The sequence below is a fragment of the Heloderma suspectum genome, chromosome 10 (assembly GCF_057233095.1).
Source record: "Heloderma suspectum isolate Gila_16-S chromosome 10, 16-S_ref, whole genome shotgun sequence".
Lineage (NCBI taxonomy): Eukaryota > Metazoa > Chordata > Lepidosauria > Squamata > Helodermatidae > Heloderma > Heloderma suspectum.
The window spans coordinates 15,369,751-15,441,299 of NC_139467.1; the positions used below are offsets into that span (position 1 = coordinate 15,369,751).

General features: G+C 46.1%; 2 protein-coding genes across 5 annotated transcripts; one reads left to right on the forward strand and one right to left on the reverse strand.

The window, feature by feature from the left end:
• The first annotated feature begins 6,453 nt into the window (after positions 1–6,453).
• LOC146337788 (chemerin-like receptor 1) lies at positions 6,454–32,566 on the forward strand. Of its 4 annotated transcripts, XM_084815274.1 has the most exons (3): positions 6,454–6,493; positions 11,455–11,628; positions 28,122–32,566. In XM_084815274.1, exons 2-3 carry the CDS (start codon positions 11,500–11,502, stop codon positions 29,235–29,237), a joined length of 1,245 nt encoding a protein of 414 aa, XP_084671400.1. In that variant the 5' UTR covers positions 6,454–6,493; positions 11,455–11,499; the 3' UTR covers positions 29,238–32,566. The 4 variants fall into 4 exon arrangements, with proteins under 4 accessions (XP_084671400.1, XP_084671403.1, XP_084671402.1 ...); XM_084815277.1 differs by lacking the exon at positions 11,455–11,628 and having other exon boundaries at positions 6,470–6,493; XM_084815276.1 differs by lacking the exons at positions 6,454–6,493; positions 11,455–11,628 and adding an exon at positions 12,560–12,846.
• A 5,341-nt stretch (positions 32,567–37,907) lies between these two features.
• LOC146337789 (chemerin-like receptor 1) lies at positions 37,908–38,965 on the reverse strand. The gene has a single exon (XM_084814356.1). It carries the CDS (start codon positions 38,945–38,947, stop codon positions 37,997–37,999), a length of 951 nt encoding a protein of 316 aa, XP_084670482.1. The 5' UTR covers positions 38,948–38,965; the 3' UTR covers positions 37,908–37,996.
• Positions 38,966–71,549: the final 32,584 nt, after the last annotated feature.

The following is a 71,549-nucleotide window of genomic DNA, read 5'->3' on the forward strand; positions in this document are numbered from 1 at the left end:
GTTGCTTGCCATGGGACCTTACTTGTAATTGTTCTGAGTTTATTAAAATTGGCTTTCCTAAATCCAGGGTACATGTTTGGCTACACTTGGCTTTTGCTTCCTTTAGAACCAAGAACTCAAGTACAACATGGTCGCTTTCCCCCAGAGTTCCTCTAACTGCTACTTTATCCACTAAGTCATCTCTGTTGGTTAGGATCAAGTCAAGGATAGCCAATCCTCTAGTTCCTTCCTCCACTTTCTATAGGAGGAAGTTATCCGCCACATAAGTCAGGAATTTCCTGGAGGGGCCATGTTTTGCAGAATTTGTCTCCCAACCAATATCGAGTCCCCCATTACTACTACAGCATGCTTCCTTGAAACCTTGACAATTTGCTTTTCAAAAGTTTCATCTTTGTCTTCTCCTTGATTGGGTGGCCGGTGGTAGACTCCAACCACCATGTTCCTTTTACTCTTTTCTGCATTTATTTTAACCCAGATGCTCTTGATGGGCCTACCAAGCTTATCCTCCTGTATTGCTGTGCAGGATATGTATTTTTTGCATATAGTGCAATTCCACCTCCCTTTCTGTTCCTTCTGTTCTTTTTGAACAAGTTATATCCTCCAATTGCTGTATTCCAGTCATGAGAGTCATCCCACCAAGCCTCAGTTACACCTATCAAGTCATAATTTCCCTCCTGTATTAAGAGTTCAAGTTCGTTCTGTTTGTTTCCCATACTCTGGGCATTAGTATATAGTCATCGAAGACCATGTGCTTCATGGTCTGGCTTTCTTCCTACATATTTGTGAAGACTATTATTGGGTGCTATTAGAGCTGTTCTCTCCATTGCGGTGTATGAGCTCTCATCCACTGTTACCCCCAACTTTACATCTCCCTTCCCTGTAGCACTCAGTTTAAAGCCCTCCTGATGAAGTTCTTCATGCTGTGGCCAAACACATTCTTTCCAGCCTTTGTATTTAAACCTCAGTCTTGCTCTGCTCCTTGTTGGAGCAATATACAGACATCCCTGTCTGGCTTCCAGCCCAGCACAATTTGGAGTTTTCTGTGGTGCTGATCCCTTTCCATCTTGCTTACTTGAGAAACCTGACCTGGCCTCTGCTCAAGATCTGATCCATAGCAGAACCATGCAGCACAGGCTACAAGCACAGGACCTTGACAGAATCCATGGCCCGAAATAGTACAGTGTGAATGCGCATATGCGACCCCTGGCCAACACCAGACACAGATGTTGGGACTGGACAGGCTGTGCACCCACGTTCTAGCCCCTTAGCAGGCTGCGTGATGACACACAGCTCTATTTCTCCTTTTCATCTTCTTCGGGTGAGGTTGTGGATGTGCTGAATTAGTGCCTGGCTGTGACAGTGGACTGGATGAGGGCTAACAAACTGAAGCTCAATCCAGACAAGACTGAGAGGCTGTTGGTGGGTGGTTCTGCTGACTGGTTGGGGGGTGCTCAACCTGTTCTGGATGGGGTTGCACTCTCCCTGAAGGAGCAGGTTCATAGTTTGGGGGCCCTCCTGGAACTGTCTGTCACTTGAGGCTCAGGTGGCCTAAGTGGCACCAAGTGCCTACTACCAACTTTGGTTGGTGGCCCAGCTATGCCCCTATCTGAACAGGGATAACCTGCCTTCAGTTGTCTATGCTCTGGTAACATCCAAGTTAGATTACTGCAGTGCGCTCTACATGGGGCTGCCTTTGAAGATAGTTTAGAAGCTGCAGCTCGTGCAAAATGCAGCGGCCAGATTGATAAGTTGGACTAGAAGGTATGCACATATAAGACTGACTCTGGCCTGCTTGCACTGGCTGCCTATATGCTTCCGAGCTCAATTCAAGGTGCTGGTTTTAACCTATAAAGCCCTGCACAGCTTGGTACTGCATTACCTGATGGCACGCCTCTCCCGAAATGAACTCTTCGTTCAGCATCTAAGGTCCTCCTCCCAGTGCCGCCTCCAAGGGAAGCTTGGAAGTCAGCAATGAAGGAGAGGGCCTTCTCAGTGGTGGCCCCCCATCTGTGGAACTAGTTCCCCAATGAGCTCCGCCTTGCACCAACATTGTTATCATTTTGGCACCAGGTTAAGACCTAGCATGTTATGTGTTTTAATCAGGCCTGGATGTGTCTTTAGTTATGACTGACTGTTCAGAGTTGTTTTTAGGTATACGTTGTTTGTGTACATTGTCTGTTTGCTTTTATATAAATGGCTTTTAAACTTTTTATATTGGATTTTAATGTTTTCACTTCTGTAAATCTCCCAAAGAGCTTCGGCTATGGGGCGGTATAGAAATGTAATAAATAAGAAATAATAATACACATTTTTTTCCCTTCTACCAAGTGGACAGGCAGAAGAGGGACAGATTGCTCTATCCCCTCTCTGCCAGCCTGCTGCATTTCTGTGCTGGTCATAGAGGAAGTTTCTTTTCACTCCTCCTCTAGCAACCCTCTCATGCCCCTGAGTGGAATCCTGTCAATTTGCCTGCATAGAATTCCTGTTGCTTATGGCTACCAAGTGTGTTGTTAAATACAGGGCTGCTCTGTATTTTCTTTGACATACAGAGCTGGGATGTCCTTCACACCACCCCCAGTATGTCCTTCCCTGTTGTCTTTATATAGTTCTCATCTAGGGAAAACTGAATCCTACTGATTCCGCCCAGTCGTATTGATTCTGTCCACTTTCTGATATACCCACACAGTCTTACTTCTTGTTTAACATAATGTGCGCCAGGTTCCCCATCCTGGCTTGACATTTTCTAACATCAATATAAAGCCAGGTCTAAATAGCGCCCCTCCGCCCGCCCCCAAGCAACTCCCTCCATTTTGTAACCAATTGCCCTAGGAGGGCCTAATTTCCACCAGGGTGACAACCTCGTGGTGTTCTTGATTATAAGAGCCATTGAGGGTGCAATCTTCGGTTCAGGCAAAAAAAGGTACTACAACTCCCAGCATTCCCCAGCCAGCATTGGCTGGGGGATGCTGGGAGTTGTAGGGCTTTTTTTTTCCTGTTGAAACATGCAGAGGATTGTGCCCCAAGGGCAGCAAGCTTCCATAAAAAGTAACTTCTACGGGGATGGGAGGCACCACAAGGAAATTTGGGTATGTCCCAGTGCACCCTCTCACCTTGGGTGGGACAGAGGTGAGCCTCAGCAGGCCTGGCTGGTCGTTCACAGGAACAGAGGACTGACCATAGCTGAGTGGGAGAGTGCACATTTTGCATGCGGAAGCTCCCAGGTTCAATCTTGGGCATCTTCTGTTAAAAGAATCAGGGAGCAGACGACAGGAATTAGCATCTGCCGAGTTGCTTCCAGTCACCGCAGACAGTCCTGGGTTGACAGACAAATAGTCTGTCCTTGTATGAAGCAGCTTCCTCTATAAATAGCCTACATGGGACAGCAGCAATCGCTCAATGCATGCAAAGCAGGTACAGCATCTGCTTTGCAAGCAGAAGACCCAAGGTTCAAACCAGGGCATCTCTAGGCAGGGGTAGGAGCAGTGCTGGCTGGCAGCTCCGATGTCAGCGGGGTCACGGATCTGCTCTGGGTTTCAGGCAGACCCGATCTGAGCGAGGGACATCATGGGTGCCCAGCTGGGGCTTGAGGCCTGGTGATTTCTCGCTGGCTTGGCCCCCTGGATGCCAGTCCACGGATCTTCATGCTTGCCTAACCTGGCGTGTGCCAAGTCGGGCAAGCGCGGGAATCCCCGCTCCCTTGCCGAGCCGCAACATGGCGTATTGGCCTTTTCCGTAAAGGGACATTTTATGCAAATTGGGGCTGGACAGCAGCCCATTTATCCAGAATTACAGGCATAAATGGTCTAGATAGCATAAAATGTTGGCTCAGCAAGAGATGAGGAGGCCGCTTGTCTCTCGCAGTCCACCCGGCGGCTCGCCGCACAGCCAATGGGCGGCGCGTGAGGTGGGCTGGAGTGACTCTGTCCATTCCTAATCTGAACTCTAAAGGAGCTAATCAAGGTGCTGAACCTGTTTTGGGTACTCAACACCTTGGACAGAACTTTAGAGTTCTGCTGACTGAGTCTGACTGAAACCTAGAGCGGAATCACAGCCCCACTGACATCAGAGCCACCAGCCTCCAGTGGATAGGAGAGATTCCTGCCTGAACCCCTGGACAGCTGCTGCCAGCCAGTAGGGACAATATTGAGCTGGATGGTCTGATTGAGTATAAGGCAGCTTCTGATGTTACTGTGTAAATGGAGGATGCACTGCAAAAAATCCTGACAAGAGGGTTTCTCGTCAGACTAATAATGAAAATAGGGACATGGCTGTAACACCTCTATTGTACCTGCATACCTGACGTGTTGTGTCGGCATACAATCACAGAATCATAGAACAGTAGGGTTGGATGGGGCCTACAAGACCATCGAGTCCAACCCCCTGCTCACTGCAGGAATCCAAGTCAGAGCATCCCTGACAGATGGCTGTCCAGCCTCGTCTTGAATGCCTCCAGTGTGGGAGAGCCCACTACCTCCCCAGGTAATTGGTTCCATTGTCGTATTGCTCTAACAGTCAGGAAGTTTTTCCTGATGTTCAGCCAGAATCTGGCTTCCTGTAACTTGGATTCCGTTCATTTGGTCCCAGAGATTTGAACTCATTCAAAGTAACTAAGTGTTCGTTGACCATATGCCTATTGATCTCAAGCTGCAATCCTGCCCCTTCAGCCTGTACTTCACCTTTGCCAGGGGGGTCATAGACCCTCTTTTGGCAGAAGACTGAGCCAAAGTAGGAATTGAGCACTTCTGCCTTTTCTTTGTCATCTGTTATCATTTTGCCATCCTTATTTAATTTCTGAACCACCATTTCTTTCCTCTGACTTTTACTATGTACGTACCTGAAAAAAGCCTTTGTGTTGCTTTTAGCATCCCTCGCTAACCTCAGCTCGTTCTCAGCTTTAGACTTCCTGACACCGTCTCTGCAATTCTGTGCTACCTGCCTGTACTCTTCCTTTGTAGCTTGGCCTTCCTTCCACTTCCTTTACATGGCCTTTTTTGTTTTCAGGTCATCCCTAAGCTTTTTGTGAAGCCACACTGGCTTCTTCTGTTATCTTCCACCTTTTTTTCTTGTTGGAATTCTTTGTAATTGTGTCTGTAGAATTTCCTTTTTTAAAAGCTTGCACCCATCTTGGACTACTTTTCTCGCTAGCATTGCTTGCCATGGGACCTTACTGATCATTGTTCTGAGTTTATTAAAATTGGCTTTCCTAAAATCCAGGGTACGTGTTTGGCTACACTCGGCTTTTGTTTCCTTTAGAACCAAGAACTCATGTATAACATGGTCGTTTTCCCCCAGAGTCTGCTACTTTATCCACTAAGTCATCTCTGTTGGTTAGGATCAAGTCAAGGATAGCAGATCTTCTAGTTCCTTCCTCCACTTTGTGTAGGAGGAAATTATCAGCAATACAAGTCAGGAATCTCTTGGAGGGGCCATGTTTTGCAGAATTTGTCTCCCAACAAATATTGGGGAAATTGAAGTCCCCCATTACTACTACAGCATGCTTCCTTGAAACCTTGGCAATTTGCTTTTCAAAAGTTTCATCCTCATCTTCTCCTTGATTGGGTGGCCGGTAGTACACTCTGACCACCATGTTCCTTTTGTTCTTTGCTCCATTTATTTTAACCCAGTTGCTCTTGATGGGGCTACCAAGCTCATCCTTCTGTATTTCTGTGCATAAAATACATAAAATACATATTTTTATAAATACATAAAAATATATGTATTTTTAACATATAGTGCAACTCCACCTCCCTTTCTTTTCCGCTGCCATGATTGCCATGGCAGCAGTGTAGCTGAATCCTACAGCCCAGACTTCCCCAACTGGGGCCACCCCAGATGGGTTGGACTCCCATTACCATCAGTCAGCAGCATGGTTGTGCTTGGCTGGGGATGATGGAAGATGTACTCCGGCACATCTGAAAGGCAGGCTGCTATAGCTCCTTAGCTGGTGTGTCTTCAGCATTGGATTGTGCCCTAAATCTCCCACATAATTGGGATCCAGGTTACAGAAGCTGGCTCAAGCCCTACTTGCTTGTTTTCAGTGCCTGGGCTCCCCCCTGGAATGTGGACAGTATCACCAAGGAGAGGAGAATGGCCAGTTTGTGACCCGGGGACTGAATCTGTTTGCTTTAGCAAACAGGGATTGGGAATGCAGCCGCCATCATCCCCCATGATTGGGGGGCTGGGCTGGGGCTGATGGGAATTGGAGTCCACCAGCATCTGGAGGACCTGATGCTGGTTGCAGGGCATAAACATCTGGAGGGTACAACATGTTCTTCACCACTGCATTTGCAGAACTGCACCCACATAGATGGAAATGCTGCTTGCTTTGCAAGCGGTAAAGGCATAGGAACACTCACATGGAAAAAAAAGGTAGGGAGGGGCCCTTCCACTCCCTTTACACACGTTGGCAACCACTTCTGCTTATTTGCTCTTATTAACAGAATTCCGCTTGAGCTGGAGGCAGCAAGACTGCAGGGTCTTTCTTCGCTGTAAGGTAAGAACCACGTAGATGGGGAAGACTGGTTGACACTTTTCCTCCTTGAACTAGGATGGCCAGATGGAAAAGGGGTTAGGGCTCCTGCAGCCTTAACAGCTGTATAGCAGAGGGAATTTGTGAAAAAGAGGGACAAGCTACACCTGTTGAAATACCCTCGGCTCCACAATGATTAAAGGGGCAGGAGCCCAGTCCTCTTTTCCATTTGGCTATCCTATCCTTGATGGAGGCTCTGTGCCTTTAATAGTCCTGGGACAGGCTAAAATCTTCAAAGATACCGGAGTTGTCTCCGAGGCTTGATGTTTGTTTGTTTACTGCCCCTGCTCCCAAGTGCTGCATTTATACCTCTTATTGCAGCTTTAATGACACAGGAGAGCAGCCCAAGAAAGGATCATGGCCAGAAACAGTATGGCATAGTGACTGAACCAAGTGTTAGACTTGGACCAGGGAGACCCGAGTTCAGGTCTCCACTCAGCCATGGCAAGCTTACTATCTGCCTAACCTCCCTCAAAGGATTGGTATGAGGACAGAATGGGCAGACCAGGGAAAATCCTGTGTATTGCCCTTGGGCAGAATAAGACAATACATTGCTAAACTCTAACTGCGTGGTTCACATTGAGTTGCCTCTTGATTTACAGGTTGCAACTCAACACACAGGAAGTAAACAGGCAAAGCTTTTATTCATTGGTTAATTAATCATTACATTTTTATATTTCCCCCCTCCCAACACTTTACCTCCATGTCAAGAAAATTTCGACCTGCTGTAATTTTGTGCATGTGGCTGCTATGTAAAGTACAGGAGCAGGGGGCCAGTAAAAAAAAAAAAAGGTGGCAAGGTAACCCTAAATGGTAAAAGCCTGGAGTTCTCTCCCCTGTTCTTCTGACTTGGGCTTTGATCCGTAACTGTTGGACAACAAGCAAAAATTTAGCTGATAACAACCATCATTGCATGCCTATGCTAGTAAAAACTGCCTCAGTTGAATTTCTGCCTGCAATGCAACTGTTAAAAGGGAGGGAAAAGTAATATGCCTATGGCAGTAGTTCATATCTGCTGGTTATCTTGTCTAAGAACTAGAAGCATGGTACTGTGGTGCCCAGCATGAGGAAGTTGGCACATTCCTGCAGTTACACAGTGGCTCTTTATTTCCAAAGAGGAAAGGTGTGTGTGTATACTCTTGGTCTGAACTAGGGTGTAGCTCTGAAGGCACATGCCTGGTGGCTGCAGACGTTTGCCATAGGCTGCCCCTAATGTTCATGAGAAAACATTTTTGGTGCAAAAAAGGCAGGGTTGTCCCCTAAATATTCTCTGAAAGACCCTCTCCCCAAACAATACCTTTTCCACACTATTTTGTTGCCTCTCTCAGCAGCCACTTTGGCACCATTATTGCTGCTGATGTGTCCAGCCAATCAGGGATCACATAGTCAGCATACTGACACAATGGCCAATTGGATGGCCAAATGGATTTTGAAATAAGATTCTGTTACACAACCAAATTGGAACTTCCCCTTTCCTCAGCTGGGTGGATCTCTCATTCCAAAAGGTGAAGAGTGGTTCCACCTATCAGGAAACAATTTCCTGACATTAACTCACATTGATAAAACATCAGTGCACTATTCTGCTTTATTAGACCAGCTGTTGGCTAAAAATACATCTGAAACTGTTTACTCCATTATTCCCTTGGAGAAGTAAAAGAGAGTAGTTCTTGGGAGGAACTAAAAGGAGGATATTTGTGGCCCTTTCTAAAGCAACCATCCCTTGGTTTGCTCCCTTTGATTGTGGTGACAAATACAATCGATGGAGTGTCTGCTGTAATGAATGCATGGTATGAATGCATAATATGCTGTGAGGGCTGAGCAAGGGTGAAGATAATACAAGTAAATGGGGATTCTTTGCTCCACTGCATGTTCTGTCTCATCTGTTGGGTTGAGGGGGTGGGAGGGCTGTGGTTGCACTGTGGTGAAGCAGGACATGCCTTCTTCACGTGATCAGAGACATTTTCTGTCTACTGTCTTGTTACTTCATCTGTTCCAGGAGTGAATAAGACTCCCTAGCAGTGGTGGCTCCGATGTCAGTGAGGTGGTGAATCTGCCCTGGGTCTCTAAATACATTGTACCTTGGATAGCTCCTTTAGAGTTCTGACTGAACCTGGAGCAGCTTCACTGCCCGACTGACATTGGAGCCACCAGCCTCCACTGCTCCCTAGCAGAGTCTTAGAGGCCAGGCCAGACACTGAATCATGCAGAATCATCGAGTTGAAAGGGACCTTGGGAAGTCATCAAGTCCCATCCCCTGCTTAAGGCAGCATCTGGTTTGCAGCCCCGGTATCCAGCCTCATTGAAATAGCTGCAGTGAAGGAGAACCCACTGCCTCCTGAGGCAGTCTGTTCCACTTCTGAACAGCTCCTGTCATTAACAAATTTCTCCTAATGTTCAGCCGAAATCTGCTGCCTCGCAGTTTCCACCCATGACTTCTAGTATGGCCCTCTGGAGCAATGGAGGACAAGTCTGCTCCATCTTCTCCATGACAGCCCTTTAGGTACTTGAAGACAACAGTGTGTGTGTGTGTGTGTGTGTGTGTGTGTGTTGGGCTCATATGAGCAGTGGCACCATCAGGGAAGGACTTTGGGGCAGACAGGCAGGGTCTCATTCAGCAGAATGGGCAGGACTGCAGCCAAATAAGGGCTTTGCATAAGGCCATTAAGATCAGAGTCTTAACACTTCCTAACTGCACCACTGCATTCAACCCTTGAATCACTGCTGGTTTCCTTTCAAGTACGAGGGGGGGCGACCACCTTGTCAGAGCGCACACTGCCTCTTCTGTCCCTCAGCTCCCCCTCATGTTCAAGTCACTTGTGCAATGCTGTGCGTTCTGTCTCTCTCCCTCTCCATGTCTGCTGCTGCACACACATGGAAGATCCCTCCTCTGTGTACCTGTCCTAGTTCCTTATCTACATGACTTCAGGACAGTAAAAGCAAAACAAACAGGGCTCCAAAGCAGGGCATAGGGATAGAGGTCTCTCCCTATATCCAGGGATTTCCTCCGGCTTCCCAGTAAATCATTTCCCCCCAGCCAAGCCAAGCAGGAGGAGATAGGTCGTTGTTGGTTTTGGTTATTAGAGGGGCGTTCCTGACTGTATCATCAGGCTTGGAGGAATCCAGAAGTTTGCATAAGTGCCAACCATCCTTGGGAAAATCTCCTAAGGTGAGGGACACCCCTGCCCCAGCCCCAGCCCAATAAAGGCTGAGAGCGCTCAGTGGCCAGAGAATATTGGCTGATATTTACGGTATACTTTTTATATGGGCTGCATTTTGTGCACTGCTCAGAGAAGAAAGTGATTGGACAGCCTTATAGATATACAGCCAATCAATAAAAATGAACTAAATAACTGCTGTTGGGGCTCCTGGGCCTTTAGCAGCTGCAAACCATGAAGGAGGTTGAAATGTGATGGTTTTGCCTAGCAGGGAAAATGTCATCACCTTTCAGTACTTTCTTGTGTGGGCAAAAGACAGAGGAGCTACAGCAGAGAATATGATGGCAACTGTCACTGTGGACGAACAGCGCATGGCATTCTGCAAGCATCCCCCCGACCCTTGCTGCCATTTTCACTCTTCCTGTGCTGAGAGCAACACAGAGTCAACAACTCTTTCCTGTCTTGGTTAATAACATGTATCGTGTCTCCTTGGGCTTCATCATGTCCACACACCCAGTGACAGGCTGGCAGCTTTGAAAGGAAAGAGAACAGGGGCTAAGGGGTCCCCACGGGGGGGTGGGGAGAGGAGAAGATCCTGAGCATTCTCTTTGACTGGTTGCCACCATGTCTCTCACCAGGGTTCTTCTTGCTATGCCTCTCACCATGGCCTCCCCTGCACCCCTTCAGTTGGTCTGCTTAGACAAACAGGGCTACTACTTTGTTCCAGAGGAGGCCAGAAGCAAGGCAGGTTGAGCAAAAGATTGAGAAACCAGGCAGGAGGTGCAGTGATGGCAACAACATCTTCTGTTGCAGCAAGAGAATTAGAGATGACAAGGATTTTCCGGCAACGTTCTGTGGCGTGACTGGTGTAGCTGTTGCTGTATGGATGCAAAAGGCAGCTGGGTGCTGAGCCAGGCACTGAATGCTTAGGACACATTCAGGCTGAGTACGTGAGGGAAATGGGAAGTATGGAATCTCTACGTTAAGAGGCATGGTGCTGCTTCTTTAATTTTTTTAAAAAATAATGTTAATATTATACAAACACCAAATGTATGAAAGCCATCTTATCCTCCATTTTCAATCATATGTACCAATACAACAATTCCTCTCAGGTTCTCCACCCCAGGCTAAACTTCCTATTATCGATTGATCCATAAAACATTGAATTTCTCATTGTATTCATTCATTTAATCTAATTCACTTTTAAAGGAGAGCCTTTCTTAGAGTAACACATTGCTTTTATCTGAACAATTTTTTTTTCATGTTTACTTCATCTTTCCCTAGTCTTCATCCGGTACATTCATTTTACATATTTAATCTGGTGTTTCTTTCCTTTTTCTGATCCCCTGCCCCACTGTTGAGCTACCAAAGTCCTAGCTGCCATTAACCAATCATAAATTAATTCAATAATCTCTGGATTGGATCCAATTCATTCCAAATAGCTCAGTAAAATTATTCTGGGATCCAATGGAACTTTCCCCCCACCTCTTAATCTCTTCAATTTGTTGTTGTTGTTATTTGTAACCAAAACATTTGTATAACTGGGCAGCTCCACCATGTGAGTAGCATGTCTGCTTTTTGACACTTAGAGGCAAGGTAAATAATAACTTCAGGGAACAAGGAACCTGGGAAGCCCATCTCCATCTTCTCCTGTTTGTGGGCCTCGAGAGGCATTTGGCTGGGCTGCTGTGGTGAATAAAATGCTGAGGTAAATGGACCTCAGCCTGTTCCAACACACCAGTTCTTATCATGTTGTTTTGATTCCACCAGGGAAAGGCAGAAGACACGAGTGAAGGAGAGTCTCCCCAAAAGAGAATGGAGACCATAACTATACCAACTCTTCCCATTTCTCACACCAGTTCTAATGTCCCAGTTACTCCTGAGCAGTGTGCTAATGATGAGGAGAAAGATGCCTTGAGGAAAAGGATGACCATTGTCTCTATGGTAATCTACAGCCTGGCCTTTGTGTTGGGGGTCATCGGTAATGGGCTGGTCATTTTCATCACTGGTTTCCGTATGAAGAAGACGGTCAACACGGTCTGGTTCCTCAACTTAGCCATTGCTGACTTTACCTTCACCTTCTTCTTGCCATTGAGCATTGCCCACGCAGCCCTGGAATTCCATTGGCCATTTGGCCAGGCCATGTGCAAGATCAACAGCACCCTAGCCTACCTCAACCTTTATGCCAGTGTTTACCTCCTCATGGTCATCAGCGTAGACCGTTGTATTTCTGTGAGGCACCCTGTGTGGGCTCAGAATCACCGGACACCCCGGCTGGCTTCCTTTGTGGCCTTGGGTGTTTGGATCCTGGCTTTGGTGTTGTGTTCTCCAAACATCCATTTCAGGAATACAGTGCCACATCCATATGATGAGAGCATGATCATCTGCTATAACGATTATGGTAACACTGAAGAGCGAATGAAGTTCAGGCACCGTGCTATGGTCATCAGCCGGTTCATCTTTGGTTTTGTCATCCCCTTCAGTGTCATTGTCGCTTGCTACGGGGCAATTGTTCTGAGGTTGAGGAGGAACCGGTTGACCCAATCGCACAAGCCCTTCAAGGTCATCACAGCAGTGATCATGGCCTTTTTTGTCTGTTGGTTCCCCTATCATGTTTTCTCTTTTCTTGAGACAGAAGCCGGAGAGCAAGAACATCTGCATTTCGTGTTGGCTATTGGTGTTCCCTTGACGTCTAGCTTGGCTTTCCTCAACAGCTGTCTCAACCCCATCTTGTATGTTTTCATGGGGCAGGATTTCAAGGAGAGTCTGAGACGCTCCCTCCTCTCTGCCTTTGAGGATGCCTTTGCAGAGGAGAGCAGCCAGACTATGGCAAACACCAAGACCAAGTCTTCAATTGAGCTGGAGTCCCAGGACACATAAATCCTGCTGATCTCCCAGCTTCCCAAACTCCCCCACCTTCAGTGCAAAGACATCGCATTCATTCATTCAGAAGCTTCCCTGCATTGCCCATCTGTTGGGCATGATTGTCCCTTGCTTTTAGTTGTGGTTCTCTCAACCACATTTGAGGATGTGCAACAGTTGTGGTGAAGTGAAATGCCCAGATTCAGGAGGGGAGATAGTTGCATGCAGCTGATGTGGGTGTGCAACCGCTTGGGCCTGTGCCTTTCATTTCGATGCTCCTCTGGTCCCAAGTGAAATTAGGTATGTGGACTTACATCAGGGGGCACAGTTCAACTAAGCAGGAGTGGGGCTGGAGCAGAACCGGCATCTGCTGCAAGCTGATTTCCAACCCAAATATTATTATGCTGTAAGCTAGTTTACAAAGCGCAAAAAGAGCAGCAGTGCTTAAGTCGATGAGGAGTGGTGCCTCTGATTGTGGTGGGGCTGAGATTCCACTCTGGGTTGCAGTCATAACCAGTTGGAATTCGAAAGGAACTATCCAGGGTGCTGAACCAATTTTGGTGATCTTCAAGTCTAGAGTCTAAAATTATGTAATTTCATTTAATTGCTCCACTCTTGCACAAGGTTTTGGAGAAACAATAGTGCTTAAAAACAGTGGTTTCCTCCTCCATTAGATGAATTCAACAAAGGGAAAAAGCCAACAACCTCTACCACCACCACAACTCTGAAGTAATGACCAGGAACTTTTTTTTTTGAGATCATTCTTACTAGTGGATGTGAGACTTCTGCATTTCATGAACTAAAACAGTCACTTCCCAGGCATAATTTCAGCCAATGATGTGCTATGGAATGTTCATAAACATTCCAGCTACTTAGATTTTTTTTAAAAAAATGCTTGCATCCAAGTATTATGGACAAGTAGAACTGTGCACTACTGGTGAGCTGAGCGTGTGCAGCACTATCATAACAGTCGCCAGCTCACAGTTAGATGGAGTCTGTATGGGAGTGGCATGTGGATGTGTGTGTTTGTGTGCTATAGTATGCATGCTGTTGTGGGAGTAGTGTGATTGGTTTGTGAATGGGTGTCTGTATAATAACAGCAATTGAAGCAGACATAGAAAAATGCTATAAATAAAAAAAAACACATCTGCAAATTGTTGTAGGTCTCCACCTTTATTCATGTAAGACCACTGTAAGTGTCATCTTTTCAGGATCAATGGCTATCCATTAATGAGCTCTGAAATTGCACAACTTGTTTGTAGGGATATTGGAGGATATCTGTTTGGTTTTGAGCTCAGCAATTTCTCACCAGATCAGCCCCCTGGATGCTAGTCCACAGATCCTCACACTTGCTTGACTCAGCATGTGCCAAGTCGGGCAAGAGAGGGGATTCCTGTTTATCTGTGAGTGCCATTTTGCATAGAAATCGTGGGTAAGCAACTTACGTAGATCCCGATTTCTGCAAAATGGAGACTGTAAATAGCACAGTTAATGCAAAATTACAGGCATAAATGGTCTAAGTAGGCTGCCGATAATTTTGTGTAAATGGTGCTATTTACGGCCGCCATACTGCAAAAAATTGTGATTTATGTAAGTAGTTCACCTGCGATTTCTATGCAAAATGGTGGCTCATGGGAAGAAGAGGAGCCCCGTGGACTGCTGGGTGGCTTGCCTAGCACAGGAAACTGGGTTGGGTAAGCGGCAGGGGTCCAGCGGTGGGCGGGCGGGGGCGCGATTTGTCCATCCCTACTTGTTTGTGTAACTAGATGGCAGTGAAAAGCCTACTCAAGTTTACAAAAATTGGTCATGGACCTTAGAATTTGAATTCTCAAATCCCGTTCAGCCTGTACATTTTTAAAAGCAGGTTTTAAGCCCTTATGCTTAAATGAGTAGGACAGCAGACACTCCAGTCTATGGGCTGGCAAGTAGGTGGCAGACTGGTAGGCAGATGGCTGGTTAGCACATAGGCAGGCAGGCAGGCAGGCAGGGAAGGGCTGTAGCTTAGTGGTGGCACAGACGTTTTGCATGCTAAAGGTCCCAGTTTCAATCTCCAGGTTGGGTGGGGACAGCCAGTGTCGACAATACCGAGTTAGACAGACCAAAGCTCTGCTCAGTATAAGGCAATGTCCTGTTCTAAGAGTTGGTGGGTAACATCAGGTGAAGATTTCCTAAGCAGAATTGCACACAGAGCGAGAGGAACACCTGGGGGCTTTATACCAGATAGGAGCATGGCACTGATCTGGGGATGGATGAAACTGTGAGGGTGTTCATACAATCAGCAGGGGAAACAATACAGTGTCGGTTCCTCCCTCACCCTTGTGCATGCCCAGGATTTCCTAATTACCTGTGCCATGTTGCAGGTTGCCATGTCATTTGAACACGGTGTGTGGTGTGGCCGTGGTGACTTTTCACCCACTCTACAACCCCAACTGCAAGCTGTGGATTGTAATACCCTGCCTAATGGTAGGGCCAGCCCTAAATATTATATAAAAGGCATTTGCCACTCATGTATAATGAATATATTATACACCGCACAGCACCATGTCTGGCTGCAAAAGAAATTGGGCATCCAGAAATATAAGGAGCTTAAGCAAAGACAAGAGGCATGGCAATCCTGTCGTAACAGGGGGATCCAAAGTTGGTGGAATAGCCTTGATCAAAGCCCTGCTGTGCAACAGCAGGGCAGAAGGGAGGAAGGAACAGTATGGGTTTTGCTCTTGCTCTTTTCTTTTTTTCTTTCTTTGCTGATTTGCTTCCCATTGGAAGCAATGGGAGGGACATTATATATGCCAGCTTCAGGGCTGCTGTACATTGCCCTCCCTGTTGGATGCATGTCTGGGGACTGGACAGGTTTTGTATAATGCAGAATCCATAGCTTCCCCCCAATCCAACCATCTCCTGATCTTCTCCCTTTTTGCCTCTACCAACATTGAAGTTTCAATGTCAAAGAGGAAAGGGCCTTGGACGTTTCCATGGGGTTTCAGAGGGGGCATGCAAGCTCGGGTTTCTCCTCCGATGGTGGAGCTCTCTCTCTGGCCTTGGAGGGGAAGAGCCGATCCATTCTATGTCCCCTGGGACTAGGGACCATATAATTGCATCCTAAAATACCCTAATCAAGTCTCAATTTTTTCAAGCCAGACAAGGGATTGGTGTGTGTGTGTCATACTACAGGTTTGCACAAGGAACAGAGATTAGTATTCAACATGGCCTTTTCCCTCTAACTACAAGTGATAACATTTGGTAGTCAAAATGGTCAGTTCTCAGTCTTCTTACAGTAACTCAAAAAAGGTGCAGATAGTGAAGTCTGGGTAATACGCAGATGGAATCAATTAACCCGTTAAAAGGCAGATGATAAATCAAGTAACAGTTTTCTAAGTGGCGGGCTGCATCCTGAATGATGAAGAATTAAATGCTTGACCAATTGGAAGTCCTTAACTGCCAAAAAGCTGCCATCAGTGTCAAGATTGGGTCAACCCTGAGGTTAATTTGTTTTCCCCCCTTGGCTGCAGCTGCAGGACGGGGGATGCTGTTACTGCTGAGAAGAGCTAGGGATGCTGGAGAAATCTGCAATGGATTCTGGTGTTTTTTGTGGCTATGCAGCCCAAATGGCTAAACCAAACATATCCCTTGTCACTAAATTGGACTTCAGGTATTGCATTAAAGGAGGGACACATCTTGTCTTGCTGAGATACCTTCCCAAACCTGCTATTCTAATTCTTGTTATTCTAACAATTACAATGAAGAGGTAATTCATTGTAATTGACAGGTGGGCATACAAGCAGGGCCTCCAATGTTGATCTGAGAGTGTGGGCAGGTGGTATGACTGCATGTGGTCCTTCAAGTAACCCACTTAAGGCTTTAAGGGCCAATACCAGCACTTTAAACTGGGCCTGGAGATTCACTGACATGATCTCTCTCTCTGTGCTAGGGTGACCACTTATGAATCACCAAAAAAGAGGACAAACATGGACAATGGCTTGCCAGGCCACAGGTGGGGGGGGGAAGGGTGGGATGATGTCGAAGGCTATTTGCCCTCACTCTTGACGTCCCAGTGGGGCAGGGGGTGAGCCGGTCGATATTTAGGCCGCCCCGCCCCCTTTCCTCATTCATTCCGGCTTTTCTGGCTCTCATAGGAAGGAATGGGGATATGTACATGTGGTCCCATTGCAGGGGGAGCTGTGTTTGGGTGGGGAGGTGAAGATATAGATGCCCCTCTACAATTCAAAAGGTTGTTTCCATCCATTCCCACCCCACATACAGGGTCTCCTTTCCGCGGGGAGGCAGCTTCGAATTGTGGTCTTAATTTTCCAGGTTGGAGTGCAAGGTCCAAAGGAATTGCACTGTACTGTAGCTAAGCAGGGTGAGGTCAACTTTTGAAGGGCGTTCACCTATGACTCCCGTTTCTATAGTTTTGGATCTTTTATGCTGGGTGGCCACAGCACGGCCTGGTGATTAGATGGGGAGGAAAAGGGACAAAAAGAAATGAGAAGGGAAGTGAGGGGGGGGGAGGGGGAAGGCCCCCCGCCTTGCCTAAATTTCAGACTCAGGCCTTTGAGCATCTCACAGAGCCCCCTTATTGTTAAACAAGGTCTTTGGCTCGATACCCAGCTTCCCTGGGTAGGGCGTAGTGAGAATCTTGACTCACGCCCTGGTAGAGCCATTGCCAACCCCTGTGCAGGGAGACTGGTAGCTATGTGGGTTTGGGGTACTCCTGTTTTCACACCTCCCTGGCAGCTTAGAGTACCAGCTTGGTGCAGTGGTTAAAGTGCCATAATGGGACTTGGAGATATGGGTTCTAGTCCCCACTTGGCCGTAAAGCTCACTGTGTGACTTCAGGCCAATCCTAGCTCTCTGCCTAACCCGCCGCACTGGGTTCATTGTAAGGGTTGTTCTTTGCTCATATTGCGAGGCAGCGGCTTGAGCATTCACTCCAGGGGCACGCTCTGGAGGAACAGGCAGCTTCTGCTTTGCTGACGCTAAACAGGGTCGCCCCCCCCACCTTTTTTGTTTACTCCACATAGTCAGTGGCAGGAGTCTGTGCCAATCCAGCTAACCGGTTAAATTTATTAAGGTTACAACTATGCAGTAACAAGGGAGGAATGAAACACTACCCTGTTAGGGTCAATGTATAGGATCATCTGGTGCGTAGTGCCACGCCCAAGGGCTGCCCTATGATCTCTCAAAATCCCGTTTTTCGAAATTCTCTTATACATAGCATTGCCTATGCAGGCTGATTCAAGGCTTTGCGTCCATTCTTAAATTCCTTGTGTGTGAGGGGCAGGCCTCCATTCAGGTCATTAAACCACAGCCCTCCCACAATCCGATCCTTATGGATCGGGTAGTAGTATTGAATTTGCAACACCTCCTGCGTAACACCTGTTTTCTCATGAGGCAAATGGCAGGTTGAGCGCCAGTGCCAAAGTTTCCTCTAATACCCGGGCACCGGAAATTCCATAGACCACGCTAAGAGGCTCTCGCTGAGTGTTGTGTGTTAAGTAGCGTAAGCCATGCTGCACTTCATGCCTCACATGACGAGGGCCTCCTGTACCTGGGGTGTTGCTCTCTCATTCAGCTGCAACAGTTGTCGCTCTCCCGGTACTTTACAGTTATGGTCTTGTGTCCATTCCTAAAGTGTGGACGTCACTGCTCGGCGTCTCTTGTCTTGTCCTTACAGTTATTTTTTCCTTTGATCAATGTATTGGACGTCAACCCGTGCGCACGTGCGCTCATGTCCGGACACAGCATGGTGTTACGAGCTGGTCATAGCGCATATAGGCCAGGCTGCAGCTCCCAGAGCAGCCTGTTCCAGGGCGCGTGTGCTCGCGGATTGACCAGCGCAGCTTGTAGCGGGAGCGCTTTCTTCCCACTCCATTCCATTGCGGGTTGGTGCGTGTTCCCCTGCAGGTTCCGGTGCCGCATCTAGGAGGGAACAACCTGTGGGTGGGAAAGGCAAGGACTTTCCCAGGTCAGGCGGCACAGTTTGCCAGCGATAATGATCATCGGTCCGGCTTGCTTCCTCAACTTAACTGGAGGAATGCACTTGGTTAGATGGCTGGAGTCTGTGAACCAGTGCGGTGCTCGTCTGTGAGCGCAGCATGGTTTCTGTGCTGGTCAGAGGGCCTCCTCAAGCAGCAGATCCCAGCTCGGGCTTAGCCAGTATGCCACCGTTCAGCGGTTGGCAGACGCGGCATGCGTTTGGAGCACCTCCTAGAAGGTAATGGGCTGCTAACCCAACTTGTATCATTGCCAGCTTTGGAGGGTGATGTTAGCAGAATGTGCCTCACCGGTTGCCGACCAGGGGCGATGGGTTGGAACAATCACAGGCCCCTCAGTCCACCTTCATGGTGGACAGGCCAGGGAAAGCTCAGAACACCAGCTTGGTTTGCCAGTGTTTGAAGCCAGGGTGGCATCACCTTGAGGGTGGCAAAAGCTGAGGTCTTCCAGTTTTAGCTGTACCCAGCAGCTAATTCCTGTTGTTAATTTTCTCCCCTGACCTTAGAATTGGATATTTTATAAGCCTGTGTGCTAAACAGAAAATAAAAATCAACCAGCTTCTTTTAAAAAACTTAGAGGTTTGCTGTGCTATGCTTCAGCGTTAAGAAGCAGAATGGTTAACAAACATTTAGAACGCTACACACAGGTCCTAATATTCATTTTGTGTTTCATTGTGTGGCTTCTAACTTACCTCACGTTGCTTCCCCTGGTGACTTTTGGTTGGAGACAGTCTTGGAGAGTAGATGACAAACTCTTTAGATTTTATCTGTGGCAGTTGATGGGAGCTGTTTGGGCCTATATGTATAGCAGGAGTTTTCTTATTATTCATCGTCCTTTACTATACCCAGTGCTATGGCAGTGCAGGAGATGAGTCCAATCCTGGCCTTTAAGTAAGACCTAGTGTAGGCTCTTTTGCTCTTCTCTCACCCTACCCATAGGGTATCCTGCTAGAGTAACGATAGTTTTGGCTTCAGCTTCTTCCCAAGCAAAGGCCTCAGCATACTGTTCAGCCGGAATTGATTCAGGACTACAATCAATTTCAAAAGCCCATGAAAGGGACTACGGCTCTCTGCCAGGACTATTGGGGCAGGCTTGCTGCACTGGCCACCTGGGCTAAAGATGAAGGGTGTGGCTGACAACACTGCTGACTTCCGGGTCAGGCAGGTGCTCCAGGGTTGGTCTTGGGGATCCCTGGTGCCTCCAGACTCCAGAGCCCTTCTGCTGCCAGACATATTGCTGGGTTTACGGGCTCTGTGGCCTTCCTTGGGTACCTCACCACATGAGGCTTGGCAGTTTAGTGAGGTGCAATTTCCCCAGCGGGTGGTCTTTATTCTATTGAGGAAGTCCAAAATTGACCAGGTTGGGAGTGGGGTTAGCACATTGCTGTTCCCAGCCCTGGTGCTAGACCTTCGTCTGGTCACCACCTTGGGGGCCTTTTCTCTAGGTCTGGGGGAGTCTCCCCGGCCCCTTCTTCTGCCCTAGTGACTCCTCTCCCCTGACCAAACATCAATTCTGGGTAGTCACTCTGTGGCCTTGAAGGCGTTGGGTTTGCGCCACGTCTCTGGGGCTCACATTGGACAAAGTCGGCAGGTGGCGCTCCAAGGCATATCGGGCCTCCGCAAGGCCACTGCTGGGCCTTTTTGGACATGAGGACACTGGTGTTCACATGTTTGTCTCTTGTTCTTTCAGATGTCCGGAGTGCAAGGGAACCAGTACGGGTGTTCATCTGGGGGCACAGCATGGTTCTCTGGGCTAGTCGGAGTGCCTCCTCAAGTGGCAGAGCCTAGCTGGGGCTCAGCTGGTGTGCCACCATCCAGTGGTTGTGCAGACGTGGCATGTGTTGGAGCACCTCCTGCCCACATTCTTCCAGCAAGGGCTGGTGAAGGTTCCCCCGCAGATTCTGGTTCGGCACATGGGGGGAACGATTTATGCCTGCTGAAGGGGATTCTTCAAGCCTGAGATTTACGGCTGATTTGGTGTCACTGGTCTGGAATTGCCATCATTGGGTCCAACCTGCTGCCGAGAGGGCCATGGAATGATGGTTGGGATCCCTGAAGATGGTGGTCATCTCTGACCTAGGCAATGTTTTCTTGTTGGTGGATCTGCGAAGGGGCATCCTTGAGTGTTAGGTGGGGGGGAGGGTGACTAAGCAGAGGCTTGTCGCCCTCCTGTGGTGGTTCCGGGTGGGCACTCCACTGGGGGAGAGGACAGGTGAGCATTCGTGGGCACCACTTCAGGTGACTGGTAAGGCCCGAGGCTCTCGGCTCCAGGTTTTGTGGCCCTGCGTTGGGAGATATGGCTTACCACTGAGGACAACCCTCCTCACCCACTCGGGTTCCGTGGCTAAAGGGGTGGTGACAGGGGAAGGTCTCCCAGCCCAGAATTGGGTGGATTGATCTGCAGGGTGGCTACGGTAGATGCCATGCCTCAGACGATGAATGCCTCACTTGATACCTGTCATGATGACTTGTTTTCTATGTGCCCACCGGTGCTTCCTTCGCAGATTGTAATATTAGGGATGTACGAAAGTCACTTACCTTTTCGCGGATTCTGTTCATGGTGGGGGGGGAGGCGTTCTGTCCCTCCCCCCGGAATCCTCGACAGGGGGGGGAGGCAATCTGGTCCTCCCCCCCGGAATCCTCGACGGCTGGCTGTGCTCCGCAGCAGCTCTGTGGAGCAGCTGGCCAGGCTCAGGCCAGGGCTGTCCGCAGCCGGATTTCCGGCTGCGGAGGGCTCTAGGTAAAAAAAAACAAAACGCGTACGCAAATGGTGGCAGCTACGGCCGCTGCCATTTGCGTTCCTTATTTTTCGCCATCTTAGTCTACGTCAATATTTACGTAGACTAAGATGAAGAAAAGAAAGGGGAATGCAAATAGCGTAGTGGGTGCTATTTGCGTTCCCCTTTCTTTTCTTCGTCTTAGTCTACGGAAATATTGACATAGACTAAGACGGCGAAAAATAAGGAACACAAATGGCAGCAGCCGTAGCCGCCACCATTTGCATACGTGTTGTTTTTTTTAAAAAACCCAGACGTGATAGGCTATGTAAGTCTTTACGTAGCCTATCACATCTATGGGGGAAAAAAAGAAAAAGACCAGACTGCAAATGGTGGCGGCAGCGGCAGCTGGTCAGAAGACCAGCCGCTGCTGCCGCCACCGCTGGAGCCGCCACTGTCCGGAACATCCGCCCCAGGTAAGTCTCGTCCCGGGGGGGATCCGCGGGGGGCGCAGGGGGTGGCAGGCCATTTCGCGATGGAGTTTGGGGGGCTGAATGCACTGGCATTCGGCCTCACCGAGATCCGTCGTGGAATTCTCTGACATCCCTATGTAATATGTCAACAAATGTGGCCCAGTTTTATCCCAACTGTATTTGTGCTGTCTCGTCATTTCTCCCCCCTATGCACCTGCAAGTAAAATTCCAAAATCCATATAAGTGTAATACCTTTATTAGGCCAACCAAAAGATCATAAATATTGGGCAAGCTTTCGAGATCTCCAGAACTTACCAAAATCCATAAATTTCTTCATAAATGGGAAAGAAATAACTTGAGATGAAAACAAATTGAATGCGGGAGAATCTAAAATGGACAGGTTCATCCATCCAGGCCCTGAGTCTCTGGGTGCTTTCCTCCTAACAGTTTGGCTTTGAATCCCTGTGCATCCACTTATGCCTGTGGTCCTGAATGAGGGTTGCCACCTCTTTTTCTGATAGGCTCCTCACCTTTAACAGTTATATGGCAGGCAGGCACCTCACAGTCCTTTCCATGTTAGCTGTACCTTTTGAATTTGGCAAATGCAGATGAGCAAGAATTTCCTTTAGTTTCATTTTCATAAGAATTTACCAAAGTCCCCACATTTTGCTATATGTGTGATGGAAAAAACTTGAGACTTAAAACATGTAAACATGGGGAAAAAGCGAAACAGATGCACCCATCCTTACTCTGAAATAGCTGAGATGAGGCTCCACTTACTTTCAGCCAAGCTCAGATCCCAATGCTGGTTTGGGCTGCCCCAGGGGCTTCCCACTACCACTTTTGTTTTTGGCCACCTCTTGATCTCCTGCCACCTTCAATCTATCCCCTGGGCATCTTGAGGCTTCCATCTCCCCAGTACCTAGTTCTCCAGAAAGACCCCAGGAGATAGCTCTCCTGCATCCATTACCACCCTCAGACTCCTGAGGACTTGGGGCAAGAGGAAACTAGCATGCTACAGTCACTCCCACATCATTGCAGATTGCTAAAACAGACCTGGCACCTTTAAGAAAAAAAGCCTCAGTCAGTATGGAGGCTGGGCCAACCAGCTTAAATGTGACTACACTCTTATTTAAACCTCAGTCTTGCTCTGCTCCTTGTTGGAGCAACATACAGCCAACCCAGCCTGGCTTCTAGCCCCAGCACCATTTGGAGATTTTTGTGGTTCTGATCCATTACCATCTCGCTTCCTTTAGAAACCTGGCCTCTGCTCAACATCTGATCCATAGCAGAACCCTGCAGTGCAGGCTTCAATGTGCATGTGCGGCCCTGGGCCAACACCAGATATGGATCTTGTGACTGAACAGCCTGTGTACTCATGTTCTAGTCCCTTAGCAGGCTAGGCATTTTTTCCTTCTATCAAGTGGATAGTCAGAGGAGGGACAGATCACTCTACCCCTCCTCTACCAGTCTGCTGCATTTTGTCCTGGTGATGGAGGAAGGTTCTTTTCACTCCTCCTCTACCAACCCTCTCATGCCCCTGAGTGGAATCCCATAAACTTGCCAGCATGGAATTCCAGTTGCTTATGGCTACCAAGTGTGGGGTTGAATACAGGGCTGCTCTGTACCTTCTTTGACATACAGAGCTGATATGTCCTTCATACCACCCTCAGTATTTCCTTCCCAGATCTCTTTATACAGTTCTCATCTAAGGAAAACTGAGTCCCACTGATTCTGTCCACTTTACACCCACACAGTCTGTGTTCTTGTTTAGCATCACATACTCCAGCTTCCTCATCTTGGCTTGAAGTCTTCTAACATTAGCATAAAGCCGGGTCTAAATCCCCACCCCCCCAGCAACTTTCTCCAGTTTGTAACCAATCACACTAGTACAGCCTAGTTCCCACCAGGCTGACAACCCTGTAGCCATGTTGATTAAAAGAGCCATTAAGGGTGCAATCCACCAACATCTGGAGCACATGATACAACATCTGGATGATGCAAAACATCCCCTCCAGCACTGCATTAGCAGATTTTCAGCCATGAAGGCAGAAATTTTGCTTGCCTTGCAAGTGATAAAGGCATAGGAACATTCACTGAGGACAAAAAGGGTAGTGGGAGGGCCTTCCACTCCTCTTATATGCATTGGCAACCACTTCTGCTTATTTGCTCTTATTAACAGAATTCTGCTTGAGCTGGAGGCAGCAAGACTGCAGGGTCTTTCTTTGCTGTAAGGTAAGAACCACGTAGATGGAGAAGATTGGTTGACAAGTCAAGGAGTTTTCCTCCTTGACTTAGGATGGCCAGATGGAAAAGAGGCCAAGGCTCCTGCCGCCTTAATAGCTGTATAGCAGAGGGAATATGTGTAAAAGAGGGACATGCTACACCTGCTTAAATTCCCTCTTCTCTACAATGGTTAAAGGGGTAGGAGCCCAGTCCTCTTTTCCATTTGGCTAACCTATCCTTGATGGAGGCTCTGTGCCTTTAAAAGTCCTGGGACGGGCAAAAATCCTCAAAGATACTTGAGTTCTCTCAGGGGCTTGATCTGTCAATAGGGTTGCTATTCGTCTGTTTACTGCCCCTACTCCCAGGTGCTGCATTTATACCTCTCATTGCAGCTTTAATGGCACAGGAGAGCAGCCCGGAAAGGACTGTGGCCAGAAACAGTATGGCATAGCAACTGAACTGACTAGGACCAGGGAGACCTGAGTTCAAATCTCCACTTAGCCAAGGCAAGCTTACTATCTGCCTAACCTTCCTCAGAGGATTGGTGTGAGGACAGAATGGGCAGACCAGGGAAAACCCTGCATATTAAATATAATAATAATAATAATAATAATAATAATAATAATAATAATAATGATAATAATTGTCCTTGGCGGATGGGCACAATCAGAAAGATAATACATTGATAAACTCAGTGATAAACCTTCATGGCCTTCGCCCCGCCTTCTTCTGCTTCTCTCTCTTTAAACTGGACTTGGACTTCAAATAGAGGATTTGATTGTGGTGACAAATACAATCGATGGAGTGTCTGCTGTAATGTGGCCACTTATGCATCACCAAAAAAGACGATAAAAATATATAGGTTTGAATAGAATGTATATATACTGATGCACATCTAGAAATAATTATTATACTTTAAACAGAAATGCAGTGGTGATCAGGTGACCTGTGCCTGCCTGTTCAATCTGCTACCCAGCGCTAATACCCAGGACCACCTTCATGCCCTTTGCTCCCCCTTCTTCTGGTTCTTTCCCTTTAAACCAGACTTGGAGTGAACAATGCTTCAAACAGAGGATGCCTTCATGCAGACAAGTGTCCTCTGACAGCCCTTTAAATAGAGGACTGCGCTCTGTAAAATGGGACTCATGGCCATCTTAATTTCTGTTGCTGTTTTAGGGAAGCAGAAGTAAATGGTTAATTCCACTGAGTAATGAATGCACCAAAAGTGGACCGGAAAAGTTAATTCTTCCCTTCCTTCCCCAAATCTTTGGCTGCATGTACAAATGCATAATATGCTGTGAGGGCTGAGTGGGGGGTGAAGATAATACAAGGAAATGGGGATTCTCTGCTGTTCTGTCTCATCTGTTGGGTTGAGGGGGTGGGAGGGCTGTGGTTGCACTGTGGTGAAGCAGGACATGCCTTCTTCATGTGATCAGAGAGATTTTCTGTCTACTGTCTTGTTACTTCATCTGTTCTAGGAGTGAATAAGACTCCCTAGCAGTGGAGGCTGGTGGCTCCGATGTCAGTGAGGTGGTGAATCTGCCCTGGGTCTCTAAATACATTGTACCTTGGATAGCTCCTTTAGAGTTCTGACTGAACCTGGAGCAGCTTTACTGCCCTACTGACATTGGAGCCACCAGCCTCCACTGCTCCCTAGCAGAGTCTTAGAGGCCAGGCCAGACACTGAATCATGCAGAATCATTGAGTTGAAAGGGACCTTGGGAAGTCATCAAGTCCCATCCCCTGCTTAAGGCAGCATCTGGTTTGCAGGATGCAGCCCCGGTATCCAGCCTCATTGAAATAGCTGCAATGAAGGAGAACCCACTGCCTCCTGAGGCAGTCTGTTCCACTTCTGAACAGCTCCTGTCATTAACAAATTTCTCCTAATGTTCAGCCAAAATCTGCTGCCTCGCAGTTTCCACCCATGACTTCTAGTATGGCCCTCTGGAGCAATGGAGGACAAGTCTGATCCATCTTCTCCATGACAGCCCTTTAGGTACTTGAAGACAACAGTGTGTGTGTTCCTGTGTATATGTATAGGTTGGGCTCATATGAGCAGTGGCATCATCAGGGAAGGACTTTGGGGCAGACACCAGATTGGCTGCAGGACACTCTGAGTTGCAGCAAATTCTGGAGCAATCCCAAATTTAAGGCAACTAAGCTGGTGAGCGGGCATGCACAAAAGTTCCAGTCCAATATGGGATCAGGCAAAGGCAGTTGTGGTCCAGATACAGTAATTCTTACTCTTATCATCCTGTATACTAACAGCGATCTCAGTTCTGTGAGTGTGAATACCGATGTCAAAATGCCAAAATCCATGCGAAAAGGGGAGGTATCATCAGGCTTGGGGGAACCCAGAAGTTTGCATAAGTGCCAGCCACCCTTGGGAAAATCTCCTAAGGAGGGGGACACCCCCCCCCCGGCCAATAAAGGCTGAGAGCGCTCAGTGGCCAGAGAATATTAGCTGATATTTATGGGATTCTTTTTATATGAACTGCATTTTGCGCACTGCCCAGAGAAGAAAGTGATTGGACAGCCTTATAGATATACAGCCAATCAATAAAAATGAACTAAATAACTGCTGTTGGGGCTCCTGGGCCTTTAGCAGCTGCAAAACAGGAAGGAGGTTGACAAGTGATGGTTTTTCCCAGCAGGGAAAGTGTCTTCACCATTTGAGTGTTTTCCTGTGCTGGTAAGACAGAGGGGCTACAGCAGAGAATATGATGGCAACTGTCACTGTGGACGAACAGCGCACGGCATTCTGCAAGCATCCCCCCACCGACCCTTGCTGCCATTTTCACTCTTCTTGTGCAAAGAGCAACACAGAGTCAACAACTCTTTCCTGTCTTGGTTAATAACATGTATCGTGTCTCCTTGTTCTTCATCCTGTCCACACACCCAGTGACAGAATGGCAGCTTTGAAAGGAAAGAGAACAGGGGCTGAAGGGTCTTGACTCTGGGGAGCGGGGAAAGGAGAAGATCCTGAGCATTCTCTTTGACTGGTTGCTACCATGTCTCCCACCAGGGTTCTTCTTGCTATGCCTCTCACCATGGCCTCCCCCCAACCCCTGCAGTTAGTGCCTGCTTAGACAAACAGGGCTACTACTTTGTTCCAGAGGAGGCCAGAGGCAAGGCAGGTTGAGCAACAGATTGAGACACCAGGCAGGAAGTGCAGTGATGGCAGAAACATCTCCTGTTGCAACAAGAGAACTAGAGATGACAAGGATTTTCCGGCAATGTTCTGTGGCATGACTGGTGTACCTGTTGCTGTATGGATGCAAAAGGCAGCTGGGTGCTGAGCCAGGCACTGAATGCTCAGGACACATTCAGGGTGTGTCTACGAGGAAATGGAATCTCCAGATTAAGAGTATGGAATCTCCACATTAAGAGGCACGGTGTTTCTTCTTTATTTTATTTTTTAAAATATATAATGTTAATACTATACAAACACCAAATGTATGAAAGCCATCTTATCCTCCATTTTCAATCATATGTACCAATACAACAATTCCTCTCAGGTTCTTCACCCCAGGCTAAACTTCCTATTATCGATTGATCCATAAAACATTGAATTTCTCACTGTATTCATTCATTTAATCTAATTCACTCTTAAAGGAGAATCTTTCTTAGAGTAACACCCTTTTTTGTCTAAATGATTTATTTTTTCATGTATACTTTATCTTTCCCTAGTCTTCATCCAGTACATTAATTTGACAGATTTAATCTAGTATTTCTGCTTTCCCCCCACTGTTGAGCTACCAAAGTCTTAGCTGCCATTAACCAATCATAAATTAATTCAATAATCTCTGGATTGGATCCAATTCATTCCAAATAGCTCAGTAAAATTATTCTGGGATCCAATGGAACTTTCCCCCCACCTCTTAATCTCTTCAATTTGTTGTTGTTGTTATTTGTAACCAAAACATTTGTATAACTGGGCAGCTCCACCATGTGAGTAGCATGTCTGCTTTTTGACACTTAGAGGCAAGGTAAATAGTACCTTCTGGGAACAAGGAACCTGGGAAGCCCATCTCCATCTTCTCCTGTTTGTGAACCTCCAGGGGCATTTGGCTGGGCTGCTGTGGTGAATAGAATGCTGAGGTAAATGGACCTCAGCCTGTTCCAACACACCAGTTCTTATCTTCTTATTGTTTTGTTTCTTCCAGGCAAAGAGAGAAGACACGAGTGAAGGACAGTCTCTGCAAAAGAGAATGGAGACCCTAACTGTACCAACTCTTCCCATTTCCCACACCAATTCTAATGTCTCAGTTCCTCCTGAAGATTATGACTATGCATATTTTGAGGAGCAAGATGCCTTGAGGAAAAGGATGACCATTGTCTCTATGGTAATCTACAGCCTGGCCTTTGTGTTGGGGGTCATCGGTAATGGGCTGGTCATTTTCATCACTGGTTTCCGTATGAAGAAGACGGTCAACACGGTCTGGTTCCTCAACTTGGCCATTGCTGACTTCACCTTCACCTTCTTCTTGCCATTGAGCATTGCCCACGCAGCCCTGGAATTCCATTGGCCATTTGGCCAGGCCATGTGCAAGATCAACAGCACCCTAGCCTACCTCAACCTTTATGCCAGTGTTTACCTCCTCATGGTCATCAGCGTAGACCGTTGTATTTCTGTGAGGTTCCCTGTGTGGGCTCAGAATCACCGGACACCCCGGCTGGCTTCCTTTGTGGCCTTGGGTGTTTGGATCCTGGCTTTGGCATTGTGTTCTCCAAACATCCATTTCAAGAGTGCAGTAGCACATCCATATGATGAGAGCGTGATCATCTGCTATAGTGATTATGGTGACACTGAAGAGCGAATGAAGTTCAGGCACCGTGCTATGGTCATCAGCCGGTTCATCTTTGGTTTTGTCATCCCCTTCGGCGTCATTGTTGCTTGCTACGGGGCAATTGTTCTGAGGTTGAGGAGGAACCGGTTGGTCCAATCGAGCAAGCCCTTCAAGGTAATCACAGCAGTGATCGTGGCCTTTTTTGTCTGTTGGTTCCCCCTTCATGTTTTCTCTTTCCTTGAGACAGAAGCCAGAGAGCAAGAACATCTGCATTTCGTGTTGGCTATTGGTGTTCCCTTGACGTCTAGCTTGGCTTTCATCAACAGCTGTCTCAACCCCATCTTGTATGTTTTCATGGGGCAGGATTTCAAGGAGAGTCTGAGACGCTCCCTCCTCTCTGCCTTTGAGGATGCCTTTGCGGAGGAGAGCAGCCAGACTACAGCAAACACCAAGACCAAGTCTTCAATTGAGCTGGAGTCCCAGGACACATAAATCCTGCTGATCTCCCAGCTTCCCAAACTCCCCCACCTTCAGTGCAAAGACATCGCATTCATTCATTCATTCATTCATTCAGAAGCTTCCCTGCATTACCCATCTGTTGGGCATGATTGTCACTTGCTTTTAGTTGTGGTTCTCTCAACCACATTTGAGGATGTGCAACAGTTGTGGTGAAGTGAAATGCCCAGATTCAGGAGGGGAGATAGTTGCATGCAGCTGACATGGGCGTGCAACCGCTTGGGCCTGTGCCTTTCATTTCGATGCTCATCTGGTCCCAGGTGAAATTAGGTATGTGGACTTCCATCAGGGGGCACAGTTCAACTAAGCAGGAGTGGGGCTGGAGCAGAACCAGCATCTGCTGCAAGCTGATTTCCAACCCAAATATTATTATACTGTAAGCTAGTTTACAAAGCGCAAAAAGAGCAGCAGCGCTTAAGTCAGTGAGGATTGGTGCCTCTGATTTTGGTGGAGCTGAGGTTCCACTCTGGGTTTCAGCCAGAACCAGTCATAACACAAAAGGAACTATCCAGGATGTTGAACCTTTAGAGTTCTGGCTGGTTCTGACTGAAATCCAGAATGGATTTATGGCCCAACCAAAATCGGAGTCACCAGCCTTCACTGGCTTAAGTTATATATCTATGTAAAAGACGGTTCCTAGGATTTCTGTCACACTGTAGTGTGACAATGAAACAGAACTTAGGGTGGCCCATGCAGATGGGAGCAGGCTTGATTGGGGCACTGGGGCCTCACTTTAGTGGTGTCTCTTAAGTGTTCCCCTTTACTGTCTCCCCCATAAGTGAATGGTTCCCATTCATGCCTATGGGGAGAAATGGAAGGCTGCATTAGGGGACACTGTTGGCAGGGAAGGAAAAGGCTGCTTTCCCTCACTGACTGGGATAATATAGGAGGTTTTGTGCCATGGTGAGTGATACAATTGTCATACCGCCTAGATCCTTGCCATGTAAAAGTCTATCCATCGCCATGCCCCCAGTTGCCAGTTTGCTTGTCAATATTATACCAAGTTTGTAGCAATGAAATCTTGGGCAGGATCTACCTGGCAACGGAATGACAAGCGTGTCAGGGATTATCTGGATTTTCCTGAGATTGGCTTTGGCCCATCAGGCAAGAAAGCAAGAAAAGTGGAGTATACAGCACCGAAAAATGCCTTTTCCAGTTGCACAGGGCTTGAAACTTTGGGGTTGGGTGAGCGAAGTCTGGGGGAGAGCTGAAGGTTAGCAACCCAGGAAATGCTGCTCAGCGAATGAGAGAGGCTTGTTTCCCACCTCTAGCTCTCCCGGCTCTTATGAATCAGAGAGCAAGTAATTCCAAGTCTGTAACTAGCCTGTCTTGTCCATTCATCAGACTGCTATGCCTCCCTGTCAGAATGGCGTTTACCTGAATGAAACTAACTAGCCTGCCTTGCTCATGCATAAAAGCACCACAGCACTATTCCTCCTCATCAGAATGGCGATTTACCCTAATAAGACTAATTAGCCTGCCTTGCTCACGCATAAAAGCGCCACAGCACTATTCCTCCTCATCAGAATGATGATTTACCTCAATGGGACTAACTGCCTTGCTCACGCATACAAGTGCCACAGTGCTATTCCTCCCTGTCAGAATGATGATTTACCTCAAAAGGACTTGCCCCCCTCGGAGGATGGGGGATTGTGGCTTCTTCCTCCCCTGACCAATTTATGAATGAGAAACAGCAGAGAGCTGCTACTTCGCTCCCTGACTCCACCATCCCCGCTGCCTCTTGCCTGCTTGCTCCCTCCCTCCCTGGCTCACAGATTACTCCAGAAAGGCAGGCTGCTTGTTGTGAATGGGCGACGAGGCGACAGCGGGAGGTGGTAAAGGAAGCTTCCAAATGACGCTACTGCAAATGGGGAAAAAAGGGAATGGGGGGAGAGGGTGGCATGCCCAGGATTTAATGTGTGTGTGTGTGTGTGTGTGTGTGTGAGAACGGGACACACAGCAGCAGGACTGCTTGGGAGCTGCTATAACGTAAAAAAATGGAGTAAAAGGAGTTTCTGAAAATGCAGCTTTTCAGGACAGAAGGTGCTGGATGGCGGCAGACTGGATATGATGGGCTCCTTTACACAGAGCTTTTATCCTGCTGTTGAGATTGCTCACTCACAGGTCCTTTTCATAACATCGTTAACCTCCAGGGCACAGCCAGAGTATTTCCTGGTTATTCCATCACAAAGAGATCCGGAACTAACAAACTATCTTTTAAACTCAGAATGTTACGCAATTAAACCAACCACTAGATGGCACTGTTCCATTGAGTTCTAATGGAACCTTGAAAATTGAACACTTCCCCTTTCAGCAATCACGTGGTCATTGTCTGGGAGCCCGCAGTAAACGTGGAAAGGTTCCAGAACGGGAGGACTGCAGGGTTTTTCTTTAGTGTAAAGGCAGCCCAAAGAACCAGCAGGATAAAAGCTCTGTGTGAAGGGGCTCACCGTCATGTGATGTGAACAACCTCAAAGTGCTCCCACTCCTCATTAAATTGACTATGAAGATGGCCCCTTGGACAGTGACTGGCTGAGTGGAACTTTCGAAACGGCTTGGGAACAAAGCGGTTAGAATGTTTACAGACATTCTGGGGCCTAAGATTGGACACCTCTGGTGTAGGGGAAGCTTAAGCCTTCTTTCTGCAGCCATTATCCAGATAAAAATGACCTCTGTTCTCTGAAATTAGTATGTGTGAGAGAGACAAGCTCCCATTGGTGCCAGGTTTGCAGTTTTGCCCTTAGTTCGTATGCTTTATTTTATTGTTTTCTTTTCTTTAAAAACATTTTGTTCTATGTTTGCTAGAACATAACTTTAGATTGAAAGTGTGGGGTATAAATTATGTCTATACATACATACATACTATGTAGTCTTACAAAATGTATGCCTCAATAGATGGTGGGTGAAATGCAATAAAACAGCATCTTGTCAGGTTTTAATTCTAAGATCTATGCACCATGGATTATATTTTCCCCTTATAATGTCTCAATTATCGTCCTCAAAATTTATGTTAAAGTACATCGATCTCTTTCATGGTACTTACTTGTGGCACTCCCTGTCTACAGTTCACATATATTATCATTCTGTGACATGTGGTTTAATGGTATGTCATGTGTGCTTCTTCTAGTTTTCAGTGAGATAGCTATCTTTCTAAAGATTTTAGGGACTGTTGTTTTACAAAACAAGTCAGCTTTAACTCTTAAGTTGGTATTCCATTCCTGTATCTGAATAAAAGTATTTGTTATGATTTTGTTGTTCATGGTTTTAATTTGTTCTGTGTAACACTCCGCCCCCCACCTCAAACAAAAGGATGTCCTTTAAAGTAGTGGTTTTTAAACTTTATAATTTCAGGGGATCCTTACCCATAAAAATGACCTACTGTAGTACTAGTTGGACTGTCATTTTGTTTTCCCCAGAAAGCCCTTTTCTGATGAGTTTTTTTGGGGGGAGGGGTAATTTTGGGAAATTCAAAATGGCTGCCACCCTAAAAAAATAATCTGACTCCTTTGCCACTCACTGGGAGCTGCCATTATAGAAGACGGCAGTTGAAGAGCTACAGAAAAACACACATTTTGATAGAGTCGGAAGATTGTTCCTCCAACAGCTCATTTTCGTTGAGAGATGCAGTACAATTAACTGTCCAAAGAAAGGGCAGGGACTGAAGTAGGATTGTTAAAAGTATAAAATCACCCTATTCAATGCAACCCAATTTCTGAACCTGAACAAGTAGGGAAAATGGTTTTTTTTTATGTGTGGATGTTTTTAAAATGTAAGAAAGTCTTGCAAAACCAAAAAACCAAAGATGCTTTATTGAAAAGCAGATGCAAATGTTTAAAAGGTGTCCCGTGCTGGTTTTTTTTGTGGGAGAAGAGGGAAATTAGAGATTAATAGCACAATCTGGCGTATGCCTCATCAGAAGTAAGACAAAGTGAGTTTAATGGGACTTACTACCAAATAAAAGGTGTTGAAGAATCAGCAAAGTGATTCAGAGAACCAAAGGGGGAGGGGCATTTCACAAAACTATTTCTCCTCAAATTACTGGTTCAGTTTCATGGATTTGTGGTTGAATCACTGTTTCCCCCCAGCTTTAGTCTCCACAGACTGCTGGGGCTGACAAAAAGACTACTGAAGAGACTAAGAGGGATTTGCTCCCAGGTCAAAGGTTAGAACAAAACAACGGGCTTTAGAGAAAGGAGAAAAACAGTCTGTAGTTTCCCTTAAGTGTATGTTTTTTTTAAAAAATTTTTTTTAAAGAAAATGAACATGTGAACTGGGTGTGAGTAAAAGGAAAGGATGACATTGTAGAGTAAAATAAGGGGAAGAAAATGGGGAAATATAGTGCTGTTTTTGTACTTTCAGCTGCTTCTGATCGGAAGCAGTAGGGACAAGGGTGGCCTAGCTGCTGACCTCGGATGATAGAATTATTTCTCAATTAGTAGCCGTTTTGCTGATTGCTGGAAAAGAAAAGTCTACCGGTGCATAAAAGTAGGAAGCTTATATACTAGAGATGTGCACAAATGGCCTCTCGAAGTTCCCCACCACTTCTGGGCAGAGAAATTGGAGGCCAAATTTCTCCAAATTTCTCTAGGGGGGAGGAGACATTCTCTGACAATTTCTCACAGGTAGGGCAAGGGTTGTAGCACAGCTTCTTTCCTCCTCCTCCTCCTTCTTCTAGCATTTCTGGTTCCTTTGTGCTGCCACTGCAAGTGGCAACAACATCAGCTGAGTTGGCAGGCTGGCCACCATTTTGCATCCCACACAATGCAGGTGAGAGGAGGGCAGTGTTGTGTCTAGCTTCAGGGAAGAGGTGGAGCTAGCGCTGTGTCAAAATCTGTCCTCCAATTTCCTGAAAGTTTTCTTCCCTCATAAAAGAGGCTTCCATTGTTCTGCCTCATTCTCAGGGTGTTTTATTGTGTATTTGTGTGGTGTTTTTGAGCTTTTACCTCATCAGTGCAAGGTGGCTGAGGGTGCTGTATGTGTGTTTTCTTTCTATTACACCTCTCTCCATTGCTCTGCAGCCTCCAAGGCTGCCTGCACTTCCTGAGCTGAAATAGCCCTAAGGGAGGAATTACTGTACCTTACGATGCATTGGAGGTAGGTGGCTCTGATATCCATGGGGCAGTGAATCTGTTCCAGGCTTCAGTCAGAACCAGTCAGCGCTCTAAAGGAGCTCCTCATCTTGGACAGCTTCTTTAGAGTTCTGATTGGTTGTAAAACCTGGAGTGGATTCACTGTCCCACTGACACCAGAGCCACCTGCCTCCACTGTTATGATGTCTTTCCCTGGGCTTTAATTGAAGTGTGGGAAGCTGAGGAGGCTACCGGCTGCTGGAGAGATGATTGTACAATGAAAGACACACACACACACACACACACACACACACACACACATAGAGTCCTTGGCTACCTGGTAAATAAGGTAAGCACATGAAACCCAAACCCAACCCATGAAGATTTTCTTCACCATGGAATTCCTTTTCAAAAGCAATTTCTTTTCTGTCAACGAGAATGAGAATGGCTGAAAAACACACGGGAGAAATACTATACACATCATTTATATGCAACCTAAAATCAATAGCAGTGACCAGCTTTGGGTAATCTTTTAGGGTGCTTTCTGTGGTTGGAGAGAGATGAATGTGGTATCAGAATAAATGGTGCCATCAGTGCAGGACTTTGAGCTAGAAGTCCAGGGCTCTATTCAGTTGAAAGGGTCGGAAGGTCACCAAATGCAGCAGGGTTGGCTTACTACATTTTGAGGTGAGTGAAGTCATACCCAATACTATCTCAAGAGGTGGAGGGGGCAGCTGTGAGATCTTAAAGTCCAGAGTCTAAAATTACGTAACTGCACATAATTGCTCCCCTGATGCATATAGTTTTGCAGAAAGAATAGTGGTTAAAAATAGTGGTTTTGCTCCTCCATTAGGTGAATTCAACAAAAGGAAAAAGCAACAACAACAACCTCTACCGTTACCACAACTCTGAAGTAATTATAGGGTGCAGTTTTTGAGATCATTCTTACAATTGGATATGAGAGTTCTGGCTTCCAAGAACTGAAACAGTCCCTTCCCAGGCATAATTTCAGCCACTGATGTGCTATAGAATGTTCATAAACATTCCAACTGCTTAGATTTTTTTTTAAAAGCTTGAATCCAAGTATTACAGATAAGTGGAACTGTGAACTCTTGACGAATTGAAAGTATGTAGCCCTATCATAACAGTAGCCAACAGTAACATCACTTGAAGTAGAGATAGAATAAGGTTATTAAAAAAACGCATCTGCACATTCTTGTAGGTCTCCGCATTCATTTATATATTACACACCGTAAGTGTCATCTTTCGAGGATCAATGGATATCCATCAAAGAGCCCTGAAATTGCGCAACTTGTTCACATAACTGGATGGCAATGGAAAGCCTGCTAAAGTTAACTGAAGGTGCTCATGGACCTTTGAATTTGAATTCTCAAGTCCCCTTCATCCCATATGTTTTCAAAGCAGGCTTTAAGCCCATATTGTTAAATGGGTAGGACAGCAGACACTCCAGCCCATGGGCTGGCAAGTAGGTGGCTGACTGGTAGGCAGATGGCTGGCTAACACACACACAGGCAGGCAGGGAAGGGCTGCAGCTTAGCAATGTAACACATGCTTTGAATGCTAAAGGTCCCAGGTTCAATCCCCAGAATCTCCAGATTGGGTGGGGAGTGACAGCCAATGCAGACAATACTGACTTAGATGGACCAATGCTCTGCTCAGTATAAGACAATGTCCTGTTCCTAATAGTTGGTAGGTGAACATCAATCCGTCAGGTGTGGTTTCGCTAAGCAGAGTTACCCACAGAGAGAGTGAGAGACAGAGAGAGGCACACCTGGGGGGTTTATATCAGATAGTAGTATGGCACTGATCAGGATGAATCTGTCTATTTCATTTTCTCAGTTTTCCAATCTTAAATTCATCCATACCTTGAGATTTGTTTCTAAAGTGCATGAAGATTCGTATGCATTCTTGTGTGTATTTCCCTTGACCTATGCATTTCTGAACACAGTTTTGCCTGAGATACACATTTTTGCAAGCAGTTTTCCTAGTATTTTTGAACATTATTTTCACTATTTGGGTGTGCACGTTCCCCTAACAGACACATTTTTATATACATGTTTAATTCACATTTTTATAAGCTTTGTAAAAATTTGGAAAAGTGCACATTTCAAAAGATAACTGGGTTTTGGTTCGCATCCTGGTTCAAAAGTGCAAAATTAGGTAAAGTTTACATTACAGTGCCAACCAACCAAATTTCTCCCCCTCACTAGATTGGTCCTCTGGTGTCACCTGATTTCCAGGATCTGGAAGATCCCGGGCTGTGGTGATAATGTCCCAGCATTATCTGGCTGCAGTTCCATCCCTCTGACTAGAAGGGAATCAGGGCCTGAACTATAGGTTTTCCAATGTGAGCCTGACAGTGGAATTTATGAAGCCCATGCTTCAGTAGGACTCCCCAATAGTCAAGAAGTGAGTTTCCATTGCTCATTGTTTATCACCTTACCTCTTTACCCAGCTAAAAGAAGCAGAATAGCATACCTAAAAGACATCATTAATTAATTAAGTATAAACATTTCATTAACATTTATAATTAATTATAAACAATTATAATTAATTAATTAGAAACAATTAATTAGAAACAGTTGCATCCTGTCTTTTCCATACTCCGTGCTTAAGGTGGATAAAAGCCACAGAAACACACCAAAAAATCACATATAAATACTACAAAAAAGATAAGAAGAAGAGACAGAAACAGGAGCCAGTAATATATAGGTAAAAGCCAATAAAAAGTGCAACAAAAATGGACAACCTGGAATAAAACCAACCAACCAGGCAAATGAAAGGCCTGCTGGAACAGAAAAGTCTTTACATCTTGTTAGATGGTTGACAGAGTGGCCGGGTTTGCACAATCTCAGAGGGGGAAATACGTATTTATTTTTATTTATTTAAAATATTTCTTGGCCGCCTTTCAGGGCAAAAGCTCTCCCATGGTGGCATATAGCAATAAAATACATAAAACCGGTATAATATGAAGAATGATACAAACGCCATAAAAACGGTAAGAATGCAATAAAACCAGCAATAAGATCAACTAATGGGTTCTGGGTGGCTTGTTACCCATGGCAACAAGCCACCCTGGCTGTGTTTGCATGACATGACAAGCTGCACTGCTGAGGGTAATTATGCTAATCTGCCTCCACTGGCACATGACAGGCATGCGTGGGGTGGGAAATATGCCACTGTGCCTAATTTTCCTCTCCATGACTGTGTGAACTGGCATAGTGGGTGCTGTGGGCCAGTGGAGGCTGGTGGCTCCAATGTCGGTGGGACTGTGAGTCCATTCTGGGTTTCAGTCAGAACGAGCCAGAACTCTAAAGGAGCTATCCAAGGTGCTGAATCCTATCCCCAAAATACATTCAGCACCTAGGATAGCTCTGTTAGCATTCTGGCTGGTTCTGACTGAAACCCGGAATGGGTTCACAGCCCCACTGAAATTGGAGCCACCAGCCTCCACTGCTATGGGCATCGTTTGGGAGGGAGTTCCAGAGTCTGGGGGCAGCCACTGAAAAGGCCCTTTCCTGCATCTCCCCAAAATATCCATCAAGTATTTAGTTTGCAAAATCTGGCTTGGAGCACAATTTTAATTTCTTTGGTGGCAAGGAACACAGAATACCCAAAGGCCTGCTGAGCATGGGAAAAGACCAATCAAACCATGCTGGACTCTACTCCTGATGTGGAACTAGAGTTTCTGTTGCTGGAAAAAGAGGTTGTGGTCCACTTCTCACTGAACGCCCCTTTAAAGGCTGACACGAAGGAGTGCCAATTAGCCTTTCTGCAGTCTGGCCCGATGAAGGCATATAAAAGGGGGTTGAGACAGCTGTTGAGGCAGATCAGGCTGTTAGCCAATGGCAAACCTATATCAAGGATGTATTTCATTTCCAGGCTGTCATCATCCAGCGTTTCGAGAATGGAGAAGAGGTGGTAGGGGAACCAACAACCGAAGAAGGCCACCACTACCGCCACGATGATTTTGAAGGATCTTCCAAATTGACTAAAGATCTTGCCCTTTAGCTTGATAACAATGGCACAGTAGCAGGCCAGAATGATGTTGAAGGGGATGAGAAAGCCAAGCACAAATTCAGTAGCCACCATGGAACGGTGTGTCATTAGGTCACTAGCACCCTTGGAACCAAAGTTGTAGGTGCACTCTATTGTGCCATCCAATGAGTGTTCTGTGTCACGGAAACTGAAATAGGGGGAGCTGAGGACCAAGGCCATCATCCAGATGATTACAGCCATGAGGGAAGCCCGCCAGAGAGTACGGTGGTTCAATGCCCAGACTGGATGCACCACAGAAACACAGCGGTCCGCGCTGATGGCTGTCAAGAAGAAGACACTGGCAAACATGTTGAGGAAGGGCACCACAGTGTCCAGTTTGCACATCAGCCTTCCCAGAGACCAGCGATCCAGGGCCAGATAGGTTATCTCAGAGGAGAGGCAAATGGCGAAAATGAAATCAGCTACAGCCAAGTTGAGATACCATATGGTGGTAACTGTCTTCTTCATGTGAAAACCAGTGAGGTAGATAACTAGGGCATTGCCTGTGGTCCCCAGGAGCAACGTGATGCTGTACATTGCCATGGAAAACATTTTCATCACCCAGATATGGGTAGTATTTGAGGAAGGACCCATGAACCAGCTTTCATTCCAGCTGCTGTTGTGGACTTCATAATCATATGGAAAGGAGGTGAAGGGATCCATCCCTTCTCAGAATCGTGCACTGTCTACCTTTCTGTGGGTCTGGCCTAAAACAAAACAAAACAAAACAAAACAAAACATGCCGTTATGTTAGAACAGAACTGAAATGAATAGGGAAGTTCTGAAATAAAATGAATACGTTGTGGGGGGAGGTCCAAATGGTTAGATTTCAGATATTAATGAAAATAATCCCAGTTTCTAACTCCATATTTTGATATGGAAATGTGAAACTTAGACTTTTGTTTCGAGTTCTGAATTAAAATTGGCCTCAGTCCTACAAACAATCACCTCCATAGGGCATGATTGTTAGGATACAACTAAAAGTGTGATTGAACCTTTAACTAAGGGCACACACCTTTTAGGTTCAGGGAAGGCAGGTCTAAGGTTTAAGACGGTTAGTCCATAGTAGATACAGGCAGTGGTCGAGAGAGCAACCTGTTACCAGTTCCTAACAAATACTTATTTAAATACGTATTTAAATACTTACAAATAAATATTTAAGACCTATATGTTTCTGTTGCATGGAGTGACCATTAAACAATGCACTCATAATCACAGAGCAACAAGCATTTGGGATTTTACAATAGCCCCTCAGTGAGACGCTGAAATTAAGGAAATGTAGTGCTGGAGAACTAGGGAGGTCATATGTTCTCTTTTACAGAGGGCTGTCCTCTATCTGAAGGGCTGTCATTTCCAATTCCAGTTGAAAGAGAAAGGAGCAGAAGAACTATTGCCAATCCACAGTTAGCATTTGAACAGCAGACTGAGCAGGCAGGCGCACAGGTCACATACTATGGTGAGATGCACTGAATTTCTATTACAATTCCAAAATTTGCATCTATACCTATAAATTAACATATGCAGATTGTTTGCAAATCACTGTCCTCTTTTGTCCTCTGTTCTGATGGTGCATGTTCTCCGTTTTGGAGATTCATAAGTGGCCACCATATGGAAAACTTAGGAAACAAAGCCGGGAGCAATAGATTACTCAGCAGTCCCTAGCAAAACTCTCAGTCAAGAGCTGTCTTGCTCCGGCTTCGTTGGCTGTGAGTTGTGCTTTAGTCATTTCTAAACTGAAACTTTAAAGGGCTGGATGTGCCTGATGTCGTCTGATCTCAGAAGCTAAGCGGGGTCAGCCCTGGTTAGTACTTGGATGGGAGACCACCTGGGAATCAGGCTTCCTGCACTGAGCAGGGGTTTGGACCCAATAGTCTTGTAGGCCCCTCCCAACCCTATGATTCTATGATCATCTGTCAATGCACAACTGATCAGATACCAGGCGTCAAGCTTTGAAGCTGTGCCCTTTGACTTAGAAGTCTCTTGCTGTGGTTACTCCGCAGGCTGGCCATGTGTCCTGCGTTAGAGGGGGCAGTTCTCTGTTTGAAGGCATGCTGTGTTTCAGGAGCTGCATTCCAGTGGTAGGTGGGGCTGAAGGCAAAAAGGGTGGGGGCCAAAATTACCCAGTGTATATTAGTTTAAAACTCTTAACTGCCAGTAACTAAGCCTTAGGAGAGGCATTTTGACCTTTTAGAATGGGGGAAAAAAAAATACTCCAAAGCCGGGAAACTACCAAATGATCAGCTGGGGGAAAGGGGATGAGGGCAGAGCAAGGGGGTGTGGCACTCTGAGGAATCCCAGAGGGCCAGATTGCAACTTCAGGTAGGCTGGGTTTGGCCCATAGGCCCAAGGTTTGACACAGGGCTGGCCCTACCATGAGGCAAAGTGAGGCTGCTGCCTCAGGTGACAGATTTAAAAGGGCAGCAAATCGTTAGCTATCCAGTTTGTTAATACTGTATTTGTACTGCAAGAGATGAGGAAAGGCACTTATGTGATTTTCTGCCTAATGTGCCCAAATAACATGCCTGCCTAGCATCCTATGCACCTTGACTTGGTTGGCTGAGGGGTACCATTTGCTGCTCTGCCTCAGGCAGCAAAATATCTTGGGCCAGCCCTGGTTTGATGCCCCTGCAATATTGGAAGGGCTGTCCAGTCCAAATCTGGTTTAAAGATAAAAGAACCATAAGCAGGAAGGGAGAACAGGGGCCTTGATTAGCCCATTCGCAGTTAGCACCTGGACAGCAGACTGAGCAAGCACAGACTGAGCACAAGTGGTATTGTATTTCTATTTAAATTATACTAATTATTTCCCAATTGGCAGCTGTATATATAAATGAGGCCATGAAAATGTTTGGCAAATCTGTGTCCTCTTTTTTGACAGTGAGGAGAATGTACTCTGCACATGCTTAAGATATGTTATCTTCCTTATTACTATTTTTACAATGTTCCTAGCATTCGGAATGTAGGTTCTTGGTGAAGGTTTGGCTGAGGCCATCACCAGAAACATTGTGGAGGTGTGGTGGTGGTGACGGGGGCAGGGAATCACCGCAGGTTACCCAGAGCATCAATACAGGTAGACTAGTATGTTTGAAGTTATTTACTACTCTCATGGCATCTTACAATGAATGATTGGGTATAATTTTGCCTGCATGCCTGTCCTCAAACCACTACAAGCAAAAGAGATAAAGACTTAGTATAAAAAAAGAAAGAAAGCTGAACATGCCTGGAGGCGGAGGGGCGTGGATTATCACAGAGGGAATTAGGTCTTACAGTTCCCTGAACTCAATGGTGTTGCAGTCGCAGAGTGTGCATCTTTGGCACCCCCACCAGGCATCCAGCTTTTGAATACCTTCTTTTCCAGCCCATTTCAAGACTTTGATTGCACGCATGATTTATCTTTGTCAAATTGCATGATACATTTGCATTCTAGGATTTGTAAAACTGTATTTATTCAGGTCAGATGAATAGTTTGCACCATTTATTCCAGCTTGTTGAGGTGATAGTTAAGTAGCATCCCAGACAATCAAGTTGCTTTTGTCACAGGCCCTTAAATCTTGCCCAGAAGCCATGGCTTGGGCTCAGACCCAGGCCAGCTATTGCCTCCTGCTACGTGCCTACATTTTGGGCACTCAGAACACCTCACATGGGTGTTTGCTTCCTTCCCTGCCCCTTCCCAAAGACTTTACTCCAGCCTTCCTAACCCTGGTGTTTCCCTGGTGCTGGCTGGGGGATGCTAGGATTTGTAGTTCAACACATTTGAAGTGTACCAGGTTAGGAAAGGCTGCTTTAATCCCATACATTAGAAACCTTGTTTGATACATTACTCACCCGCTTTTAAGTTGTTTTGTCTGGCTTGCCAAAGTCTTTTGCAGTTCTGTTTTCGTACCCTACTGGGTAGTTGTACTGACTCTCCATCCAGTTCCTTCCTGTCTTTCTTATCGCTCTTGTGTCTTCCTTATCTCTCTTGTCTTCGGCTGTCTCTGCTGCCTTTTTGAAAAATGTGCCACCACAATCTTCGTTATCTCTCTTGTCTTCAGCTGTCTGTGCTGCCTTTTTGAAAAATGTGCCACCACAATCAGGGCAACCACTGCTGAGGGAGGCTGTAGTTGCATCTGCAGAGGGGGCTGAGGCACACGTTTTTCTGTGTGAGTCCTTGGGAATAGTCAGAACTAGGGATGTCAGAGAAATCCATTTGGGGGATGGAGTTTGATGGGTTTTCCTAGGCTCAGTCCCCTAGACTTCATTTGGTTCCTGCTTCAGCACTCGACTTGATCTGCAGTGAGTTGGGCCAGTTCGTGGATTCTCAAGGAATTTTGCACAATTCTTTGGGAAGGTTCTACAATTCGTGCAAATTGAGGAGACGTTTGCACAAAATTCTAGCTGAATTTGTGCAAATTACACAAATCATGGTCAAATTTGCATAAGTTGCAGGATCTAGCCATAATTTGTGCAAATTTGGCCATAATTTGCACAAATTATGGCTGAATTTGTGCAAATTGCCCAGGAATTTGTGCAAATTGCAGAACCTTCCCCCCTTCAAAAAAAACACCTGCACAAAATGTTCCCAGAGTTTGGGGAGCAGCCCACAGCTCAGTCCACAGATGCAAGCAAATCGTACATGCTGTAGAACTTCATCGGATCAAAAATGAAATGGATTTCCCAGTGACGGACATCCCTAGTTGGAATATACTACATGGAGGAAATTAATCTAAGACTGAACTAGCCTTAAGAGAATGAGATGATGATAATGATGATGATCATAGAATCATAGAATACTGGGGTTGGAAGGGGTCTATAATACCACTGAGTCCAATCCCCTGCTCAATGCAGGAATCCAAGTCAAAGCATCCTTGACACATGGCTGTCCAGTTTCATCTTGAATTCCTCCAGTGTGGGAGAGCCCACCACCTCCCTAGGAAATTGTTTCCATTGTCGTATTGCTCTAACAGTCAGGACGTTTTTCCTGATGTTCAGCTGGAATCTGGCTTCCTGTAACTGGAGCCCATTATTCCATGTCCTGCATTCTGGGATGATCGAGAAGAGATCCTGGCCTTCCTCTCTGTGATAATGATGATGATGATAATTCCTATATCCCAGCTTTTCCCAACCTGGATCCCTCCAGCTGTGTCGGACTGCAGCTCCCATCAGCCCAGCCAGCATGGCCAATGGACAGGGATGTTGGTAGTAGTAGTCCAAAGCAGCTGGAGAAACTCAGGATGGGGAAGGCAGCTAACCACTGTTTTTATGTTTTTCCTATATGCCAATAGTGAAGTTCCTTCTCTGAATGTGGATCATTTTGTAGCCGAACGGGAACCATCCAGGCACAGGGCGGAGGTATCAGTAGGCTTGGGGAAAACCCAAGGCTTGCAGAAGTACAAAAAAAGCCCTTTTTAAAAACAAATGAACAAACAAAAGTGTAACAGTGGTGGTGGTGTTGAGAAATCCCTAAACAGCTGAATGATGGTTGACTATGTTCAGGGGCCAAAGAAGACTGATTAACTGCTAAAAGGAAAAAAAAAGAAAAGAAAATGATGTGTGCATGTGTGGAATAGTGTATTGTAGAAAAGGGCATGGAACCCTGAACAGTAACACTCCATATGGCAGTATTTTTTTATTGTTGTCCTATGCTGTTGTTGTTGATAATATCATTGCTGTCCAGTGTCGGTATACCACTGGAGGGCGGAGGGGGGGGGAGATACTGATTTCCTGAGGCAGGGAGTTCCAAAGAGTAGATTCTGCAACTGAGAAAGCTCTCCCATGCATTCTCACCATCTGCAATTCAGATGTGGGCATGACATGGTTCCAAACTGTTAAGGCCATAAACGGTGATTACCAGTACTTTGAATCACAGCCAGAAACAGGTCAGATGCTCTCTCTCTCTCTCTCTCTCTCTCTCTCTCTCTCTCTCTCAATCCAGCTGAATTCCAGTTCCAAAAGGCAATCTATTTAGAACTCAGAAACTCAAAATATAACATTTTGACTGAGACTTCATCAAGACGGTTTCCACATAGAGATTAATATGTGAATTAATTAAAACCCATTTCTAAGCAGGTTTATCCAGAAAGAATTCCCTTTGATTTTGGTGTGAAACTTACTCTCTAGTAACTGTGCTTAGCTTTACTTCTTAACAGTGCAGTCCTAGACATGTCTACTCAGAAGCAAGTCCCATTGAATTCAGTGGAGCTTACATCCAGGTAGCTGGGTATAGGATTGCAGCCTTAGTGAGTTTTCTTCTCCTGTAAGCCCTGTGGCTACAGGCTTAAACTGGTTGAAACATCATTTGCTTGGATCTCTAGTTCTGATCTGTGTGTGCATTTATGTGTGCTGTGTGGGTGTCAGGCACCTCTAACAGAGAATTCTGGGCTCCCTCATCAAATTGCAGTTCCCAGAATGCTTTGTGGGAAGTCATAAACAGTTGTAAAAAGTGGTGTAAAATTAGTATGAAGGTGTAGTGCAGAGATAGGTGTTTTTCAGTTTCTCCCCTTAAATTGCAAAATTGGGGTTATGATTCTGAAAAATTCACTGTCACTGATAACACTGCACGAGACTGTCCAGCAGCTGTGCCCACATGCCTCTGTATGTGCAGCCCTCCTCAGATGTTCTGTTTTAGGGTAAACATGAGAGGAAGGGGAGTATGTGAGTCTTGCCCCTCTGCGTGTGTTGCTGTCACCCTCTCTACACATGGAGGGTGCCTTTCTGAAGGGGAGACTGCTTTGCCAGAGAGGTTCTTCCTTGGATTCAGAGCAATGACTACACAAGCTAGCAAGAGTCAAAAAGCTTTATTAACTATAGCAGGCAGGGTATTCCAGTTAAGCATATGTACAATTGCGCTCATTTCACATGCCAGCAAGGTTATGCTCAAAATCCTACAAGTTAGGCTTCAGCAGTATGCGAACCGAGAACTACCGGAAGTACAAGCGGGGTTTCGAAGAGGCAGAGGAACTAGAGATCAAATCGCCAACTTTCGCTGGATCATGTGGAGAAAGCAAGAGAATTCCAGAAAAACATCTGTTTCTGCTTCACTGACTATGCTAAAGCCTTTGATTGTGTGGATCACAACAAGCTGTGGCAAATTCTTAAAGAGATGGGGGTACCAGACCACCTTACTTGTCTCCTGAGAAACCTGTACGAGGGTCAAGAAGCAACAGTAAGAACCAGACAGACATGGAACAACCGATTGGTTCCAAATTGGGAAAGGAGTACGACAAGGCTGCATATTGTCGCCCTGCTTATTTAACTTATATGCAGAGTACATCATGAGAAACGCCGGGTTGGATGAATCACAGGTTGGAATTAAGATTGCCGGGAGAATTATCAGCAACCTCAGATACGCAGATGATACCACCCTAATGGCAGAAAGTGAAGAGGATCTAAAGAGCCTCTTGTGGAGAGTGAAAGTGGAGAGTGCAAAAGCTAGTTTGAAACTCAACATTAAAAAAAGAAGATCATGGCATCTGGCCCCATCACTTCCTGGCATATGGAAGGGGAAGAAATGGAAGCAGTGACAGATTTTATTTTCTTGGGCTCCAAGATCACCGCAGACGGTGACTGCAGCCATGAAATTAAAAGACGCTTTCTTCTTGGGAGGAAAGCTATGGCAAACCTAGACAACATAGTAAGAAGGAGAGACATCACCTTCCCGACAAAGGTTCGTATAATCAAAGCTATGGTTTTCCCAGTAGTAATGTATGGCTGTGAGAGCTGGACTATAAGGAAGGCTGAGCGCTGAAGAATTGATGCTTTCGAACTGTGGTGCTGGAGAAGACTCTTACGAGTCCCCTGGACTGCAAGGAGGTCCAATCAGTCAATCCTAAAGGAAATCAACCCTGACTGTTCATTGGAAGGACAGATGCTGAAGGTGAAGCTCAAATATTTTGGCCACCTAATGCAAAGAGAAAACTCCCTGGAAAAGACCCTGATGCTGGGAAAGACTGAAGGCAAAAGGAGAAGGGGACGGCAGAGGATGAGATGGCTAGATAGCATCACGGATGCAATGAATATGGACTTGAGCACGCTCCGGGAGAGAGCGCAGGACAGGAAGGCCTGGTGTGCTATGGTCCATGGGGTCACGAAGAGTCGGACACGACTGAATGACTGAACAACAACAACAACATACGATATTATAAAGCAAACTAAGCAAAATTTCTTACTCCTCCATTCTGCTGTTGGGAGCCCCAGATAACGACAGCAGGGAGACTCCAGTCAGCCGATGCAGCACCTCCATGCTCCTGGTCTGCACTGAAGCTCAACTGAGTGATGCTCTGGAGGGTCTTATATACTTGAAGTCCCCTGTGTCCATGTGCTGTTTTTCACAGCCCCCTTAATCAATGACACCTGTTGATGGGCAAAACTTTCAGTCTCATGATGATTATGCATTTTTTTATTCTACCCAAGAGATAAGTGCTAAGGCAGGTGGACCATGGCCAAAGAGAACCTCCTGCATTCCAAGATCGTACCAGCCTGACCATATTCTGGGAAAACAGGAGTCAGGCCAAGAGGGCTCAGGCCAAGAGCTAGAAGGCTCTTAAAGAGGCCCAAGAGACTTGGTTTTTAAGGTCTCACAGGAGTTTCAGGCATAAAAGAAGCAGTTGTAGCATGTCACACAATCTCCTCAATATAAAAGTCTTCCACTACAGAGACTCTCCTCTGCCCATGCAGACTCTCCATGCTGAAAAACCAGTGCTCAAAATCATGCGAGGAGCCCCCACGGATGGATGAAGCTCTCCCCTTCAGAAATCCACCTTCCAAGAATAGAGAGCCATGGAAATGAAAGTGGAAGGGGTTGGGCTAGCACACGATCCCTCCTCACATGTTTACTCTACCCTAAAACCAGTGGAAGCTGGTGGCTCTGAGGTCAGGGGGGCTGTGAATCCACTCTAGGTTTCGGTCAGAACCAGTCAGAACTGTAAAGGAGCTATCCAAAGTGTTGAACCTATTTTGGGGGTTTGGTTCAGCACCTTGGATAGCTCCTTTAGAGTTCTGACTGGTTCTGACTGACACTCAGAGCATATTGAACGCCAGAAGAAGGCTTGTGTGTGCATGTATACGCATACAGGTAAGTGAAGAGAAACCTTTCCCAACCTGGCGCCCTCTGCGATGGACTACAACTCCAGCTCCCATCATGGTCAGAAGGCACATGATGCAGTCACCTTGATGAAGCTAAACAGGTCTGGGTTTGGTCAGTGCTTGGATGGGAGACCACCTGGGAACCACATGTAGCCACCTTGAGTTCCACAAAGGAAGAAAGGTGGGATATAAATGGAATGAATGAATGAATAAATAAATAAATAATTTCCTGCCTGCATGGTCACTGCTCGTCAGTGTAGCCAGTACTGAGATAGACAGACAGATTGGTATAAGACAGCCTCCTATGTTTCCATGTTCTTTGCTAAGGCAACAACAACCAAAAAACCAACCAGGAGAGAGAGAAATAGGGAGGGAGGGAGGGAGAGAGAGAAAGAAAGAGAGAAATTCAGTAGATACCCACCACCACCATCAGTCATGTGTGTTGTTCATTCCTTCTGCCCTATTTTCAAGGCTGTGAACCTTTTCAGGGGGCTGAGTTATGAGATTGCATGCCTGCAACTGGAGTTGATTCGGGGCCTCACTGGTCCCTCAGAGTTCTGAATGCTGATTCTGTGCCATTTCTCCCCTGCCCCACCATCCTTGCTCCCTTCTCCCCGCATTGTGAAAGTGGTGTGCATCCCCGTCCTGCTAGCAATGGTGTTTGGCCACACAGCTTGGTTCCTAACTATCAGCCCATCTCATCAGTGTCTCTGATCTCTCCAGCTGTTCAAACAGCACATGAGACTAAACCGTTGCAGTTTATCTTGGTTTCCTGTAGTTCTCGCATTGCCTCCGACATTTCAAAAATGACTTCAGGAACACTCATGTAACGCTCCTATTGTCATTCCGCAAGATCATATCAAAGCTTCCCTGCATCCACCAGTATACATTCCTGAAGGTTCAACGCTGCCTGCTTTACTAATTTACTCTGCATTCACCTGTCCTCCACAGATTTAAAAACTAAAGCCAATCGATATATTGCCCCTACTTTTTCACGCAACACTGACACTTTTGGATTAGCAGGGACATTGATGTCAGTTGCCAACCCCCCTCAGAATATCCTGTTCCCTCTGAGTTTAGCTGCAATTCTCACAGTAGCAAGTACGATGGGGGTAGATGAATTATTTCAGCAACAATATATAGTTGTGAGCTATTCCTGTTGTAATGCAAGGTCATTTGTGCATGTGTGTGGCAGGGGGGAATTAAGGCCCATTAGCTTTGCAAAAGACCTGCTCCCTGTAGAGATGAACATGGCTAGAACTGGTTTGTTGACATGGATCAACTCAGTTGCTTGCATTTCTGGACTCTCTTGGGGGTGTAGCTATGGGACCTGTCATGATGGACAGCTGCACTCAAAATTTGCCACGACTCCACTCCTTTTTGCAAGGCCATGTCCCCCCCCCCAAAAAAGTGGCTGTGCATGTCACGTTTACAGGGGACCATCCTTACTTTTTTATCCCCTGAAATGAACTGACCAGTACACTTTGTTCAGCATCTAAGGTCCTCTTCTGAGTGCCTCCTCAAAGGAAACTTGGAAGGCAGCAACAAGGGAGGGGGCCTTCTCAGTGGTGACCCCCCATCTGTGGAACAAGCTCCCTGATGAGGTCCGCCTGGCACCAACATTGTTGTCTTTTAGGCTCCAGGTTAAGACCTGTCTCTTCTCCCAGGCATTTGGCAGCACATGATGAATTTTAATCGGTCCTGGATGTGTCTTTAGTTATGACTGACAGTTCAAAGTTGTTTTCAGTTACATGTTATTTGTGTCTATTGCCTGTGTGCTTTTATGTGCTTTTTTGTAAATGGCCTTTAAGCTTTTTATATTGTATTTAATGTTTTGACTTCTGTCAACTGCCCAGAGAGCTTTGGCTATGAGGCGGTATAGAAATTCAACAAACAAATAAATAAATATCTCTGTCCCTCATAAATCATTTTCCCTAGTTTCCCCTTTGGGGGTGGGGAGGATGCCTTGTTAATATTGTAATTGGAGAAAGCAAATGTTACACAAGCCCTTCCATTAAAAAATGATGTAAAAACTCCCCCCCTCACACACAAACAACCACTTATAAAAACTGTAGGTAGGCAAGCAGACGAGAAGAGGCATTCCCTCCTGGTTTGAGGGGGAAAGAAGAATGCTTCTTCTGAAGTGGTGCCTGCTGCTGAGAAATGTGTGTGTAACTAACTAAAGAACAAAAAGAAAAAAAACGTGGAAGTTTGCTTCAGGACTCTTGCTCTTATGCAGATATGCAGCACAATCTTATAAAGTGGAGGTGAGGACCTTCCAGCCTGTGGGCTAAATGAGGACCTTCAGACCTCTCAGTCTGGACCTCTGGACTCTCTTCAGGCCACGCCCCTCCCTTCAGCCATGCCTCTCAGGCCACGCCCCTCTGGTTATTGATATTATTTGCTTTGTTCTCCGGCTACAAAACAGGAACTTTGCACAGCTCGAGGAAGGAGAATGTCTAGATGCAAATGTCTCCCATTGCATAATGAACAAAAGTAGGAGTCACATTTGTAACTCCACCCACTTTTGACTCTGCCCACCCCCACAGATGGAATGTGGACCCCCAAAAAGCTTAGGCTGAGGTAATGAGGACCTTGACAGGAAAAAAAAAGCTTCCTTACCCCTGCTTTAGAGCCCTTATTTTTCTTCATATGTCAAATTTATGGCAGTATACAGCGGAATCCTATACAGGTTTACCAGGCAGAGGTCCCACTGAGTTCAATGAGACCTACTCCCAAGTAAGTATGCATAGGATTGCACCATGGCTGGCTAGAACATGCTGGGAGTTGTAAGACATTTTTCTGTCTAGTAAATATGCATAGTGTTGTGCTCGGAAGGAGCAATACGATGGCTCCTAGACATTGTCCAACCTTGGAAGCGGGAATCAGAGGTCTCCCCCGCCCCACCGCAGCCAGTGCAGAAAGAACCATGCCAGCTGTCCTGCAGTTGACCTCAGAGAGGGGGAAAAGAGGGTGTTCCGGTGGGCAGGGAGGGGAGGAGGCCAGGATGCAAGCTATACTGACCCTTTGACACCCTCCTTCCCTCCCCCTCTGAAGTGCCATCTCTTGACAGGCCAAAAAGTGAAATATGGAGGGCGGGAGGACGGGGAGGCGAAGATCACCTCCGCCACTCCTCCTGCCCTACGATGGATGATCGGAGCCTCCGAGTTGGGGGGATTCCAATCATCAAGGGCGCAATCTATAGGATTAATTAATTGATTAGTTTAGTGATTAAAAATACAATTAATCAACTAAGATTTCTTTAATTGCAAGACAGCCCTAAACGAAATACGCAATTGTCTTCAAAACATAGACAAACTCCCAAACGTAGTTTCATAGGTGTATATTGTGCTACACAGGTAGGTGTTAGTATTGCAATGTTTTTAAATGTTTCAATTATTTATTATTTATATCTTGTCTCTACATTGTATTTTAATGTGAACTGTTTAGGGATTTTAATATATAAGTGGTATAAAAGTATTATAAATAAATAAAGAAGTGTCACACCTTTCCACATTCATTTTTTTACAGGCAGGAATCTCACTTCCCCAAATGGTAAAACCTCCAGATTTTCAAAACAGGGTTGCCTCCCTGCTGCATCAGGTCAATTGTGCCTTTAATGGCTGTGCGTTTAGTAGAAATTCAGACAGTGAAGCATTTTCTCCTCCACTCCAGGAAAAGCTGTACCTGCTGAATTTCTGCCTGTCATATCTGTAAAATGTATCACCTTAAGGAGTAGAACCTTGCTTATTCCCCGTGCCCCTTAGAACCTTGAGTTCCGATTCCACTTTTCTGCTCAGCCTTGTATGGGTAATTATGGCAGGCCTAGTTGTAAGGTGTTTCTGTGCACATCAGATCCCTACAGAAAGGTCCACACAGTTCTAATCTGCAGTTTGCCAGGAGGCCAAGAGTAAGAGTGACCCAGCATGTCATGATGATCATGGCCGCCTTTCTCTTGGCTTTCTTTCATTAGCTTAACTCAGAAGGTGGCTTTTTGTTCAGAGCAGCCCCGGGGTCCCAGTGGATAAAATTCATCCTTTTGCTTCAGGCCTAATTTTTCCACAGATCCATCTGGAAGGGGGGAAAATTGCTATGAGTATTGCATGCACCATTTACATTCATCCTCCAAATTGGCTAAAAGCGGCAGGAGATTATTGCAAATGTAAGCGTAATAGTCTCTGTGATTGAGAGAGAGAGAGAGAGAGAGAGAGAGAGAGAGCCACAGCGGCACCGTTCCAAGAAAATGATGCAGACAAAGGAAGCAATATGCTCTGAGTGCCTCCCGTGCGGGCTGGTGATGCTGGTGGGCTCTGAAGAGGTGGTGAGCTCATCAAATGACCAGCAAAAGCAAGCAGGCATGAGCTCTACTACGGCTGACGTGATGGACCCACATTCACTTAGATTAGCGGTAGGAACACATAGCTACTTAAATCCATGACACCTTTGGCTTCTGAATCAGATGGATTAAAAGGAGATCTCAGCTCTCTAAGTCAATTGCAGTGGACAGCAACAGTCTGGTTTGGTGTCCAAACTTCAGCTCTCACTCAGAGCTGTCTGATGTGCTAAATGGCTCCTGCATTGTCTGCCACCAGTGACCTTGTTTACCTGAAGATGCTACCTGCTCTCTGCTAGAAATCAATTCTTCCTTGTTGATAGGCGAGCTGAGATTCAATGACAACCCTCGCCTATTTTTTGCACATTAAGCAGCCGATCTGGAAAGCCTGCGTCCTCCCATAACCATATGGTTTAGGAAGGCTTCGTACACCCCTAGGAACATGATCTAATACCACTGGTAGGGAAAGAAATTCCACTCCCTATGGTATTGTTTTATTTCCTCCTTAAAACAAAACATTATTTCTAGATTTTTACTGACCTTATTGCAAAGCTCAGAGGCAGCTTACAAAATGAAACCATTAAGAAACACGATATAAACTTACTGTGCAGTCCTGTGTATGCCTACTCAGAAGTAAGACACATGGAGTTTAATGGGGCTTACACTCAGGCGTGTGTGTGCAGGATTGCGTGCGTGCACAAAGTCACACACAGAGAGGGCAGAAAAGAGGAGAGGCCAGGATACACCATACTGTGTGTCCTCTCCAATCCTGGTCCCACCCCCAGCAGTGTGACCTCTCTAGACGGGCTCAGAAGCCCTTCTAGAGAAAAAAACTAACAACAAGGAGGATAGGGAGGTGAAAATTGCTTCCATCGCTCCTTCTGCCTACAGAGCATAGGATATTCTGAGCACTCCGACATCAGAGCACTCTTTCGGAAAGCATAAGGTTGCTTTCCTGTAATCTGTAATCCCATACACACTTACCTGGTAAACCCTATTGAAATCAGTGGGACTTACTTCTGAATAGACATGCACAGGATTGCACTGCATAAATATAATCCATAATGTTAACCTGGGTTTGAATTTGCATCCCAATGGGTAAAGATTAGAGCTGTGCACAAGTGGCCCCCTCTCCCAATTCCCCACCCTATCTGTGGGCAGAGAAATTGGGGGAGCAATTTCACCTAATTTCTCTGGGGTGCGGGGAGAACTTCTTCAGTTTCTCCCAGGCTGACAAGGGTTGTTGCATAGTTTCTTTTTCCGTAAGGGGTTTTCTTGGGTGCTGAAACATCAACTGTGTTTGTAGGATGGCCCCCATTTTGCATCCTCCACAATGCAGGTGTGATGGGGGGAGTGTTGTGTCTAGCTCAAGGGAAGAGGTGGGGCTAGTGCTGAGCCAAAATGTGTCCTTCAGTCAATTTCCTGAAAGCTTTCTTCCCCCATGAAAGAGGCTTCTGTTGTTCTACCTCATTCTCAGGGTGTTTTATAATTCATTTTGTGCTGTTTTTGAGCTTACGTAATCAGTGGCTTAGTGGCTAAGATGCTGAACTGCAGACTGGAAAGTGGGCAGGACAGCAGTTCGAGACCCGAGTGCTGCGTGACGGAGTGAGCTCCCATCTTCAGTCCCAGCTTATGCCAACCTAGCAGTTCGAAAGCAAGAAATTGCAAGTAGATAAACAGGTACCGCTTCAGCGGGAAAGGTAACAGCGTTCCGTGCACCTCGGTGTTCAGTCATGCCGGCCACATGACCACGGAAGCGTCTTCGGACAGCACTGGCTCTTCGGCTTAGAAACGGGGATGAGCACTGCACCCTAGAGTTGGACACGACTGGTTGGGGACACCTTTACCTTTAATCACTGCTAGCCTCCCAGGCTGCCTGCACTTCCACAGCTGAAAATACCCTATGGGAGGAGTTACTTCATTATGCCTTCCCCTGGGCTTTAATTGAAGCATAGGGAGTGAAAGAGGCTACAGGCGACCAGAGAGATGATGGTACAGTGAAAGACAGGGCACTCATGCACATTCCTTGGCCATCTCCTAAGTAAGGTAGGCACAAGAACCTCAACCCAACCTCACGCAATCCATGAGAATTTATGTCAGGGATGAGTCCCAGTGCACTGAGATGTCTGACAGCTTCGACTCTGAAGCAGATGATGGTGTTAAGGCAACAGGTGAAATAAGCCAACAGCAAAGCTGAATTGCACCAAATGTGTGGGAATGGAGAGCACTGGTCAGGGGGGTTTGGCCATATCAGCAGGAGGCAGAGAATATGATATGGAAGCCAGCACAGAACAAACGTTAGGACCAAGCAAAGGGGTGTTTGAAGAGCTTCAGTGAGCAGGTCAGCTCACCTGCGCAGACAAGCAAAGCCAGTAAGGACAGGAACGAGCCCAGGAAATCATCAAGGATACCAGTTGTCATGATCCTTTTGAAAATGCTTTTTATTCTATTTTTTTATCTTTATAAAAGAAATAAACAGTACCAACAACCTAATCAATAACTACAATTTCCCAACAATACAGTATTCTTAGGAGGACACAGCAATAACGAAAGAGGAAAAGAAAAAAAAAGGGGGGGGAAGAGAGATAAAAAGAAAACAGAGAAAGGAGCAGGAAGAAAAACACACACACACACATATATATACACACACACACACATATATACACACACACACACACACACACACATATATGAGCAATTATCTCTGGCCTAGCCTGAATCTTCCAGAGTAAACATAGCCAATTAGCAAAACATGTTTGTATATTCCAGTTCATGGTGGTGGAGCAGAAATCTCATGCGATTTTCCATTTAGCCACGCCTCCACCATTTCATGATTCAGAAACTTCTTCATCTGGCCTTTAGAAAAAATGCAAAATGTAGCAGGATATTTTAAGTGGTATTGTAAGTTCATTTGTTTTGCCAGATTTTTCTCCTTGGTAAATTGCCTTCTTTTATCAGCAACCTCTTTGGTGTAATCCAGAAAAAGCATAACTTTATCTTCTTTCCAAAAAAGGTTTCCACCCTCTTTTGCCAAACACAGGATATAATTTTTTGTGGAGATTCTTGCATCGTATAACCAGTCCCTTTGGCATTTGACACATGGAATGCCTGCTCAATATCAAATGAATAATCAGATGGCACAGGGAGTATCTCATGCAGGAACTTATCTACAAAAGTAGACAAATTTATATCAGTAGGTAAATTTTTAATACCAATGCTACATACATTTGCCCTGTGTACAGAAGCCTCCAGTTGAGAAATTCTGACAGAGAAATTGTTGAAAAAAGCTTGTAATGTTGTCTCATTCCCTGCCACCTGATCTTGCAGCTCGTTAATCTTTGCCTCCATTTTTTTCCAAGAAGCGTTGATTAAATCCACAGCCCCTTGCAGGGCAGTGATAGAATTTTGAATAGTGTCCAGTCTCTTAGCCTGTTCTGCAAATTGCAAGGACAAAGTTTTTATCAAAGCAAGTAACTCCTCTGTATTTTCGCTTGTCGGAGACTTTGCCAAGGGAGGAGTGGGGGGGAGGGTAGGCGGAGAACCTTTTTTTCGCCTTAATGTAGTCATCCTTCTCTTCAAACAAATCTTGCAGGTCCTCAAATATTGTTGATATATCTTAATCCATTCCTCAAATGTTGCTGGTGTCCCTTAATCCATAAACTACAATGGAGCACGTCAGCCCTATTTTCTCCTATTTAGATAGGAGGTTCAAAACAACTTTGAGTGATGATTAAGCTCTGGCAGACTGGCTCCGGAGTCTAGCCCCTCTGCTAATACGCAGAGATAGCTAATCTTCCAAAACTTCATCCAAAGCTGCTCCTGACCCCCTTTTCATTCCAGGGAAGAGATGAAAAGGTTTTTCAACCTTTTAAAAAGCTGTTTGAGATAACGTCCCGCGGAAGCTCCACAGCATGCTGCAAGGGCGACATTGGCTCCGACCGGAAGTCAGTTGTCATGATCATTTTGGACCAGTTGGCTTTGAGGAGACAAAACAGCTCAAACACTTCCAAAAGCTCACGATACCGTATGCTGAAGCCAATGGACAGGACCCAGATGGCCAGAGAAATGAGAGTAGCCATTGGGAGCGCACAGGGTTTCTCAAGCCATGCAGGGAAGGCCATAGAGAGGCAGGAGCTGATGGTGAGGGCTGCCAGGAGGAAAGCCCTGGAGATCAAGTGGAGTGCAGTACCAATGCTCCTCGGCTTCAACTGGACCTCCAAGAACGGAACCAGTCTGATGGGCAGGAGTAAAAGGAAGACGACATCAGTAAAGGCCAGATTGAGTGTCTGTAGAGTGCACTGCTGACCTTCCTCTCTTTGTGGCACACATTGATGAAGAGAATGTAGGTAGGTAAGGACAGCCCGATGAGGAAGAACAGTCTAATGAGCATCCAGACTAAAATAGGATTCAGCTGCCTATTTAGTAGAGGGGGCATGAATAACCTTTTTTTCCTCTAGGGCTCTGGGGGCAGGCAGTGCCAACCTTGTGCTGAACAAAATGAAAGAAAATGAAACAAAATAAAACAAAGAGAACAATATAGGCCAAGAAAGGTGCTGTAAGATGACCTAATGCTGAGGGTAATTATAGACAGAGTTAATGGCCTGTCTAAGCACATGTCAGGGCCTTCTCCATGGTGGCACACATGGTATGGAATGCTCTCCCCCATGGTATTTGGGAAGCACCAACTGTGACATGTTTTAGGCACCAGTTACAGACCCATCTTTTTACCCAGGCCTTCCCTCATTGAGTGTGCTGCCCAGTTCGCTTGCTAATGATGGTGCTTTGAGTATTTGGTTTAAATGTTTTTGTAAATGTGTTTGATAAATGTTTATGTATTTATTATGATGTATTTTAATGTATTTTAATCATTGCTTTGTTAACAGCTTAAATATATACATATTTTTTAGATATTGGAAGTGGTATATACATCCATTAAATAAATAAATAAATAAATAAATAAATAAATAAATAAATGATGATGACGACAATGATGATGTAGTGTTGCAAGGCTCCATTTGGTTTTGAGCTGGCTGTGAGATGGATCCCCTGTGTTCTGTGCCTTTATTGGGTTTGCTATGCTCTTTGTTCCATCCCTCCAGGATTCCAACAGAGAGCATTTTGGAAGCATCCTATGTGTACCTACTGTGGGAGATGTGCACATGCACCAGGCACATGCACATGATGAGGCAGAGTTTCAAGACTGCAGTCTCAAAAGGTGGCCAAGGAACACATTCAATCAATCAAATAAAAGATAAATTAATTTCCAACCCATCTCCAAAGAATAAAATAAGTGAAATGGGAGGGTATAGCATTCCAAGCAACCCCCTAAGGCCATTTGCACAGTTGACACTGAAATCTGCTTTTGCATTAGCTGTGTCAGTAATTCAAATATAAAAGTTAGCCTACATTTGGCTAGGATGCCAACTTGATTTCAAATTGGTTCTCTTCTGCTCGCAAGTCTCTGATCCTGCATTAACATCATTCCCAAGCGATGCATCCTGAGCAAAGAAAGCATTCCTGTTAGCATCACTTGTAAAAATGTTCTAAGCAGTGAATGCTTCTCCGTGCCACCTGTAGGCTGTTACAGGACAGTTGGCTTGTTTTAAAGCCCCCACAGGAGTTTCTCTGTCACAGGGGAAGTTCCCCTCCACTCTTGCGTTGCCAGGGACAACCTTGGAGCCTGGAGGGTTGATAATGAGGAAGCATGGAGTTGACTAGAGATGAGATCTAAGAGTTGGAGCTACTTTGGCAAAGAAAAGAGGGTAACATATGGCACAAGGAGTGGAGAGAATGATCAAAGTAATTATGTTCTGCATTATGTATAACTAATTTACTAACTTGGAATAGGCTGTTGTCACCATAAGAGTACCAAAGTATAAAAGAAGTTATAAGGTAATGTGATGTTTCACTGGATCAACTTCCATTGGTGTTGGCCAGGAGTGGGCAGCTTTTGTGGCTTTCCAGATGTTGTGGCCTACAAGTCAAACTGTTTGAACACGTTTAGCTTGGCCAATCCCCACTGTGTTAGACCATTGGATCTTAAAGGCCAGCAAATACCAGAAGGGTGGCCTCTTCTCCCCTATCCCTAAGGCAGGTATGGGGTATGTGTGGCCATCCAGATGTTGTTGGACTGCAGCTTCCATCATCTTTCACTAGGGATGTTGGAGGAATCTGTCCAGGGGGTGGAGCTCACTGAGTTTTTCCTCAGCTCTGCCCCCTTTCTTTCGGTTATTTTCCCTGTGAGCGGGCCCAACTCAATCTGCATGGAGTCTGGCCAGCTTGCCGATGTTTCCAGGTTTTTAAAATGTACGTAAATAGAAATGTGTGCAAATTGTGGGGTGCAATTTGTGTGACTTAACACAAATTACAACCATAATTTGCAACCAAAATGTGCGTAAATCACTCAAATTGTGGCTGAAATTTGTGTAACAAATGGCACAAATTGCGAGGCACAATTGCCTCGCAATTTGTGCACATTTCTATTTATGTAATTTTTTTTTTTAAGCGGAAAAAATCCCCAGATTTTGGGAAAAGCCTAGCAGCTTGGCTTGCAAATGTGAGCTGAGTCAGCTGATTGCTGGGAATCTGTTGAGCCCCAAAAGCATTGGATTCCACAGTGATGGACATCCCTATCTGTCACCATTGGCTATGCTGGCAAGGGCTGATGGGAGTTACAGTCTGAGAACATCTGGAGGGCACAAGCTGCTCACATCTGCCCTAAGGAATCTGCTGAAACAGAGGTCTGTGTGTAAGCAAGAAACCAAAGGACACATGGGCAGTTTTGGGGGAGGGTCGGAAAGACATGCAAACAGAGCTGGGTTGCTGTCTATGGGAATGCCATGGCACTAGTGTTTCCCCTAGTCCAGGGGTAGGCAGCTTCATGACTGGGGCCAAATCCTGCCTTCAGAGTTCCCCAGATAACCATGGCCTCTTTCTCCCAGCCATGGATAGCTTGGTGGTTTCCTGGCTTTTATGCAGTTTTTCCTCCTTTCTAAAAAGGTACAAAAATGCCTTGCCTAAGTGCTTTAAGCTACAGTGTACTAGAATTTTTAGTATTTTTGGTAATACTATTTTTTTCTTGTAATTTGGCCGGACCTTTTTGTCTTTGGCCCTGCTCACCACTGGAATGCGGCTCTCAAGAATTTCTCTGAAATCGAATTTAGCCCTTGGGCTGAAAGCGGTTCCCCTCCCTTGCCCTCGACATCTGATGTGGAGCTGTGCTGGTTGGAGGGTATTAATGCTGTGAATCTCCATCTTGTATTCAACCTTTAGAGTTGTAAATAAATGCAAATATTATAAAACACTGGTCAGTCTCCAGCAAGCTCAGGGCCAGGATACCTAACAAACCGTCTTCCTGAGTATACACCAAATTGACCCTGCGATCTTCTGAAGAGGCCTTATTAGTTGTCCAATGACCAACATCAGTGGGCCTTCTCAGTAGTGGCACCCCTCCTCTGGAACACTCTCCCATTTGTGGTCTGAGAGGCAGAAACTGATGCAGTTTAGGCACCTTTTGAAGATGCACCTGCTTACTCAGGCTTTCCCTGACATGCAATTGCACTGCTCTGTTTTATTGTTTCTGTAATGTTTCCAAACTATTTATTATTTTATATTCTTTTGATATATGCTTCTATATAGTATTATATGTCTTCCTTATGTAAACCACTTAGAGATCTTATGATATCAAAGGGTATATACATAGTTTAAATAAATAAATAAGTTTCATGGAAACAGAAGCCCAAGGAAATGCTTGCACCCCTGGAATTCTCACAGCTTGGAGAACTGGGGTGCAGAGGATATAACAACATGCTATGGTAGCTTACAATTGCTTATTTAGGGCACAATCCTATGCATGTTTAGACAGAGAAAAGGCCTACAACTCCCAGCATTCTCCAGCCAGAGCTGGTTGGAGAGCTGGCTGGAGAATGCTGGGAGTTGTAGGCTTTTTCTCTGTCTAAAAATGCATAGGATTGTGCCCTTAATTGCTACATTTGTATACTTTTCTTCCAAATACCTCAGGGGTATAGAGTTGATGAAATGATCCCATTTTATCCTTATAATGACCCTATAAAGGAGAGTTTAACAGCTACATTAGGTTGTTTTTTTTTTTTTTAAAGGAATGGGAAGATGGAATCACAGATCTCCTGTACCGTGTTTTGGCAGTTATTCTTCCTGAAGGGTGGTGGTGGTGGCTATTCAGTGGTGGCTATCCAGTGCCAGGTCCAGGTACTGGAGGGCCCGGAACAGCTTACACTGTTAACAAGGAGAGATACATGTGAAGGAGAGTGGGTAAATTACCCACTATATAGACAGTTTGCACTGCTACATGAATGAAGCTAATTTTGTGAAATAATTTACAATGGCGTCTCACACTGCAGATGGTTAAGTCTTCTAGCATTCTTCCTTGCCAGCTAGATGTTAAGGAGTCTCTGGAGGGACTTTGCTGGCATCCTCCAAGGTTGGTGTACTGTAAATACAAAGTTCTACTGGCTTCAGGAGCAGTACTAGGTATCTAAAAGATCTGGAACTCAGGCCAGCAATTGGCTGGGCAAGTCGTCTCTGCAGAGCCAGGCACACTCTGAGAAAGAGTGCTGTCAGAGGTGCTGTTAGGCAATTTTGGACTCTGAACTTAATGAAAATAATGAGTAGACTGCGGAAGGAAAGGTGGCAGTCTCCCCTCTAGTTTAAAAGTAGGGCTGTGAACCCGCTTCAGAGGCCGATTGGAAGCCACCTTGGCCCAGTTCAGATCAGGTCGGACCTGCTTCAGACTCCAGATCTGAAGTGAGATTCAGACATCTGCTTCAGGCCCAGCTGAACAAGCATCCCTGCCCTGCTCCCCAGCCACGCAAGCCCCTTTTTATGCCTATAATGGGCCATTTACACCTGTAACATTGTGTACATGACAGCCCTTCGGCTGCCATTTGTATGAGATTTTATTTCCGGAAAAGTCGAGCTGCCATCTTAAAAGAAAACGGTGACTCCCACGAAGAGGGTGATGGCTGCGGGCACTCCCCATGGGTCCAGGTAAGGAGCAGGGGGCTCACACGGCTGGTTGGGCGGCTGTTTGGATTGGGCCCGAAGTGCTTCAGATCGATCTGACCCTCTTCAGGCTGATCCCAACCCCCTCCAGATCCAGACCAAAGCAGTCCGAATCAGTCAGCTTTGGCCTGGAATTTAGATCCAGAGCCGAAGCAGTGCACAGCCCTGTTTAAAAGGCTGGTGCCTTCATGCTACGCTCTGTCGATCTGCTAAGGGAGTGAGTTCTAAGGTGTCCCAGTGACTACAAGGCCACTGAGTTCAGAGGGAAGAAGTAGGCTTGTATTAAGGCAGGTGATGGCAATTGGGGCAGCTCTAAAGAGCCAGGGCACAGCTCAAAAAAGATCCAAAGCCCACATCCAGGTGAGCCCTTTTCTGACACCACCAGTGACTGGCCTGTTATCCCATATTTATGCCCTTCATTAGAGCATGAGAACACAACAACTCAAGGGGGCATGACAGATGCTTCTCAAGGCCTGTATGGCATAGAAAGAGTTCCCCTGCTATCACGTTAGAACTCAGGGTCAACCAGTGAAACTGGTTGTCAGCAGATTCAGGGCAAGCACAAGACAGCACTTCTTCACACAGTACATACTTAACTTATCTCACAGCCACAAGAAGGCACGGCCAGGACCACCAACTCAGCATTCCACAGGGCTTAGACAAGTTCATGAAGGACCAGTCTATCAATGGCTACTAGTCATAACGGCTACGTCGAACCTCCAGGTGCAGACACAGGTGCCTTTGAATACCAGGTGCTGGGTTGTGGCAGGGAGTGGTGGACAGCCACTGGCAGCTCAGCGTCAGGCATCAGCATGGTCTCCGGCCCTTCCTGCTGCCCCTGCCGACATTAACCCTACTGTGGCCATCACCATCACAGCCGCTGCAGCCCCTCCTCTCCCACAGGTTTCCCCAGTGGGTGGTGCTGGCAGTGGCGGCTGCTGAATGGGAGCCAAACAGGGCCAGTGCTTGGCTCTGTGCTGGTTGGCCGCCAGGTTAGATGAGCCAAAATGTAATGTGCACCCTGACATCAATGGCTGGCCCTGTCCTGTTGCCCTTGTGCCCTTCTTGGGGGCTTCCCAGTGGCATTTGGCTGGCTACTGTAGGGTGTAGGATGCAGGACTGGATGGAACCTTGGTCTGATCCAGCAGGGCTTTTCTGAAATATTAGCTGCTACCATTATTTCTAACTCATCAAGCTCTTGCCTTTGTCTTCATGGTGCTGAAGAGGGAATTGCTATACTGGGTGCTGACAGCTCATACAGACTCCTGCTCGGGGCAGGAAGTGGCTGTATGAGACTTCCTCCAAAGGGGTCTGCTGGGGATGTTCAGAGGCAGAGGGGCTGCATCTGTGAAACCGTGTAAGCCAGACTCTTCCAGGCATTACATGTGAGCCCACTTCATGGAAACCCTCAGACAGTTTGACCCAACCATTAGACTGCTTCGCTGTGAAGCCTTTGCATTAGGCTCTGCAGGGCTTACTCTGGCACGCTTCACAGGATCAAACAGAGGACTTCTGACTCACTATGCCAGTGGCTGGGGTCAAAATGACAATAAGTGCAAATGTCGGCAGATTTTTCAACATTCAAACCATGAGAATTTGAGGCAGAGCTTCCCACCCCAGATGCATTCAGAGTGCTAGCTAGTAACCACAGGACAGCTGCATATCTATCAATCATCTATCTATCTATCTATCTATCTATCTATCTATCTATCTATCTATCTATCTATCTATCTATCTTTGAAATACAAACCACCATAAGAGAAATATAGAATTAATCATGCAACAATAGATAATATATGATCATATTAATCAATTTTCTCTTAAATTTATTTTGCATTGTTTTGTATCATTTTTTGGTCTTATTTTTGTCTTTAAAGGTTCGACTCCTAAGAGCAGCCTAAAAATGATTTTAAATAAAATAAATACATCTTACATATTTTAGCCACTTAGTGCACACAGCAGATTGGTAGTGGGTTTACAACTGGGGCTGTGCACCACTTCGGTCCGAGGCCCGAACCCTGAGTCTAAGCGGGCTGCTTTGGGTCACTTTGAGCCCCTTCCGAGGCAAAGCGGAGAGGGCACGAAGCAACCTGGAACGGGTCAAGGGCTCTCCAAAGCACTTGGTGTGCTTCAGAGCTTTGGCACTCCCAGCCCAGCCGCGCCAGGCCCTTACCTGAGCCCCTGCCACTGCCTCCGTCACCACACCACTGTCCTCCCTGTGACCTCTGCCATCGCCACCACCATCCTTGCCACCACCTCTGCTGCCGCCTCCATTGCTGCTGCCATCGCCATCCTTGCCACTGCCACCACTATTGCCATCTTTGCTGCCTCCACCGCCGCCGTCCTCACTGCCTCTGCCACCATCCTCACTGCCTTCTCTGCCACCTCCATCCTCTTATTGCAGGGAGTTGTCATTGCCATTTTAAAAATGGCAATGCCCTTCAATAAGAGTCAGTGCACGTGTCCAGGCCTCAGGAGTTGGTGGCGGAGAAGGCAGCCAGGAGAGCAGCAGCAAGGGTGGCGGCGGAAGTGGAGGCAGCAACGAGGATGGCGGTGGAGGCGGTGATGATGGCGGCGAGGATGCTGGCAGTGAAGGCGGCGGTGGTGACAGCAAGGTAAAGGGGTTTGCGCGGGGGCATTGGAGGGGACCCAAAGCAGGGATTGACATCTGAATCCCATTTTGGGTTCAGGGCTGAGTCGGGTTGGGCCCCCCGAATCTGCCCAAGCCGTATCAGGCATGTCTCCGAAGCCACGAAGAGGCTTCTGAGTTGGATGGGGGGGGGGGATGTCCCTGCACAGTCCTAGTTACAACGGTTTAAGAGAAAGAATGAGGGGACGATCCAACCAAACTTAAGCACTTTTAAGTCCTATTGATTTCAATTGGAGTGCTAAGCACATGCTTAAATCACTCCCACTGAAAACAATAGGACTGCTGACATAAGATTCACTTTGCCTGGAGTGTCCTTTAATGCACCATCGTCATCACCACCACCACCACCATCATCAAAAGTTAAGTATCAATAACAGAGCAATAACAACTTGCAGAAATTTTAAGAGCTGGGTGTGGTGTTTTCTACTGGAAGATTTGAAAGTCAGAAGAATGAGTCCATACAACTCTCTGAATTTCCTCAGCACAGATTGTGCTGCTGGAAAGTTTCAGTGGGGAAAGCACTAGCTTTAGGAATGGAGAGGCCATGCTGGCTGTGGCTGATGGGAGTTGAAATCCAAAACATCTGGAGGGCATCAGGTTATGTGTTCTAGCAGATAAGGCACCGAGAGGCCTGGACTATTTTCTGGGCTCGTAGTTCTGTGATGAGGGAGCTCTTATGATGGAGCAGTGAGGTGAAAACTGCCTGATCCACATCTCATGGGAAGTTTTGTTCAGTCTGGGATAGTGAGGGAGGAAGGCAAAGGTGAGAAAGTTGCCCCATTTTTTTTGCTCCCTCTGTGTGGATGACACCGAGAGGACTTGCTGTGTCATCAACAGCTGTACACCAGCTAGCAAATTCAACAGATGAAGCTTTCCCTATTGCTGCAACTGCATGCTGGAAAAGATGCAAGCTGTTGAAACTGTGCCAGTCACGCAGATAAGAGTAAAAGGAGGGAGGAATTTACTTGTACCACTTGCTGACAAGCAGATTGCCGGTGAGCAAGGAGGCATTGTCATCTCCTGCTTCTCCTTCTCACCACCACGTTGCCTGGGCCAGAGAGAGAGAGGCAGGTGAACAAGAAGATGGCAAGGGTGAAGAAGAGAAATAAGTCCAGGGGGCTCATGTCCGTGGGCTCCTTTTGGGATGTGGGCCCTCAGCAGGTGCCCGACCATGCCCACCCTTGACACCAGCCCTGCCTGATGACACCACTGCCCTAATGGGTCAGGCAGATGTCTCTGAGGGAGGAGGAAGTTTTAACTTCAGGGAATGTCTTTTTTGGTGGTGGTCGTTCTTATTCAGGAGGATAACAAAGGCCACTTGTGATTTTATTCCCTGCTGAGTCTGTATTGGTGTTCTATGATGTCTTTAGGATCTGCACTGCTGTTTTTATGTTTTTGTTTGTTTTACCACTGTTCAGAATTTTGGAACTATTTATTTTTGACCATTCATTGGGGGGTGGGGATGGGGGCGGGGAGGAGGGGTGAAAAGAAATGGCACCTGAAAATTGTGGGAAGGGGTGAGAATTTCAGAGAAATTTCTCTGGTTGCAGGGCTTCAGTGCTTACCATACTATAAGGTGGTGCCTCAGGGGTGTGTGTGCTCTTTCTTTTACCATTTTTCCAGAGGCTTTCCACAGTGCTGCTGCCGCTGAATGCCTGAAAGCTGTGAGAGTCCTCCTCGTCCTCTCTCAAAGGACTTTTAATAACAACAAAGCAAAACCAAAAATGTCTCACTCAGCTTTCAGGCCCTCAGCTGGCAGCAGTGAAGGAAAGCCCCAAGGGAAGAAGTCTTGGCTAAGTCCTCTAGGAGGCTTTCCCAGAAGCTCAAGCAGCCAGAGATGCTGCAAGGACAGAGCTGGGGAAAATAGTAAAAGAAAGAGCACTCAAACCCTTCGGCCACCTCCTTGCAGTAAGGTAAGCCCTGAAGCCCTTCACCTTGAGAAATGTCTCCAAAATTCTCAACATCCCAATGAAAGAGGCAGAAAAATGACTGCCTCTTTCGGAGCAAGAAAGGGCAGGTGGGGTTTTGGCACAGCACTAATTTGTTTTAAATATAATAACTTTCTTTCAGTTCCTATTTCGCAAGAAAAGCAAGAGTTGCATTTTGAGATGGACAAATTAAGTTTAGATTCACCATAAGGGTGGGGGAATTCCACATTAAGAACCCTTGCTTTTCACTTCCCTTCTTTCCTCAGCTACTTGTAAAGCTCCATTAGACAGCCACTTTGCTTTCTTGCATTTCTTTTTCTTGCTGCCTCCTGAACAATGTTACGGACCCTCTGTCCATAGTTCCTCAGGCAGTCTGTCTATCAGGTCTAATCCCTTAAATCTATTCCTCACCTCCACTGTATATTCATAAGGGATATGATTTAGGTCATACCTGGTTTTCCCTACGTTCTTCAATTTAAGCCAAAATTTTGCAACAAGAAGCTCATGATCTGAGCCACAGTCAGCTCCAGGTCTTGTTTTTACTGACTGTATGGAGCTTCTCCATCTTTGGCTGCAAAGGACATAATCAATCTGATTTCCATATTGACCATCTGGTGATGTCCATGTGTAGAGTCGCCTCTTGTGCTGTTGGAAAAAAATGTTTGCTATGATCAGCGTGTTCTTTTGACAAAACTCTATTAGCCTTTGTCCTGCTTCTTTTTGTACACCAAGGCCATGCTTGGCTGTTATCCCAGTGATTTCTTGACTTCCTACTTTAGCATTCCAATCCCCTATGATGAAAAGGACATCTTCTAGAAAGTGTTGTAGGTCTTCATAGAACCGATCAACCTCAGCTTCTTCGGCATCAGTGGTTGGGGCATAGACTTGAATTACTGTGATGTTGAATGGTTTGCCTTGGATTCGTACTGAGATCATTCTGTTGTTTTTAAGATTGTACCCCAGTACTGCTTTTCCCACCCTTTTGTTGACGATGAGTGCTACTCCATTTCTTCTAAGGGATTCTTGCCCACAGTAGTAGATACAATGGTCCCCTGAATTAAATTCGCCCATGCTTGTCCATTTTAGTTCACTGATTCCCAAGATGTCGATGTTCAATCTTGCCATCTCATGTTTGACCACCTCCAGCTTACCTTGATTCATTGATCTGACATTCCAGGTTCCTAAACAATATTGTTCTTTACAGCATCGGATTTTCTTTTCATCACCAGACACATCCACAGCTGAGTGTCCTTTCGGGTTTGGCCCAGCCACTTCACTCTTTCTGGCGCTTGTTGGAAATACCCTCTGCTCTTCCCCAGTAGTATATTGGACACCGTCCAGCCTGAGGGGCTCATCTTCTGGCGTCATATCTTTTAGCCTTGTGATACGTTCCATGGGGTTTTCTTGGCAAGAATACTGGAGTGGGTTGCTTCTCCAGTGGACCACATTTTGTCAGAACTCTTTGCCATGACCTGTCCGTCTTGGGTGGCCCTGCACGGCATAGCTTATGGCTTCACTGAGTTACGCAAGCCCCTTCGCCACAACAAGGCAGTGATCCATGAAGGGGTGGTTTTATTTACTCTTGTGTAAATTGGGGCCAGCATGCACCAGGAAAGGAGGATTAAACCTTCCCTTCACCTGTTTTTTCCCTGAAATCACATGCACGCATGCACACACACACAGTGTTGGGGGGGGGGGTTAAAAAAAGAGAAAAAGACACAGACACACACAAAAGGAGTTTGCAGGCTGTATGTTGCTCATCCCTGTTTTAGCTGCATGGTTGTAGATTTCTTTGTTTAGTTAATGAATTTATATGCTAGCTTCAATATAAAAACATTTCCAGGGTGGTTTACAGTATAAAGGAAAAAACAAAGACCAATAAAACAAGAACAAAACAAGATAAACCATAAAAAGAAAAGAAGACTCAGTTCCTTGACAGATTACAAAGGCTGTGGAAATAGTATCATCTTCACCTGATACCAAAAAGACAGCAATGTAGCTGTGGGGCGACCATCCCCGGGGAGAGCATTCTACAAATGGGGTGCCGGTACTGAGAAGTCTTCTTAGCCCTTCTGTGACTTCAGGGCAGTTGCCTGTATCTTAGGGGAAATTGCATGCAAAATTGCATACAAATTTCCATGCAGACTTTAAAAGAAAGCATTGTAAACTGATGCAGAAATGAGACAGAATGAACTTGCGCTTGGAGTAAAAAAGGACATAGAAAATGAAACAGTTTCATCCATCCCTAACCATAACAAGTGCTCTAAAAATACATTGATTGGTCTCTGTGAATCATTCTATGAATTGCAGCCACTCTGAAATCTCTCCTCTCCTTCAACCAAAGCCTCCTAACTTTTCAGACTCTGCTTCCAGAAAGACGAACTAAAGTTCAGTTTGAGGCAGGGCTGAATGGATCTGTGTTTGATGTCTACTTCAATTCCTTTGGGAAGGAATAATAAACAAGAGTGTCCCAGAGCACATGCAGAGTGGTGCTGATTTCCCAGCAACACAAGAGTTTCCTTGATCCTACACAGCAATTCATCATCTGGAGGGCCCATTGAAGGAGAGCAGGATAAAATCCTTAATAGAAACCAAGAAGGGAAACAAACAATGCGATAGACCACTCGGATCCAGCATGGTAGGAATTTTAAAGGAGGATAACTGTTGGATGGGCTGTTGGGTCAGAGCTGTGAATAAATGTTTAAAGGAACAATGATGAGCAAAAAAACCAACCCTGACTAAAATACTCTGGCTGAAAAATGAACTGATTTCATCAAGATGCTTTCAGCCACTAGGTGGTGGTGTACAGTCAATTCTGACAATAGCTGCCTGCCTGCCGGCCTGCCCCCTGCTTCCTGCACTCTCTCTGGATATGATGGGATTGCATAAGAGCTGTTAGGAGAGGATTAGGGGGTTTGTTGAGCTGGCATTTTCAGGAGAAAGTGCAATAATGATAGTGGCCTTTGCCAAGGAAGCTGGAGGATTTAGGGCTGGGGAAGAGGGAAGAGCAGCCAGCCAAGTGTGCAAGTGAATGCACTGTGGTGCATGAGTGATCAGAGGGACCAGCTGTGATGTGAGGAGGACCACAGGGAATGGAGTACCAGAGAACCTCCGACTAAAAATTAGGGAGATCAGGCTATACGGGCAGAGGGTGGTTAAGATGCAATGAAGTCTGCTGGAGTATGGAAGCAAGCTATGATGTTTATTAATGCGGCGTGATTGGTAGGGATGTCAGAGAATTCCGCGATGGATCTTGGTGAGGCCGAATGCCAGTGCATTTGGCCCCCCGAAATCCATTGCGGAACGGCCTGCCCCCCTGCCCCCCGAGGATCCCCCCCGGGACGAGACTTACCTGGGGTGGATGTTCCGGATGGCGGCAGCTTCGGCAGCAGCGGAGGTGGTGGCTAGTCTTCCGAACGGCTGCAGCCGCCGCCATTTGCAGTCTGTGTCCTCCCCCCCCCCATAGACGTGATAGGCTACATAAAGACTTACATAGCCTATCACGTCTGGGTTAAAAAAAAAAAATGCGTACGCAAATGGTGGCGGCTATGGCCGCCGCCATTTGCGTACGCGGTTTTTTTTGGTTACCCAGAGCCCTCTGCGGCCGGAAATCCGGCTGCGGACGGCCCTGGCCTGGGTCTGGCCGGCGGCTCCATGGAGCCGCCGCGGAGCACAGCCAGCCGTCAAGGATTCCGGGGGGGAGGACCGGATTGCCTCCCCCCCGTCGAGGATTCTGGGGGGGAGGGACGGAACGCCTCCCCCCCACCATGAACAGAATCCGCGAAAAGGTAAGTCACTTTCGTACATCCCTAGTGATTGGTTGTTGAATACAGGTACTTGATTGTTAACACATGTTTCCTCCTTGAGTCTTGGCTTGGTCCTGATTGGCTCTGGCTCAGTTTATAAGTGGTATTGCAGCATACTCTTATTTGTAACTGAAGGTGGTGTTTTATACTGAAACATTTACATTTCAAAATCTGTATGTATATATGTATGTATGTATGTATGTGCGTGTGTCTTTTTAGAAAATTTATAATTGATAATTTAAAATTGTTTAAAAAAATATAAAAATAAAATTTATAAACTGCATGTGCTATTGGTGGTCATTTGTTTTATTTGGAGTGCTGAATAAGTATAATAAAACAAAAGACAGGAGAGGCATGAACTGGGAGACTCTGCAATTCAGAAGGCCAAAGCATGAGATGAGTTGGTTGGGTCTCTGCAAGATCCAAGATAACCCCAGGATTCCTTCCTCCCCTATGCCTTCCCTATAAGAAATTATTCATTTGAATATTCATTTATTCACACACTGTGTGTGTGTGTGTGTGTATGGGAGTGGAGGGGTCAAATTGCTTGGAAACCAATTCTCTGTCTCACTGATGAGAGAAGAGCACTCTGTACATGCCCAGAGACATTCTTTCTAGGAATGGGGGGGCAATCCTGGTTAATGCATTAGGAGATGGAATTTCAACAATCCAACAGTGAAGAGCACCAAATGAAATTTAAAAAAATACTCACCTTTCCAGAAGGCCTGTGCGAGGCACAGACTCTGAAGCTGTCTCTCTCCCACGAGGGCACAAACAATGAGAAGGTAGGAGATCTACACTGCTATCTGACTCTAATTGGGCTTTTGAAAGGTATGTGACTAATTGCATCAAGATATAGCTGGGATGTGAATTCAAATGTGCATCCCATTCAACGCAATTAACAGTGCAACCCTATGCATGTCTACTCAGAGGTAAGTCCCACTGAGTTCAAGGGGACTTACTCCCAGGGACGTGTGTACGGGATTGTAGCCTGAGTGTGGATAGATGGTAATCCATGGCTGGATGTGCATTTTGATAAGCATTCTGATGCACATCAGTTGTAACATCTGTAGCTCCTGATCCAGATGTGTGTAGAAGCTGCTTATGTACCTGGATCACCTTACTAGCTTGCAGGCGTCCCCTACAAAGCTCATACTGAAGATCTTCTTTGGCATTTTTGCTCTAATTGACCTAATGTGCAATATCCCCACAATGAGAGGATGGGGTTCTAACTTGCCTAGATGTCTAAAGAGTAGTGCTGAAATGAACTCAATGCACCCACTCAAAATCTGGCAACATTCCAGAATTTGAATGTACAAAGCTTTTGAATTCTCCTTTTGAGCTTTGATCGGAGAGGCCTAGGCCAAAGATACAGCTCTGTCCCATGCGGGTTTGCCAGAAAGGAAATCCCATTGATGGACAAAATGGTGGGAGATTTATGACTGGATGCCCCACAGTTTTTTTTTTTTAAAAAATGGCAAATGCAGTTACAGGAACTACAGCACTGGACTGGTGATGGCGAGGTTAGCCCTTTCCACTGTACCACTTTCCCAGGTGAAATTTATTTATTTATCACATTTCTATAGTGCCCGATTGCCTCACCACAGCTGCTACTAGGGTCAAAATGTGGTACCCATATATTTTGCTTTGTAAGAAAATGAGTGGCTTTAAGAGGGGGGTGATCACAACTGTGGAAACCTGCGGGAAGAAAGTATTAACTCCCTCCTCCCCCAGCACCATGGTTCTGATCTGAATTGACCCTCCTTTGGCTGCATTAGCCATTTAAAAAAAAGACACCCCCCCAAGACAGGGAGATCCAATAATCAGTCTCCCATCATCTCATCTAGTTGCAGCCTTATTTCAATGGGTCTTACTCCCAAAGCACATGTGTATAAGATCTGTGGGTGTAACCCATGGAAGCAGTCTCCTATATAAGCCCAAAACAAAAACATAGCTGAAAATAAGACCAAATTATGTTGGTCTTCCATTATATTTGTCCCAAACGATAAGGCTATTCACAAGTGCTGCCCATTTCAGTCTGGGTTTCGTTCTGGTTACGGGACTGAATCAGCCTTGGTCGCCCTGATGGATGACCTTCAATGAGAGAGGGACAGGGGGAGTGCAACCCTGTTAATTCTGCTCGATCTCTCATTGGCCTTTGATACCATTGACCATGGTATCCTCCTGGATCGACTCTGTGGGATGGGTATTGGAGGCACCGTGCTACAGTGGTTCTGGTCCTACCTACGGGGCCGATTCCAGAGAGTAACATTGGGTGACTATTCCTCGGCCCCTTGGCAATTGAGCTATGGGGTGCCGTAGGGTACCATCCTGTCCCCAA

Bases quoted from the DNA above. Each gene is read 5' to 3' on its own strand.
- LOC146337788 (XM_084815274.1), top strand. From the start codon at position 11,500: ATGGAGACCATAACTATACCAACTCTTCCCATTTCTCACACCAGTTCT. The intron at 11,629-28,121 runs GTAATCTACAGC...TGTTTCTTCCAG, and splicing joins GGATGACCATTGTCTCTATG to GCAAAGAGAGAAGACACGAG.
- LOC146337789 (XM_084814356.1), bottom strand. From the start codon at position 38,947: ATGAAAATGTTTTCCATGGCAATGTACAGCATCACGTTGCTCCTGGGG.